Source organism: Fukomys damarensis, unplaced genomic scaffold, assembly GCF_012274545.1.
Source record: "Fukomys damarensis isolate Sample0158 unplaced genomic scaffold, DMR_v1.0_HiC HiC_scaffold_16, whole genome shotgun sequence".
In the NCBI taxonomy this organism is placed as follows: Eukaryota; Metazoa; Chordata; class Mammalia; order Rodentia; family Bathyergidae; genus Fukomys; species Fukomys damarensis.
This window is the reverse complement of record NW_022900928.1, coordinates 76,236,705-76,308,793: the sequence shown is the minus strand read 5'-3', so window position 1 is coordinate 76,308,793 and position 72,089 is coordinate 76,236,705.

Below are 72,089 nucleotides of genomic sequence, written 5' to 3'. Positions count from 1 at the left end.
CAGTTTTGACAGTGAAAAAGGAGAAATGTGCATGTGAGAAGTCGGGAGCAAGAAGGTGGAGTGGGAGTGGAGAAGTAGGAGCTGGAGGAAAGAATAGAACTGCTGACAGCCTTTTGCTTCCTTATAGCATGACCAGATATGCAGTCAAGGGGCACTACCTTTAGTTGTTAGAACGAGAAGAAAAGGTGTAGCAATAACAAGAAATTATAAAAAGGTAAAGAGCAAATGACATAATTTTTATGACATGAGAGAGATTAGGTGTAGAATGAGACAGGGTGAGGTTAAGCAACTTAGGCATGATGCAACCTGAGACCATAATGTTAAGTTAAACAAGTCAGACACAAAAGCTTAAATATTTTATGGTTTCTCTCACATGAGAAACTCATATGATAGACAAAGAGCAGAGTAAAAGATAGATAATAGAAAGTAGAAAGATCTTTCTCAGACAGAAGAGGATCAAGAGATGGAGAAAGGAGAAGGAAAGGGGATCAAAAAAGAAATTAAGATGTGTTATGTACACATAGCAAATCCCCACAAGGAACGTAAAACTATTTACTACAAACACATACTAATAAAAAAAAAGGTAAAAGGTAAAAGGTAAAAGCCAAAACATTGTATCATCTAGAGATACGACTATGACACTAATTCTACCTCTGGCATCTAAAGATTAAAAAGTATTTGCTCTGGGGAGGGAATGAGGCTAGGAGATAAGGGAACAGAGGCCTTTCGTGTGTAAGACTTTTAAATTATTTCTTATTTCAACTATTTGCACACATATGATCAGATAATTGCAAATGCATTGTAAAAATGATTTGTGTTTCACTTTCTGCCATCATAACACAGGGACATCCTGTATCATGCTCCTTCTACTTAGAGTCCTAAAACTGCAACAAATACAAGATTAAGTTAGAAAAAAGAGGGATGCATGTTTGTTATACTGTTGCAGCAAACCAGGGTTTAAGCCAATATGAAGGCATAAGTTTTAGTTATGGTATGCCTCATCCTGGAAAGGAGGGAAGATCAAGAACAACACACAAGGCCTATAGAGCACAGCTCTAAATAAGGATGAGAGGAAAGGTCTAGGCAGAAGTCTGTGTAAGTAGGCAATGTAAAGAATTTTAGACATGAAAATTTAAAGATGAAACATTAAAAAATGAACATCTTAAAATTCTGGAGAGGAATAAATAAGGAAAAGCTGTTATCACGTCAATACTACCAAATTTTGCTGTGCATGCTATTGACATAGACACGATAAAGAAGCACTTCTGATTAAAGCTTATAGGATCAGGTGTAACAGACATCAGTTTTGACAGTGAAAAAGGAGAAATGTGCATGTGAGAAGTCGGGAGCAAGAAGGTGGAGTGGGAGTGGAGAAGTAGGAGCTGGAGGAAAGAATAGAACTGCTGACAGCCTTTTGCTTCCTTATAGCATGACCAGATATGCAGTCAAGGGGCACTACCTTTAGTTGTTAGAACGAGAAGAAAAGGTGTAGCAATAACAAGAAATTATAAAAAGGTAAAGAGCAAATGACATAATTTTTATGACATGAGAGAGATTAGGTGTAGAATGAGACAGGGTGAGGTTAAGCAACTTAGGCATGATGCAACCTGAGACCATAATGTTAAGTTAAACAAGTCAGACACAAAAGCTTAAATATTTTATGGTTTCTCTCACATGAGAAACTCATATGATAGACAAAGAGCAGAGTAAAAGATAGATAATAGAAAGTAGAAAGATCTTTCTCAGACAGAAGAGGATCAAGAGATGGAGAAAGGAGAAGGAAAGGGGATCAAAAAAGAAATTAAGATGTGTTATGTACACATAGCAAATCCCCACAAGGAACGTAAAACTATTTACTACAAACACATACTAATAAAAAAAAAGGTAAAAGGTAAAAGGTAAAAGCCAAAACATTGTATCATCTAGAGATACGACTATGACACTAATTCTACCTCTGGCATCTAAAGATTAAAAAGTATTTGCTCTGGGGAGGGAATGAGGCTAGGAGATAAGGGAACAGAGGCCTTTCGTGTGTAAGACTTTTAAATTATTTCTTATTTCAACTATTTGAACACATATGATCAGATAATTGCAAATGCATTGTAAAAATGATTTGTGTTTCACTTTCTGCCATCATAACATAGGGACATCCTGCATCATGCTCCTTCTACTTAGAGTCGTGTCTTAGTTTTCCTGATGATATATAGCCTTTGTGATGATTTATTTAAATGGCTATATAATATTCTGCATTGCTATTTTGGCAATCTTGATCCATTCATACTTTATTTCTCAAATTCTCTGTATCTACACATAAATTTTAAAAAATGGCTGAAACTTGGGGCAGCAGTCTATGGTCAGAAAATAAACTTCTTTTCTTCCTCCCTGAAAAATAGTAAGTCTTGACTGGGGCCTTTTTAGCACCATGCATTAGCCAAATTCAAAGTACCAGGGAGAGTTATGCAGAGGTCCTTGCTCATGGCAACAGCCCCTGAGTGGCGCATACACTCTGAGATCTACAAGGTCAGAAGCTTCCCTATCAAAGCCTGGACAGTATCAGCCCATGTCTGCTCTTTGAATGAACACTGCCCTCAGGTTCACTTGAGATGGTGGCTGCTGGAAAGAAGAGGCTTCATTTGCAAAGCAAGAGCATGGTTTTAATTACCCTTTAGAGCTATGAAAAGGCAAAGGGGTGGGGATAGATTTATGGCTTTAAATTCTCTTCTTTGCCGTTTATAAAACAGTATTTATCAGGTGTGGGGCACATGGCAATTCTGGGGAGTGCCAGAAAGGGATCAAAAGCAAAGCATAAAACCCTTCCCCTTTCAACATTCCTAATCTTCTCATATCTATAAATGGCCACATTAACCTCACAGCTCAGAAGAGAGATTCATGCTGGCACTTTGCTTTTGGAGGCATCAGGAGGGAGTAAGGCTTCTGTGTGCTAGGTCTGCCTGACTATCCTTTGATGTTTCCTTCAGAAGAACAGAGCCATAGCCAACAGCACTGGGCAGAGTGGCCTTCATGGCATTGGGTTGGTCAGTATCACTTCATAGGAAGGCATTGCATGCCTTTTAGCGGAGTAGCAGATGGGGGCATGGCTAACGAAATAGTGATTGTTCATTTATTTATTCAGTGTTGTTCCATTCTGACCCACTGTCAGGTTGTAGGAGGTTTTAACTGAAGTCTAAGATCTTTTTTTATCCCATTAGGAGGTGTATAAGACAAGTAAGTCTTATACAAAATAGCTAGATTATTAAAACAATTTTTAATACTGACTTTTGAGAAAGAATTTTTCATTAGTGGGGCTTTGGGTTGATCTGGATTTTACAAATAAGGTAAGCCATGAAGGGTGGTGCTGTGATTCAGATCAGGGGTGTCCCCCTAAAGCCTCGTGTGATTGGAAGGTGTCCGGATCTTGCGAGCAATATACTCCTTGGGGAGTTAGGCCATTGATCAATTTACAGCTGACTTGCTGTGAGGGAGTGGGCTTGATGAGTGGCAGGTCCTGGGGAGCATGACTTGAAAGGCTACATCTCCCTCCCTTGCTCCTCCTTTGTTTCTGCTTCCTGGCTACCATGACAGGAGCAGCTTTCCTCTTCGGCAGCCACTTCTACCATGCCATTTCTGCATTTGAGCCTTCCAACCACGGACTGAAACTTTTGAAACTGTGAGCAAAAATAAGCCTCTTCTTGTAAATTGTGGTGTTAGGTATTGTGCCCCAACAAAAACAAAGCAACTAAGACAGATGGTATTATAGACTGAATGCTTACGATTCCCCCCACCTCCGAATTCCTACATCAGACTTCTAACCCTCATTAGATATTTGGAGATGGAGACCTTAAGGAAGTAATTCAGATCAGATGAGGTCATGACAGTGGATCCTTGATCAACTTGGATTAGTGTTATTATAAGAATAGACACAAGAAACAGGTCACTCGTTCCCTTCCTGCCATGTGAAGAAATATGAGAAGGTGACCGTCAAGGAGACAAGGAAGACAGCCTTCACCAAAAACTGAATTTTCTACTGCCTTGATCCTGGACTTCCAGCCCCCAGGGCTATGAGACAATGAATTTTTATTCTTTAGTCTGTGGTATTTTGTTATAGAAGCCAGAACTGACTAATACCAATGGGCAGGGTTTCCACAGAAAGAGAAAGGGGGGCAATTCAAAGTGAAAGGGAATGTGAACAAAGCCCTCTAGCTAACACAATCATGCCCTGGGTGAAGACAAGAGGTGTGCAGAGAGCATGTGTTGGAGACATCTCTGGGCAAGTGGCTTCTAGGTTGTGGCCCATCCTCCTGAGTTGTGGCTTGCTGACCAAGAAGAGTTGGCAAAGGGCAGACTCTGGAGGCATGAATACATTTGCTAGGAAACAAAGCAATTTCTCCTTGATTCTTTTGCTTCTATCTCTGAGAAATGCTTTGCTTTTCCTTTGCATGCAAAATGGGGATGTACTTTTCCTGAATTAGAGTATCATGTTGTAAAAATCTTAAAGCATAGAAACCTTGACATTATCTAGAATTTAAATTTCATGAACATAAGCATTGTTCTTAGTTTTACTCCCTACTGAATTCTCAGAGTCCAGCAAGAGCTAGGCAGTTAGTATGAGCTCAGTGAGTTCTTGCTGAATGAATAAGTGATTACAATTCTGGCATCTCACACAGTTCCAGGACATCTGGCTCTCATGCTGGGACTCAGTCTCCAGTTTTACCCTTGACTCTGAAGAGCTTGGCCATCATCTCTTGTAATTTGGTCTTCTCATTTTAGGATGAAGGTACTATTCCTACATATATGACTTACCTCACAAAATTATTAAGATTAATTAGCTACTCAATGTATTTTAACTTTTTACCATGTACTAGAATCTAGGATGATTAAGTGAGTTTGGACTTCAAGGAAATTAGTGCTTAGTGGAGAAAGAAGTAACAAGAAAATAAACAAAAAATGCAATTGCAGGTCAGTTTGACAGCTGCTAGGGCAGTATCATTTTTTTTTCTGGGCTAAGAAATTTTTGTAGAGAACAGATAGAATGATGTTTTAAAAATTTAAATCTAATCACATTTCTATTTCTCAAAGTACTACAATTGATTTCTCTTTATTTTTAGAATAATATCCAAAATCCCTTCTTTAGAATTTGAAGTTCTGCTCACTGAAATTGTGGCTCCATATTAGTTATTTTTAGAATAATATCCAAAATCCCTTCTTTAGAATTTGAAGTTCTGCTCACTGAAATTATGGCTCCATATTAGTTAGCATTCACTAGAGGAATAAGATCAATATACCATATCTGTATAATTATATAAGGGATTTACTAAGTTGGTTTAGGATCAGAAGAGGAGGAAGCCTGGTGGCCATCTGTGTAATAGGAGGTGGAAGAATCCAAAAATGGCCCTCAGTGTGCTTGAGAGCTCATCAAAAGTGGAAGTAGCAGTCAAAAATTGAAGGCCTAAAAGTCATTGGTGTAGAGTCATTGGTGTAAGTCTGTGTAGTAAAACCAGAGTCTGAAAAATCTGTACTATAAGCCAGAAGGAACTAGAGACCAACATTAGAAGCCAGTGGTGAAGATCAGAATTCCTCTGAAGAAAAAAATGGTAGGTCCCCCTGTTTCCTTTTTTTCTGTCCAAGCTACAGGCTTATTGGTTGGTACCACCCATATCTAGGGTGAGTTTTCCTTTCTCCTTTCATGCTGTACATGTCAATCATCCACAAACACACCCAGAATCTGTGAATCTGCTAAGCAGTTCTTAACTCAAGTCAAGTTGACATATCACAATCCCATACTGGGATCAGTTACACTGATAGCTGTCAGCCATACTAGCCTTCATGGTTTACTGAAGACACAAACCATTCTCTTGCCTCATCCTATTATTTGACATCCTATTATCACTATCTGAAATTCTCTTTCTACAGATATTTGTGACTTTGAAATACTATAATAACTACTTTCCTCTTTTCTGTCTCCTCACATATCACAATGTGAGTTCATTTATTCTAAAGACTGTCTTATTCATTGCTATATCCCAGTGCCCATGGCAATTCTGTCACATAGTGGAAGTTTAATAAGTATTATTTATTTATTTGTTTGTTTGTTTGTTTATTTATTTATTTATTTATTTTTGGCACCAGGGCTTGAACTTGGGTCCTTATGCTTGCGAGGCAGGTGGAAACACCACTGAAATAAATCCCTGGCCCTAATAAGTATTTTTTAAATGAATGATTGAGACCCCATTTGGTGGAGGTTCAAGTGGATGAATCAATGAATGTATGTAACTGCACCATTAACATTTTAAATTTTATTTATTTTTGTCTTAGTTATTTCTCTCACTACTGGAACAAAATACTTGACACCCAATAGTTAAAGGAAGAAAGGTTTTGGCTTATAGTTTGTAGAGATTTCAGTCTATAGTCCTATGGCTCCAAGGCAGGGCAGCACTGTAGAGGGGCCTCACAGAGGAGAAACAGTTCATGGCAAGTCAGGAAGGAGGCAGCAGCAGCATCAAAGCCACAAAAGGAAGCCTTCCTTTCCCTTTTATCCCAAGCAGACTACAAGCCTTTTGGGCGGTGCCACCCACATGTAGGGTGGGCCTTCCCATTACCCACACCAAGAACCATGCTAAACCTAGCAGAGTACTAATCTAGTAGGCACATCCTTGATCTAAGTATCACACACCCTAGATCCAGCCACTTCCAAAAAGCCTTACCTATGAGTGCATGAGGCTTTGAGGGCACACCTAGACATATGTCAAAACAATTTTATTTTAGTTTTTGTGGTGCTGGAGAGCAAACTCAGAGCCTTACGCATGCTAGGCAAGCACTGTACCACTGAGTTATATGCCCAGCTTTAAATATTTTTAATATATAAAATCAATAAATTAATAAAGAAGTATAATTTTTGTTTCTGCTTGAATACCTTTCAAGTCATTGGGCGGTGCCACCCACATGTAGGGTGGGCCTTCCCATTACCCACACCAAGAACCATGCTAAACCCAGCAGAGTACTAATCTAGTAGGCACATCCTTGATCTAAGTATCACACACCCTAGATCCAGCCACTTCCAAAAAGCCTTACCTATGAGTGCATGAGGCTTTGAGGGCACACCTAGACATATGTCAAAACAATTTTATTTTAGTTTTTGTGGTGCTGGAGAGCAAACTCAGAGCCTTACGCATGCTAGGCAAGCACTGTACCACTGAGTTATATGCCCAGCTTTAAATATTTTTAATATATAAAATCAATAAATTAATAAAGAAGTATAATTTTTGTTTCTGCTTGAATACCTTTCAAGTCATGAGGATTTATTATGTCATAGCAAATTCCACCTTTAGGAAAAGCTAATAATTAAAAAATTTGCCATTAATTTTTACAACTTACAACACAACAGTAACACCAAGAAAAAAAAACCCTGAGTATAAAATGGGTAAAAAAACTTGAATAGACATCTCTCCCCAAAAGTGGTATAAAAGGCCAATAAGCACATGAAAAGATGCTCAACAAATGCGGAATGCTTGTGCATTGTTGGTAGCATTTAAAGTGAGACAGTTGCTATGGAAAAAGATTACGGTTGTTCCTCAATAAATTAAACATTCAATTACTATAGCATTCAGAAATTTGGCTTCTAGGTTTATACCCCAAAGAATAAAGAATGAAAAGCAAGGGTTTAAGCAGATATCTACACACACATTCACAGCAGTGCTACAATAGTCAAAGGTGGAAGCAACCTGAATGCCCACGAAAGGATGAATGGCTAAATAAAACATGGTGCACACATACATTGAAATAATCCAGGCTGACGGAGAAAAGAAATTCTGGTATATACTACAAAGTGGATGAGACTATCCTAAGTAAAATAAGCCAGTCCCGAAAGAACAAATGCTCTTTGCATTTGAGTAATCAAAATCATAGAAACAGAAATTTCCCAGGGATGGAGAGGTGAGAAATGCGGAGTTGTTTAGTGAGCTCAGAATTTCGTTTTGGGAGGATGATAAAGTTCTGAGTATGATGGTTCGGATGGTTGCCTAATGGTCGATAGGAGTGTATTTCATGTCACTGAACTGCACATTTAAAAATTATTAAAATTAATTCTGTTGTGCACATTTTACCAGTTATAAAATTGTGTTAGACTGAAATATGACAATCAGACAAATTTACTTAAATAAGTTTGTTTCACCCCTAAAGAAGTAGTTTTTTAAGATATTAATTGAAAAATGTGAAAGCAACAATCAGTGGTTGAATCAGAAGGTCCCAAGTTGTCTTTATTTATAGACTAATCTCCCCTACTCATACAGTATGTTTATAATCTTTCCTGGATGACCTGGCTTTCTAGTTGCTCCCCTCTGTCATTCAATTTGGGGACACCAAAGATCTCAGAACTGCTAGAAATGTTCACTGGTTAGCAAGCAATTTTCTCAGTGTTTGTTTCATGGAAATGTTAATGACACTTCACGTGTTAGGAGGTATTTTTAGAAATGATGAGTTTTGTGATCAGAATGAGCTACACTGTTGTGTGTGTGTGTGTGTGTGTGTGTGTGTGTGTTTGTGTGTGTGTGTGTTACTTGTTTTTGTAGGATTCTCCAGAGCATTTTATAGGCAAGTGAACATTGTCAGTTTCCAAGAGCAGGGAAGATTACATAGAGTTCTCGAATGTATTTGGTCACTGTCTTATTCTTCATCTCATCAGTTTTCTATAAAACATCATTTGGGAAATTTTGCACTCGGGTAATTGCTAACTCTTTTACATTTGCTAAGTTTTATCATTTCATGAGTTTTATGTGTATCCTCCAGGCAAAAGTATTATTTCTGAATCTAGTATACAGAGCCCTGAAATGTGCTCTGAGAAAGTCAATGTGATTTCGTTGGGTATGGTACTGAACATATGCTTTGCACATACAAGAGACATTGACACCAAAAATAAACTCTTCCTACCTGTGGGACTCATTGAGTTGGGTCATCTCATCTGAATGCCCCAAATCATGCTTTCAATTTTTCCAACAATCTGAAAGTATGTAACTTTCATATACAACTTTACAATTTCTTATTTGAAATCCCAACTTTCCAGAGGTGTTTTGTAATTTGGGATTTGTGAATTTTAGAAATATAATGCAATGCTTACTCTATTATACTATCCCTCACTAGTATCTGGAGACACATCCTCTAAACAAATGGATTGATATTTGCTTGATATTTATGCTTAATAGGAATAATAGACAATAAATAAATGTGTCAGTCTATGTCAGGTTTTGTGACCAAGGGAGTTTTAGTAACTCACTAAAAAAACTTTTGGTTTCAGAGATTTTTTTTTTTTTTTGCATTTTGTGATGGAGAATAAAAGTTTATAGGCACATTAGTGAAAATGACACTGGGTTTATGTTGATGGACTTTAGCTAACATCAGGACTTCGTATTTTGCAATGTTCTGATCTTTGGAGGGATGTGAAGTAGTTTCCATAGAGGGAATCCTTAAGGGGAAACAGAAGGAGTGATTTATCCTAAATATTCATTCCCTAGTCCTTCCTCCTTGATGATCTCTAATACATTTTTACAAAAAATAAATTGATTTCTTTGAACTCTTCATCTTCAACTAAATAAGGTAAAAAAACTTCAAAATAATGGAAAAATAAAACAGGATGAAAGAATTATGAGATCTAAAGCTACACAAAAAAATGCAAAGTGGCAAAATGATCACGGACACCACTGGGCATCACTGGATCTGACTTGAGGGGTGAGCCCTGAGCCAGAAGTTACAAAGGTGACTAAGTCGATAATCACCTACACAGTCTTTGTAACATCCCATTCCCTGGATATTTCAATCTTTCTATCTGAAAAATGAGAGTTGGATAGTCACTTTAAGTTCTATTTAGTACCCATGATCAAAATGACCCTATCCACTAGCATGTTAGCTGCAGGTGATGTGTCTGTGAGGTAAAAAACAAACCACCAACTAATGATGGTGTCTTCTCATTCCTGGGGACAGCCTTCAAGAGAAGAGTGCTGCTCTGAAAGACACACATGGAAATTAATTTTCTCTGTGTTTGTGGATATCTTATTTTACTCATATCACATTGAATGAAATATGAAATGTCTTCAATACAGATTTCATTTAGATTTAATAAGTCAGAATTTTTAATGCTAATGAAATGCCAATAGAGCGATTAACAACATACCCTTTGAAGTTCCTCAAATATATAGCCTCAAATTTTTTATAAAAAGATTATACATACACGGAACTTTGACTTGCAGTTTTTTTTTCATAATAGAAATATTTCTCAAATACTCGATTCTGAAAAAAACAGGGATTAAATGTGAATTTCAGCTACACCCATCTCAGCAAGAAGCAAAAATAAAGTCTAAAAGTTTTTTGAAAACAGATTAATCCCTGTTTCACAAACCACTATTCTTTGTCTCTGCCCAGCACCACTGCCCCTGTTGATCTTTAACTTCTCCCATGTGAAAGATTCCAGATTTTTGCCCTTTTTTCCCTTCCCCAGGAGCCACCTAAAAACACAGATATTGGAACAGAAGCTTTCTTCTAATTTTGCATTTTCCTAATTTAAAGAAAATAGCATAGAACCAACATCTAGAGTGTGGCTGCTCCAACCTCCCCATTTCTGAAGTAGATAATCTATTGTCATAACGAGTGTATAACAGAATTGTGATCAATAGGAGGTTCAAGGCCAGCACTCTTTCATCAGTTCAACACACTGGCTGTCATTCCAAATTAAAATAAGATAGTTCCCTTCATAACTCCCCATTGAGGTAAATCCCCTGCTATGGCATCGAGTTAGGCAGCTTCAACTATGACATGTGCTTCATGCAGTTGGGTCCTTATAAATTCAGCACCTGAGAAAAATTAAGAGGAGAATTGAAAATCACATCCAGCTGGGCGTTAGCATGTGTTAAGCAGGGTTTTGATGTTAAAGGGTTTTAAGTGCGTGACTGGTACACCTCAGGGCAAAGCCCACTCTTCCCTGAGAATCTGTTCTTGCTTTTCCTTCTTTTCTCCTCTAATCAGTCCCATTCAGTTTTCAATTCTCTTTCTCACTTTGCAAAGTGCCAGACAAATTACTGGTATCCTCTATAAACCTCTGGCTACTTTGGTTTCAGAACACATACCCCTTGGGAATATTTCAGGGTAAATCTTATTCAAAACATATTTAATAAAATTTCAGGAACATAATTAAAGGAAAGACTTCATGTAATTCTTAAAGTTCTTGATCATCTCTGTTCTAATCCTCTTCTGAATGTGCATATTGTTTTAATGTTTTACTCTATTGTTCCTCTAAAATTCTTTTTTACTCCTCAGCTTCAGCACCATGTTTTCTCAAGGACAGACTGGCACAGAATGTTAGGATTATCAATGTGAACTTGCTGATATTCAACTATTTTTGAATTATAAAGAGGCCAATTCATTCAGTTAAAGTTAATACAGTGTGAAGCAATCTCATTATAGCATAGCTTTTTTCTTACAGTTGAGAAATATGTAATAAACCCATGATCTTTATTGAACACTGTAGAATAGAAATTTGAACATTTTTAAGAAAAAAGGTGCTTAACTAATTTTCTTTATTTGCTCATAGTAGGAAGTCATTAGCCTCACCATTGCCAGGTTTTGGCTATTGCACAGCTTTCTGGCACAAGATTTGCTCAGGGTTTTTCACTCTCTTACAAAGGATTAAGACTGATGAATTAAAGCAATCATCCTACTTTGTCATGGATTTTGTAGACCACTCTTTATGTTAAGCTATGGCTGAGATCTCTTTTAGTCTGTGTAAAACTTGTGTGTTGTGAACAGAGGTCTCAGCTTAACATGCAGTTAAATGATTCCAGACACAATCAATTAATGCCTCTCTATTAAGGAAGAAATGTCTCAGTGGAGAAATGAAATGTGTTTGGTGTAAGAAGTGGCAAATTCTTTCCGGTCTTGAGTGGTTCTGGGAAAGTCATTTGAGTTTGCTGCCCTAGTGGCCACTTGGTTTGCCCCATCTGTGCCATGTCCTTGGCATGGCTCTTGGCATGGCCTGAGAGATGCACAAAATGGTTCAGCCTTCAGTCAGTAGGGTTGCTCGCAGAAGTGGATAATTTTGTTAGGTGTACATGAAATACTGGATAAGCAGTTCTCTCTAAAGAATAAGCAATGTGAATGCTTTTGCTATGGTAATTTTGTGATTTACTGTAATGTAGAGGTTTACTGCCAGACTGCTATAATTTATTGTTTGTTTGTTTGTTTGTTTTGGAATAATCCCTTTGAACAGAAGTAAGTTTAAGAGGAATGAAAGTGTTTGATAAATAAAAATTTAAGTACGTTTTTATTCTCTAGAATATTGATGACAGGGCCAGGGATTTAGCTCAGTGGTTCCGCTGCCTGCTGCACAAGTACAAAGACCTGAGTTCAATTCCTGGTACCATTGAAAAAAAAAAAAAAAAAAAAAAAGAAAAAAAAAGAAAAAAAGAAAATTGATGATGAAGGTGTAACTTGCAGCAAATGATTGTCCACAGTGATCATCCCCCAGGAGGCCATGTGCTATCAATGACCACATAACAATAAACCTTAAATCTGCCAAGGAAGCATCAGGATCTACTGGCAAATTAGTAGCTATTTCACAAAAGCAATGCTTTTTAACATCTACAGTTGTAGCAAAAGGTGCTGAGAAAGATGATTTTCATTTACATTTCAAAAATAGCTATTTATCTGGGTTAATTTTAAATTTTTATTCCAATTTTTATTGTGGATGCAATACAAAAACTGAAGTAATTATGTCTCAGTTTGCCTGTAACAGTCTCCAGGTGTTGTTATTATGTGGGCTCCATTTATACAAATAATACTGTATACTCATCAGCAGCTAAATTTTGCCCATTTTATATTAGTGTATTCAACTAGTTTCTCATCTGAAGGGCAGGAGGCAGAAAAGAGATTTGAGAGACTATTTTTCCAGTTCTACCAAAGTTGGTAGCTAATGATTACTTTTTTGATGTGGAGAAGAGAAGTTTATTCATCACATTCAATGGATGCCTTAGAGCATTAGAGTTTGTCTCAAAATTTTGGTTGAAATAGCCTGTCATGTGCTTGAAATTGAAAGTTGGTAAAATGTTATTAAAAATTATTTAGTTTTTCATTCATTCATAGAATTAACTAGGAAATTCATTCCTTCAAAGTGAAAATTCTGACAATATTTAGAGTAATATAAATTCAATTGAAAAGTTCAACATCGAGATGAAAATAAATTTTGTGATATCACAAATGCACAATTCTGTGGAATATAATGTCATAAGATACATATTTTTACTAAGTGATAAAAACCAGGATCCCAATAATGAATATAACTGCATTGTATACCTAGATTGTACCAATAAACTCAATAAAAAGAATAGAAAAAAAACCTATGGAATAGAAATGTACATAGAATTAGTAGCAAACTCATTATTTAAATTGTCTCCATCAAAACAGATCACAATATTCTACTGTTTAAAAAGTATGTTAAAAAAGACATTATAAAATCCTAATCACCTTGATAGCAAGCAGTGAAATCAAAGCAGTAATAAAATGTCTCCTGAAAAAGCAAGACCCATAACCATTTAGATTTACTGCAAAATTTTATCAGCTTTCTAAAGTAGTCCATGCAATAGGAAATGGATTCCTCCAAATTCATTCTCCAATGCCAGTATTACCCAGTGTCAAAATGATGAAGATTCAGCAAAAAGGAAAAGTATAGATAAATGTCTTTGATGAACATACATGCAAAAATTTTCAGTAACATTCTTGTAAAGAAAGCCTAAAAATATTGAAAATACTATACACAGTACTATCATCAAATTGGTTTCATGCTAGAAATGCAAAGATGCTTCAACATACATAAATCAAGAAACAAATACATCACATAAATAGACTCAAATTAAAGACCACACATGCATCTCTGTAAATGCAGAAAAAAACCTTTGGCAAAATTCAATATTCCTTCATGATAAAACCTTTGAAGAAACTAGGGATAGACAGATTTCTTGCCATGTATAAAACTCTATAAGCAACATCATACTGAATGGGCAAAAACGAACTTCCTTTAAAATAGCAGGAATAAGACAAGGGTGTGTGTTCTCATCAGACCTTTCCTGTTCAATATAATATTTACAGTGTTAACCAGAGCAATTAAGAGAAATTATTAAAGGGATTTAAAAAGAAAAAGAAGCCCAATTATTTCAATTTATTGACAATGTGATCCTTTACTTAGAAGACCCTAAAATCTTCACCAAAACCTTAGATCTGCTGTATAAATTCAGCAAATTGGCAGAATATATAATCAACACACAAAAATAAATAACTTTCCTATGCAATAATAATGAACTTGTTTGGAAACAAATTTAAAAATTCTACTAATAAGCTTCCAAAAAATATTCAACTCATAAACTTTCCAAGAAAAATATCTAGGAAAAAACCTAACCCAGGAAGTGAAAAACCTCTACAGTGAAAAATTACAGAACCCCAAATAATGATATTAGAAAGGATGAAAGGATGAAAGGACCTCCCAGGCTCATGGATTGGCTGCAGTAACATTGTTAAAATGGCCATATGATCAGAAGTGTTTTTTGGACTCACTGCAGTGCCCATCAAAATACCAATGATATTCTTCACAAACAGTAAAAATAAACCTAAATTATAGGGAAGCACACATGACTTAGAATAGCCAAAGCAATTCTGAGCAAAAAGACCAGCGAAGAGATCTCACAATTCCTGATTTCAAAATATGCTTTACAGCCAGAGAAACAAGAACAGTGTGATACCAGCACAAAATAGATATGTAGACTAATGTGGTAGAAATGAGAACACAGAAAACAATCCATGTTGCTACACCAGTCTAATTCTTGACAAAGAGACTATAAACATACATTGGAGAAGAGACACCCTTGTTAAAAAATTGTGTTGGGAAAAACTGGATAGTCATATGTAGAAGATTAAAATTAGACCCCTACCTCAACCTATACAAAAATTAATTCAAAATAAAAGCTATTGCTGACATTTATAAAAATTATAAAATATCCATAAAATAATTAAATTTAATACTTTTTATTTTGAATATTAAAAAACTAAAAATAAAAGAATTATATGTTTTCAACCTGTCACAAATCAAATTTTACAATGCCATGAACCTTATGGAAACTGATCTAAATATCCTATAAATTTTGGACTTCATTTGTAAGTAAGTTTTCAAAATTTTAGTTGTATTTTACTCAGATTATTTGGAAAACTTTTTAATAATTAGTACACTCTAAAACTACAGCTTTTGAAGATTTTACAAAATTGCCATTGCTACAAGAATACTTGCAAGCAGCATGATCTTGAAAATAAATATAAATACTGACCTTGAACACAAAAGCAGGGGTACTTGATCAAATAAAGCTCACTCAAAGGGATGTTTTCATTCTGAAAGAAAGTGAGTTGAGTAGAAACCAAAAGACAAACTTTGAAGCTGTTAGGACTGAAAAACTACTTGCACAGTTTCTTATTGAGGACACACAGCCTTAACAAAATTTAAGAACTCAACCTTAACAAAATTTGTTCTGACTTTACCTGAGCAACTTTAGAGAGAACAATTTTAATAAGAATCATATAGTCTCAAAGAAGAATAAGTTGTTAACTGCAGGAAATTCTAGGACCAAAAATTTAAATTGCTTTTCTAAATTCATAAAAATATATAGTATTCCAAAGAAAATACTTGTGGAACAGTTTCAGAGGAAGCCAGCTACAGTAAGAGACTTATTAGAGTATACAAATGTATGCCAATTATAATTACTTAGCTTTGTTTTTTTAATGTTCAGAGAATCAATATAAAGAAAAAATTAATTTTACATTAGGATATAAAAAATTATGATTTTTATTTTTAAAGATTTTTTTCTAAAGTTTTTTAATAGATGTATTTTATATACTATTTACCTTTCCATTGCTGGGACAAAATGCCTGATATACATAAGTAAACGGACAAAGGGTTTACTTTGGCTCAGGGTATCAGAGGTTTTAGTCCATGGTTGGTTGGCACCAAGACAGAAATATCACGGTAGAAGGGCATGGCAGTGGAAAGCAGCTCACCTCTTAGTAGCTAGGAAGTAGAGAGAGGAAGGGATTGGGGAGAAATATACATCCTTCAAGGTTCCTCCAACAAGCCACGTCTACTAACAATACATTCAGGCATGAGCTCATCAACAGATGAGTCCACTGATGAGCCAAAAAACTCACCTCTGAACACATGAATCTTTTAGAAACATTTTTGATCCAAACTGTAAGTCTCATGAATGCTGTAAAACCAATTTTTTGAGATAAGGTCTTGCAGTACAATTCATTCCTGGCCTTGAACTCACTATGTACTCAGGCTGGACTCAAACTCACAGTTATTCTCCTGCCTCCAGCCTCTGGGCTGGGGACTACAGGTATTTGCCACCATGCCCAGCTATAACACCAGTTTTACATCAAGAAATAACCTTTTTCTTCTCAATATCTATGTCTTCTCCTTTATCCAGGCAAGTTCTAAGTTCTAGCCTGATCTGATTAGGAAAGATTTTGCGGAACCCCATTTTACCCACCTGTTAGATTGTCCAACACCCAAATAATCTGTAAATCTCTTACCATGCATTAAATTATATTTTCATTAATTTCTTGTAGCTTGTAAGTGGTGTATATGTACTTACAGCTTTTGTGTCCTCACACAAGGTTGTCAATCAAAATAATATATATTAAGACATACAAGGGGCCAGGGATTTAGCTTGGTGGTTCGGGAGTCTACCTTGCAAGTACAACGACCCAAGTTCAATCCGGGTAAAAAAAAAAAAAAAAAAAAAAAAAAAAAGAATTAAAAAAAAAGACATACAGTCACACCATATTAAAGAAAAAAATACTGGCTGGTCTGGATTTTAGATGGAGGACAGGGTGGAATATAAACAAACTTATGGCTGTGGCAAGGTAAGAGCTGTTAAAATTCCCTTTCAATGGCATAAAGAACTCTGATGACAGTTCTATTCCTGAAGATGACAAGAAAGTTTAGATAATGATTGGGCTTAACATTGTGTGCCAGAAAAGATGAACAGTATGGCTAGGAAGGAGATGCATAAGGATATAATAACTGAGGATAGATGCATTATAGAAGGTTCACATCAATAAAGATGGAATTTTTAGACATATGTCTGGAAAACAATGTGTCAAAATCAAAGACCTGAGGGAGGAAAACCTTTTCTGTATTAGGAACATACAGAATAGGAAATGAAGATATCTTTGGGAAAAGTACATTTATTTGGAAAACATTCCACTTTAACAGAGCCTAAGATGTGATAAGTATATTTATGAGCAAAAAAAGGTATTCAAAGGAAAACACAGTGGTAATGCAGAAAGGGAAAACAGATAGGTATATGGAATATTACAAAAAATGTTTTCAGAAGCTCCTACAGCCAAGTTATCTCTAGCATGGGCTTTCAGCAAGAGCAACGATGACGACAATGATGACAAATGAGAAAATTGAAAAAAATGTGTGCAGAAAGTCATGGTAAAATTATCATTAAAAGATTTATTGTTGTGTTAAGAACATCATAAGTATTTATGTACATGTGAGATAATGTCTTAAAGGAATATAACCTCAGAATTCCTGCATGTTGAGTAGGTTTTTTGGAGACACTTGTTTCTGACATCTTCATATCCCAACAATCTACAAAAGCATTGGTAAAATAACAATAAAAATATATAAAGGAAAGAAGGTAATGGATTTAATATGAGAAAATGGAAACAAAGTCTTTGTAGATAGGGAGGGATGGAGGGGTTGAAGGGAGGGCAGGGGAATAGGGAAAAAATAAGAACCAAGATTGATTATGTAAAGGTACAAATTTCCAACAATGAATATCATTATATCATATACATTACATGTACCAATAAAATTAATTAAATACATAAATAAAGTAAAGAATGGATTTCAACCTAATCTAAGCCTGAAGAATATGGGACACATATCCCATGTAAAGCACAGGTTCATATTACAAAAATGAGTGGGAGAAAAGAGTAAGCTAACTTTAGCAAATAAATATGTTGAGTTACACAACTTTCTTGGCTTCTCTTTTTTAAAATGGCTATTAAAAGGAAGTTTTTCAATCTTTATATATGGTAGAGAAGTCTTCAGAATCAGACTTAGGTGACCTGAGTTTTTTTCTATCCTGCACCAGATAGAGATTCATGGCAAAGTAATTCATCCATGGATCCCAGTTTCTTTACTTCACACAAAAAAGGGCCTTGTGTTAGAGGACAGTTGAGATTCTTTCTGGCACATGAATTTGAAACCTGTTCAGCGATTGAGTGACCCATTTATCCCAAGGGGAAGATGCAGGGGGCACAACAGATGCAAGCAAAGGAGCTGTCCAGGGTGCTTAGAAACATAGGAGTCCATTTGTCCTCTGGAGTTAAAACCAGAAGCCACATTATGACTCCATCTGTTACTCATCCAGCGCTTCCAGTATGCTAAATACATAGGAAGCTACTCTGTCAGTATCAAGTGGCTATCATTCAATAAGAGATCTGTTTCCTTTTGCAGAAGGGGTAATTTACGTTTTTAGAATCATCTCTGTCCTGTCTTCAAGTTGTTGTTAGTGTTTAGGCCAATCATTTCATTCATTATTTTTTAGAGAAGGATATCACAGTAACTTTCATGGTATATTTGCAATGCTTATTTCCCATGAATCATACCCCAATTTTCATGTCATCTTAAGAAATATGAGAAAGCGCACTTGTTAAAGAGTTAGAACGGAGAGAAAGACACATTTAATTATGTTATAAAAGTAAAGATAAAGGAAAAGGGTAGAAGATGACACACAGACAGATATAGGGACTTAACTATGATTAGTCAATCCTCATTTGCTGTGTCAAAGGAGGATTTTACCGGTGCATTCGTGGACTATATTGGTTTCTCATAGCAGGATCTTGCACTCTATAGTTGCCACAGTATCTTACTCATAACCTACCTTTCCAGGGGAGAAAGCGTGCATTGAGAATGCAAAGCTGACAAATCTTAGTGAGGTGTGGGCCTACTGGATGAAAAAGGAAGCGGGGAAACTCCTTGAAGCTGGGTCTTGTACCAAGTCTATGTCCTGAGACTATTTTCTTATACGTATTGCTTCTACACGGCTTCTCTTTCATCTCACATGGCTCTGGCCTTTCTTTCTTTTCCTGTTATATGCTGAATTTGAAGTCCAGGTTTTATCCCACGGATTCTGGGGCACCTGATTGTTGTGGGAACGAATGGCTTCCTTCGCATTCAGCATTCTCATTGGCCCCAGGTCTGAGCTACCTCCTTATTTTTTAATGTACAAGAGGGCACCCTGAGATTCAGTCTGGTAATTATCACAGCATCAAAATCCTTTAAAAGTCATCCTCATTTCAGTGCTACAACAGGTACCATATTTCCATATAGCTAAAACATGGGATTTCATGGAGTACTGGGCTTTGAGGAATATTAAAAAAATTAACTCAGAGTTTTTCCTTCTTTTCAATGACCAAGGCTTTATTTCTTTCCAGTATTCTGAGTACCTGTTTCTTCTCTTGGAATTTTTCTTCTCTCATCAGATTTTCATATAATTAAACTAGGTGGGCACAGTCCATATATACCAGTTATAAGCCCACATCAATGCTCAGTCATACTCAAATCATGGTAGTTGATAGAGTTGAAGTTTGGATTCAAGATGTCTGTATATGTAAGATGTGTTCTCTTCTAAGACAGTAAAAGGTGCACAACCAGCTGATTTTCTAGTTACTAAATTTGCCGGCTAAGCACCATGGTCTAACAATCTGCATCTGCAACAGGTTCAGTGTGATAGTAAATATCTTTAGACAATTATGATGCTCAAGATGACTTGATAACATTATTGGGGTGATATGTCTATGGCACTGATGACCCCGAGGAAGGATGTGGTCAGAACTACACAATATCAAGGTACCTGCCTATGAAAGAAGGAATTTGACCTCAGTAGAGAATCAGGAGAATGCAAAAGATAACCAAGACAGAAGCTCAGTAACATGGACTAATAAAATGGAGAAAAATTGAAAGTAATTAACTCTGTAGACACTTGGATCAGGCACACTGGACACCAGGTCAGAGAAGGACTGAAGAAAGGCTAGCAAGAAGGACAGTGTAGAAATTCTGGGTATACGTCACTAGAAGATCCATGATTCTGTTTGGTTAGACCGGGAACATATTGAAGAAGGATATTTAGGTCTTTTTCTCAGTATATTTATTTAAAGATTATTATGACACAGCCAGAGAAGGTTGTACAATTGGTGGTTGGTCAAAAATATAGGTTTAGATTTTGCTAGAGAAAGCAGATTCAGGATTATTTAACAACCTGCAACTGACTTTGATTTTTCTCCTCCTTTCATATCTCTTGGTGTTCCTCCCTACCTTGGCTAATTTTTTTCTTATATACTCATGTAGTGTATCTAGGAATTTTGTAGCAGAAAGTCTTTCAGAGTTTGCCACCTAACTGGAAGTGGCTGTGGCACTAAAGGGCACTTAATAATGCTCTCAGATAAGTGAATGAACTGAAGCTGTACCTAATTACTGCATGTGACAAAGATTAGATTTAACTTAAAAGCTTCAACAAAACGGGCTCATAGAAAAATCAAAATAAGTGGAGGAACTGCACATGGCTGACTGGGCCACAGAAAATAGGGGTGCGCCTGGGATGGTAGAAGTGGTCATCTCTGACAGGAGTTGGTAGAGGACGAGCAGGGAGGCACCTGGGAGAGGGAGTGGTATTCAGAGGTTGTGAGCTCCCTTTTAGGAATGTAGTTTCCATATGTGGTGAGAGCAGAACCCAGATAATGAAGGGCTGGGGCACGTGTGGGAGGAGAATAAGAAATGTGGCCCTGAAGGGAAGGTGGGAGGTAACTGGCTGTTTGAGTGGGAAGCAAATTTCAAGAGTTTCTTTAAGATGGCGGAGAGCATAAATGAGAAATTTAATTCACACTTCCAGCAGGCATTCTCTAGGGTTTCAGAATAAACCAGACTTTGTGTATTAATTGACTCTTCTGATGAAGATTATACCTTAACATATAATTGAAAGTTTGGGGTGTTACATGTTTTTTGTTGTTGTTGTTTGTTTTTTTCTCATTTAGTTTACTGGTACAGTTTAGGTATACAATACAGTTACATTCATTATTGGGATCTTGTACCTTTACATGACAGGTCTTGGTTCTCATTTATTCCCCTTGTCCCTGCCGTCCCTTCACCCCCTCCTCCCCTCCCCACTTACAAACACTTTATTTGCATTTTTGCATTTTCTCATATTTTTTTTCTTTTCTCTTATTATCTTTCCCCTACCCTTCCCACTTTCCCTACACCTTTAGTTCTTTTCTTCCTATTTCACATTGTCAATTATGTCATTAGGATCTTATTTACTATTATAGTTTTTCACACCAGAGAAACTATTTGGTATTTACACGTGTGACTTATTTATTTCACTTAGGAGTACAGCCTCAAAATGGCGTTACATGTTTTAAAATTACCTCCTCAGGTCAGTGATCAGAAAATAAGAATAGTGATCTAAAACCTTTAATGCTTTATATCAATGAATAGTATTATCATCCCTTTCTGCCCACTACTGTTTTGCCTGCAGGCCGTGATAATAATATCAGACCCCGTGGAAAACAGAGATCTATAAATTTGAAGAATCATAATCTTGATGTTAAAATGTATAAGACAATAAAGCCCTAGGGAAGGATCTATGAATAAAAGGGTTTGGAGGAAAGCCCTGGAATCCTCAAAGAATCATTGGACCATTCAGGGTGATTCCATAACTTGCTTTTGTCCAGAGATATTTCATTCTCCTCACTGAATATATTAAACTTAACTGTTTTTCTCAAATAACCAGCTGAAGGAAGTGGCAAAAGTGGTGACAGAAAAGCAGAAATAGAAGATGAGAAAAGGTGAGAATGTGTGTCAAGCAGGAGAGGGGATCGCAGATCACAGTGTCACACTGCTGGTATCAGTTGTTTACTCTTGGACTCAGTCATTTATTTGATTTATTAAATATGACCCTTTGTAATCATATCACCAACCTCTTCCCTAAAAACAGGGCTGGGTTAGTTTGTTTTTCTTGTAAACCTCACACAAATTGGCATCAGATAGCTCTTATTGTCTTTTGACAGGGTCAGGCTTGGGGCTCCCTAGTGCTGTCCCTTCTTGGGCTATGAGGAGGTACACCTCACTGACACCCGCTTTTTCCCATCAGCCTGGCAGAGTCCAGTCCCCGATGGGCTGGGGTGGCACCTGTTCTTGCAATAAATCCAACTGTCATGAGCATTCTTCAGCACCCCATATGGTTGCCAAATGTCTTGTGGCATAAAGTCACTTGTGGGAGTCTGCTATTTGCTGGCACGAAGTTAATTACAGAACAGGATAAACATGTAAGTTGCTTTCTGATAAGTGGAGAGCAGCCAGTGCATAGCATTCTTGCTGTTCACAGGAATTCCTTATCCCAAGGGCCCATGTAAACACACATACTCACATGTGCTTATGAAAAGTATCTCCAGCCAACAGAGCCAGTGAGGCCGGCAAAGATGCAGGGCACATTCCTTTCCTCAGATTCTCAAACTCTTTTCCACCGGTCTGGAGAACCTAGACCTTATTATAATCTGTGCTAAACGTTATCAATAAGTTGAACTGGCAAATTCATTCCTGCTGAGGATGTTGACTGTAGAAAATACTTAAATAGTTCCCCCACAAGAAAATAGTCAAAGAGTATATAATATGTTTCAAGATTACTGAATAATGAGACTCATATTTTGGGGGTTATGTGGACATTTTTGAAATTCTGATGAAAGCTATAGTCTCCCCAGAAAAACTAATGTTCACACACAGATGGAGAGGGAGAGAAAATGTTGGATGCTATCTCAGAGAGATACCTCTTTCTTGAAGCTTACTAATGAACCCCTGTATATGTTCAAGATAAGAAATCCTGGCATAACATATCATGGTAAATATCATTGACATTAGTAAAATATGCACATTTGGTGAGAGTTCCTTGGGTACCAGGAATTTTACTAGCTGTGTGATGGATATTATTCCTAATTTTCTTAACAATATTGCAAAATAGATATTATTATCCTCCACATTTTTTTTTGAGAAGAGAATACTAAGGCTGAGAGGTAAACTGGTTTGGTAGGAAAGCCTAGAGTCTGGTTTCAGGTTCCTTGGGTTCCAATCTTGTTTTGTTTCCTTATCACTTAAGATTCCAGGCAAGTTTTTCATCCTTTTGTATGTCAGCTTCTTCATGTGTCAGTTTTCCTCTGATGGAACTTACATAACAGCATCCTGTGAAGATTAAATAAGACTTAGAACATTGATGGTCATGTGGTGTGGCTCAGCTGAGTTTTGTTGTGATGGCTTTTATGGTTAAAGATCTGAAAGCTAGAACCAAAGAATGAAACCAAGTTCTGTCTGGCTAGAGCCAGGTGTGCTGTGCTGCGCATGTTTCAAAAACCTGTTTTACATGTGTCCTTTGCCAAATCATGTAAAAATTTGAGTTTCTGTATTCCTAAGATCTGGGCAATGATAGGAATAATAAAATTCCTTCTTACGTTTTTGGAGGATAATATAAGAGAACAAGGTCCTTTAGTAGACTGTCAAGTACTATACCAGTAGCCATTGTTGCTATTGTCAGTGATGAATAGATACATCTCACTCAAAGCAAAGGGATTTATGTTTTAATTTCTACATTTATCATGATGGAATTAAATTTTTATCATGTATACTTGCCTCCAAATATATTTTGGATGATACAAATCATTGAGTGATGGTTACAGTTCTGAAACAAGAATTCTACTACACTGGTTACTCTTAAAGTGGGATATAAGGTAAGGTTTACTCCACTGGTAAAGTAGAAAGATAGAAAATATCCAAAATGTTTTGTTTTTTTGGGAATCACATTTATGTTTATCCAAAAACTAAGAGAACATAGTAGTAGCCAAAAGTTCATTATGTTGGCACAGAAACTTATACTTTTTTAAAACATGAAGTTCATTGTCCTCAGCTGGAATGCATGAATTCAGTTATTTTTCAAAAGGTCAGTTTATTTTTGGGAGTAATATTTCTTCAATGCTAAGAATCAGAGGCCAAAAGGGGAAAGAGGGCAGGGCCTGTGGGATAGATTATATCCCTGTGTAGGATCCCTTAGGGAAACTTAGAAACTAGAGCTTAGCTGTCTTAAAGTGGAGACTTCCACTGTGGAATGGAATTATGATGTTACAAGAGACCATTTAATTAAATTTAATTCTACCTTTTACACAGAATCTAATTCCTATGTATCAGTTTGGGTATTCTCTCTGCCAACTCATGTCCACTAGCTCCTTCAAAAAGTAATGCACAGTATGGGGTCCATATGTGTGAGGTAGAACAGGCAGCTTCAGTGTGCTAAGATGAAAGTCAAGGTTTCTGTTCTCCATTTGTCTGGCCCAGTGGGGGAGGCAGCTCTGCTGAGGATACATCTCAATATCTGCAGTGTGGTGGGGCCCAGTTGGTATCTACTGAATGAGTGAGTTCATGCTCATAAAAGTAATGGGATGATTGGAGAAAGGTTGCTGGGAAATTGTCTGTTCTTGTGGTGCATAGTAGGGAAAAGCCCCAAAGGAGGTGCCCCAAGAACAATTTGGACAGAAGTATAAGAATTTTCTGGTAGGTAAGGGAATGGGAGCAGCATGAAGATCGAAAGGGTAACCCTGAAGGCGGGGCTCAGACCCTCAAGCAGCCCTGCTTTACTGAGGAAGGAAGGAAAAGGCACCTGGCAGGATACCTGGGGGCAAACTGCCAGCTCTGTAATGTTTAGTTCCCAGGAAACCTCACACAATTAATCTTTCTTTTATTTGACCTCTTGGGTCTTCACATGTACAGAAAATGATTGGCATTCTGCTCACATGAACAGGACATTTTGGATGGAACCTCCAAGAATTACATGAACCATCATCTGCTTGCAGGTATAAGAGCCATCGGCCCACCCCAAGGAGTAAGCTCACACCTCCACTCTAGCACCTTCACTGTGGTGCCCTGTTCTGCCATGGATTTTTAGGGCAGGAAGCCAAGTAGGCAAGGCAGGTGTCATAACAGAGCCTGGGACTGGGACAAGGCAGGGCATGCAGACCCAGAGCCGCAGCCTCAACTGGACTGGAAAGAGGTGGCTGCATTAACTGCCCTCTCCAAAGAAGACAGATCTGAAACACAGAGTGGAGCCACCAGTACCAACAGGAGTAGACAAAGGGAAGGAAGAGTCAGGAAAACAGCCCTGCGATGCTATCAGATACTTGTGATGCTTTTGGAAGAACTCTCTGTGGCCTCCTACACAAGAACACTGAGACAAGTCGAGGGTAACACTAGGCATGGGTGGTTAGAACTGCCCTATGGGCTTCTAGGATGAGGCACTCTGTGCATACCTATAAAGTTTATAGTTACAGTAGTATCTTGGTTTATCAACTTAATTTGTTTTATGATTTGGGGGAAGAGGGCTACATCTGTGTTTGCATGGAAAAGATGATGGCCATGATTGTGTTGTCACCTCATGCCAAGTTTGCAAACAGAAGAAAAATTTTGCTAAACTCTTTTGTTTGAGAATCGAATTCGATGAGAACAGAAGCGTCCTTAAACTGAGACAGAATAATATCTCGATTCACAAAGGCTTCTCTATTCTTTTCAATGTCTGTAATTCCTAACTAAATTGTAAATTCAATAGCAGCAGGCATTAGGGGCTATTAATCCTTTGATGCTGCATTCTCAGTACTTATAGCAGTTGTTCAACCAGGAGTATTGAATGAATTAGTGAAGGGGTGTACTGTTGATCTCCCTCCCTTTTCTGCCTGTGCAGGTTATACAATTACAGTGATAGTTTTGTTGAGATGCATATATTGGGGTAAAACCTTGCTGGTCACGGTGGCAAGGGCCTGTAATCCTAGCACACAGGAGCCTGAAAGTGGAGGACAGCAGCAAGTTCAAGACCAGTCTGGGTGGGTTCCATAGTGAGGTCAAGGTCAGCCTCAACTATAGAGTGAGACCCTGTTTAAAAAATAAGTTGCTTGATATCCTGATTAAAACTTGGATCCACCTAAGCTCTTTTCCTGAAAGAAAAAATGTGACCGGCTCTTCTCTCTGGAAAGAGTTGCTGCCTTTGAAGTTGTGCCTGAGGGACATGAAGAGAATCTTGCTCACTCTTGTACCAGAGAACACGATCCTCTCCAGGGCTTCTTGTTTTCCTGTGGGCCAAGACTGGATATTTTGTGTAGCAGACACTCAGGAAATGCTTGCTGAAATGACTTATTAATGTGCCATATGAGAAAACAAAAGGCAAGACATTTCAGACTTTTCTGAAATGGAGTAAAAAATTTTGATAAAGATTACAAGAATGAAGCATTCTTCACAAGTACACATTTAAATGTGGGAGTTAGCCTTACCTTTGTTTTACATTTTATGTACAGGGATCCTGAGAGTTTGTGAGCAAAGTGCCTTCACTGTCTGAGATCACAAGCTCATTCAGAGACTCAAGAGTCACACCAACTCTGAACTCCTCTCTCACTTGGCATTTCCACTTTTCAAGGGTGGAGAAGGTGACACACTTGGTCTTTGCTTGGAAAAAAACAGATTGAAGATGCTGAAGGCAGCTAGATAAAGAGCCTTGAGTGTGCACCTTATTAGCCTTGATTTCCTGCAGCTTTGAAGTTCCCTCCAAAGCTTCAAGCATTTGCTTTATTCATGCACATACAGCTCTGTAACTCCAGACAATGCCCTAGCTACACACACACACATCTATAATTTCTACAGACAGCTTTGATGGATATTTGTGAGGCCACATGTTCCCCCATTCATGCTTTTTCTTTCTTTTAAATATTTATAAAGGTTCACAAGCAGAAATAAAAGTCCTTCAGATTCAGAGCCAACTAAAAATAACCCTTCTATTCCTTGCCAGGCAATCTGGCATCAATCAAGGCCATCGGAAAGATGCTAGGAGGATGAGCCGATAACCTTTTATCCAGTTTTTTTTTGGTCATCCCTCTGCTATTAATAAGCTAGTAAGATTGACAACTTGGGATGTGACCCAGATGTTTTTGGAATCCTGTTGCTGAAGATAGCTGCTGCTTCTTCAGAGAGGCTCTGTAAAAATGTGTCCAGAAAGCGAGAGGGCTTTGAGCTAGCTAACAGGCAGAGAACTTCAGGTGTTGGATGAAGGGAAGAGGGGGCTAGAATCCACTAAATGAGCTCTCTGCATGAGCAGCATCCCTGCTCCTTGGGTTTAGGGTTAGCTTTAGGCTATGTTTGTGGGGCTATGTATGTTGTTGACTAATCCAGCTGATAACTCCTGTATCTGCTTACTGGGCCTAGTTGAGGGGGCTAAGCAGAGGGCAGGTAGAGAAGGGCAGAGAGGGATAGATAAGAGAATCAGTAAAGCGGACTTCTGAAACATGAGGGAACATAAATGTGGCTTTAGAATAGTAATTTAAGTGTGTTTGTAGTACATAGTGATTACATTCATCATGGAAAGATGGTGCATGTAATGAATGACACATCTTAACTTCTTTTACTTCCTCTTCCCCTTCCTTCCCCCTTTTTTCATCCTCCAACCTTGATGTTTTGAAACAGGGTCTTGCAGTGTAGTTCAGGGTGGCTTTGAGTTCACTATATAGCTCAGATTGGCTTCTAACTTGAGGTGATTCTACTGCCTCAGCCTCCTGATTGCTAGGATTACAAGAGTGTGCCATTACACCTGGCCCTGCTTTCATCTCTTGGTTACTTTCCTACTAATATATTTGAATAAACGAATATAATCCAATTTTAGGAGGCCTTTATTTCTGTTTTTTTCAGCTTTGAGTTTATTGGTACATTTTAGGAACACAGTACAGTTACATTCATTGTTGGGATCTTGTACCTCTACATGACAAGTCTTGATTCTCATTTTTTCCCCTTACCTCTGCCCTCCCTTCACCCCCTCCTCCCCTCCCCATCTACAAACACTTTATTTTCATCTTTTCATTATCTCACATTTTTTTCTTTTCCCTTTTTACCCTTCCCCTACCCATCCCACCTTCCCTACACCTTTAGCTCCTTTCTTCCCTTTCTAAGACCCGCAGACAAGCAGAAAAGAAATGGGCAACTGAATGACTGTGAATTCATTAGGAATTCCAGGAAAGAGTTCCTCAGGATGGGGGAAGCCCCAATACCTGGCTGGTTGCTTCTGCCTCTCTCCTGTACCCTCTGTTCAACTTTTTCTGAATGACTTTTTCTTGGATTCCATTGCTTATGCTGTGATATGAATGACTTCTCTGGACAGGATGAAAGATTCAAGGAGATAGGAAGTGTAATAATCTGATGAAGTCCCTGGAAATTATTTGGTCAAATAAGTCAACCATAAAATGAACTTGGGCTGAGGGAGGTGGAAGGAAATAAAGTTTGAGCCAATTATACATCATTTAAATGGACCTCGTCAGAGCACTTGTGACTATAGACTGCTTATGGGACTATGGGAGTGTCAATTAAAAGAGTAGTTGGAGAAAAGGCTTATTCTTGAAGTTTTCCAGTAGTAGAGAGTCTCCTTTCACCTCTACATTTAAATACAATTACTCTCTCCCCTCTATGGTCACCCACGGTCAACCATAGACTAAAAATATCAAATGCAAAATTCCAGAAAATAATTTATAACTTCTAATTAACTTATATTGCAACACATTATTGAACTTGTTCTATTTTATTATCATTGTTGTTAATCTCTTACTATGACTAATATATAAACTGAATTTTATCACAGGTATGTAAGTACAGGAAAAAATATATCTCCATGGTTCCAGGCATTTTAAAATGCCCCTGTGGATAAAGGGAAGCCAGTCTCTTCAGTTTTCTTGGTAATTTTAGGAGACTATATGGTCACAGTAAAGTCAAGGGTATAGTGGAAAGCGGAATGAGCAAAGGGCTGGGATTTGGGACACCAACGCTTCAGTACTGTCAACTCCTTGTCAACTAGCTGCATGACTTTTGAGGTTACTTTACATTTCTGAATCTCAGTTTCCCGCAGGGAGGGGTGATTCCTCTAAGTGACTTATGAGGTTTTTTTCAACTCTATCCTTTCCTTCTCAGGAACTGTTGCTAATCTAGTTGGGAGGGGTGGGGTGAGGCTGTGGAATTCCTACCTTAAATTTAAAAGTGGATCTCTTCATTGATTTGGCTAGTGTTACACATCTCCCTCAAACTGAGGTCCAGGTTGTATCCATTGGGTGGAGGGAACAAGGTGGTGGGGACCATTCACCCCATTCACCGAGAAGAATATTATATCCAGGTCACTGTCTAGAATTGTCTGTGCCAGCAGGTAGATAATGAAAAGCAGGACAAGCAGACAGGGCACTTCTACATTTCCTGTCCTAAGAGGACATCTTATCCCCAAACCCCGTAATGACCCAGCTGAGGAGCTTTGGTTTATGAGATTCACAAGTACCAGACTGGGAGTCAAGTTTTGCTTATATCCTTAGAGTCTCTTACATCAGAATCAGCTGTCTGAAGAAGGAAGAGTTCCAGGGCAGGAAGGTGGGGGTTAGATTTAGCTCCGTGGTACCATGCCTGCCTGACTCGTGAGCAGAAGGTCTTAAGTTCAATCCCTGGTACAAAAAATAAAAAAGAAGGAAGAGTTCCAAATGGAACCAATGCTTTGTAAACACTCTAAAATTTGAAATAATTTTCTTAATTTTCATTCTCTAAAATTTGAGATAATTTCCTTAGCTCAACTTCTTAAATTTAAATTCAGCTCCTTAAATTTAAGTTCAACTTCTTAAATTTATGCTTATTTAAAAGGAGGTACTAAGTAGTTGAAAAAGTGGGAAAGTATGGAGAACAAGCTCCAAGTCAGATAGCCTTGGAGGGCTATGATACTTTTCATATTCTGTGTGTGCAAATAAAATAGCTCATGCTTTATGCAGGCTGCAGATACTTGTGATTAATAATTAATCACAAGCAAGCCTTTTTTACTAAAACAGTTTTGAAAATCTCAGAAATTTTAGCTGTAACATTAGTTCCACCATAGATTTAGGGGCCACCAATGACGTCAGGCTGAGATGTGTCCCACCTACTTATTCCCATAGCTGTGATACCTATAAGAACTCCTCCTCAGCCTTGTGGAGTCATGCTCAAGGAAAGTATTGATAAAGCAAATTACTGACACAATGTCCATGCTTAGGTCTGCTACTCAATAGTTGTGGGCCCTCAGTGTTCAACTGATTCATTTGAAAAGTGAGGTGTTGCGTTGGAGAATAATTTTAATTTTCTCATGGATATCTAACATCTCTGATTCCCAGGCTCTGGATCTTTGGAAGGTGCCTGACATCTGGCCCTGGCCGCTCAGGACTGCAGTGATCACCTTTGCAGGAAATGCCTGCCTCAGACAAATATTTCATGGTGTGAGCAAGCACCTTCCTTCCTAGCCTCCCGTTTCTTAAAGAGCTTTCTCTCTCCTGTAATTCAGGTTTCACAGCAACATTTTTTCATAGTTCTTTAATGATGACTGCAAAATTATACAGGGAAAAATTATGCTTCCCCTAAAGAACTTGCATTTGACTAGACCAAATGATAGCCTGCAGGTCAAATTTACCTTGACTCTTTTTTTTAAAATAAGCAACGATTTTTGAAAAAAGCCACAAGCTTTACTTTATTTATAATCTATGGTGCTTTATAGTTAGAGTGGCAGAGAGGAGTAATCGGCAGGGACTCAAAGACCCACAAAGTTTAAAATACTTACTGTCTGATCTTTTTGGGAAAGAGTGTGTCAAGAAAAATAGTTTATTAGAGATTATAGAAGTCTTCTAGTCCTGCTCCCACTTTATTCCCCTTTGGGATGGAGGGTATTGAGGCCTTAGTGAATCCTTCCAGACTTAGAGCTCATATCTCCTCAAAGCTGTTAATACTTTATGCCTAATTCCAACTTTGAGTGTGCTTGTCTCCACTGGGCCCATGTATTTTTCTTTATTGCCTCTTGCACATTGCTAACCATCGGAGCTCATATCTCCTCAAAGCTGTTAATACTTTATGCCTAATTCCAACTTTGAGTGTGCTTGTTTCCACTGGGCCCATGTATTTTTCTTTATTGCCTCTTGCACATTGCTAACCATCTTGTTGCAGAGAAAATAAGCTTGGTCCTTCTTTCTTTAAGTTTGTTTTATCATAGTTGTTTAGATACTGAGTCTTTCTTGCATAAAACTCAGTGCTTAATTACCTCTGATGCTTAGTCTTGCCTGCTGGCTGCCTGGGTTTGGGTCACTGAGGTCAGCGTGCTAACTTTGATTCTTCTCTGAAAACTAAAAGATCGACAAGGCAACTTGAGAGGGGTGGACAGAGGCACTGGTATTGTTTTCTTTCTTTTTTTTTTTTTTTCAGTGGGAGTTAGAAAATTGGGTCTGGAGTATCATCCTCAGGAAATGGAAGTACTAATGCTTATGTAAGAATCATGAAACTCAGGCATGGATGGAAAATCTGTGCTGCCCAAAGACCAAGGCTTAAAACACAGGAAAATCAGAGGTGATACAGGAAAACACAAGCCAGAAACTATGATGTGAAGGACTGATAGAAACCTGGTTGTTGCCAAGAATGCCGTTCAACTGAGAGATATTGTAAATAGATGATCATCAGACTCCGGAGCCCTTGGCTTGGATTCCAATCCCACCTCTATCCTCCCAGGGCAGGTTAATGAATGTCTATGTTTCCACATTTTTGAAAGTGGCACTGTATTACCTACCCCTTAGTGTTGCCATGAAGATTAACTCAATTAATGCATGGAAGCGCTTTGAGCCATGCCGAGGCAAGCCAGAGCCAGTTTTCACACTTCTGATGATATATCAAGGACCGCTTGTCTCTTTTTGTATTTCTTGGTACTTTATGAACAATTACAGATGACACAGATTTTAAAGCCACAAACCCAGGGTCCAATTTAAATTGTGTTTTTGAGTAACTGATATTTGCCCTTCAGCTTCTTCTCTGCCTAATATAAAAATCACTTCTCATATAAATTAAGGATTAAAACTCACTCTTTCAGTCTCTTTCCTATCTGCCTTTTTCATGTCTTCTTGGTAGAGAAACCTACTTTTAGGGGAGAGGATAAGTTATTTTGATCTTGAGAATAGTCTTTCCCTGGTTTCTATTGAGTTGTACAAATTCCAGGGGCTTGCTGACATCTGCTACTCTGCTGAGCCATCTTGAGTTCTGAATGTTACCAACCGCCCCAGCCATCATGTCCTTGCAGATTACACCCATTTTGACTTGCTTATGAGGCTTCTCTTGAGCCACCAATGGTGCTTGTGCCACTGCTCTTGGGGTGATAATGAGTGGTTGGTTGCTCTCCATGCTTTTCCACACTGCACTGAATTATGCAAGTCTGTCCTCCAGCCCCTTCACCAGTATTCAGCCATGATTACACTGCAGGTCAAGGCAATCATTGGCTTTTTGAGTCTTGACAATTCAGTGCTACAACATTGAGAGCTAAGTCATTCCTCTGTCTGCTGTTCCTATACTGTTACAGACAGAGTTTGAGTTTCTTCTGGGAGTTTTTAATCTCTCTCTGAATATTGTTGCCAAATGTTGAGATGCTTTTCATACAATGACAAGAATTTTGAAATTCCAATCACATTCCTATGATTTTTCTTCCCATATGTGGTCAGACTGTTATCTTCTTTTGTGCAGGAAAATGTTTTGGGGTAGCAGTGCATGCTTCTCCATACTTCTCCCTCCCAAGGCCTTGGTTTGTGTGCTTGAAATAATTGACTCAATACTTAATATTGAAATTAGTTTTTCCCTGGTGGCTTCACTGTTGAATTCTACAAGACATTTAGAGAGGAACTACTGTCACTACTGTTTAAACTCTTCAATGAAATTGAAAGAGAAGCAATACTCCCAAATTCATTTCTGGAAGCAAGTATCACCTTGATCTCCAAAACAGAGAAAGACCCAACAGAAAAAGAGAACTATAGGACCAATCTCACTAACGAACATAGATGCAAAAATCCTTAATAAGATAATGTCAAATAGAATGCAGAAGATCATCATATATCCTGACCAAGAGAGATTCATGCCAGAAATGCAGGGATGGTTCAACATAAGCAAATCAATAAATGTAACAGACTATATTAAAAGAGCCAATGACAAAAATGATATGATCATCTCAACAGATGCAGAAAAAGCATTCAACAAAATCCAACAGGCATTCATGATAAAAACCCTACAAAAAATTGGAATGGATGGTCTCTAACTCAATCTGATAAAAGACATCTATGAAAAATTGAAATCCTTCTCACTAAAATCAGGAACAACACAAAGATGTCCACTATCAACAATCATGTTCAATATAGTTTGGAAACATTAGCCACAACAATTAGACAAGATAAAGAAATAAAAGGAGTAAAGATAGGAAATGAAGAAGCCAAATTATTATTATTTGCAGATGACATAATACTCTATATAGAAGACCCCAAGAACTCCACCAAAAGTCTTCTAGACTTAGTAGCCCAATTCAGTAAAGTAGATAGATACAAGATTAACACACGAAAGTCACTAGCTTTCATGTACATGAACAACAGACTCACTGAGAGAGAAATGGGACAAACAATTCCTTTCACAAAGCATCCCAAAATTGAAATACTTAGGAATCAACCTAACAAAAGACATCAAAGACTTCTATCCTGAAAATTATGTCACTTTGACAAAAAAGATTGAAGAGGACATCAGAAAATGGAGAGATATCCCTTGGTAGTGGGTAGGAGGACTCAACACAGTGAAAATAGCCATGCTTTCAAAACTGCTATGTAGATTCAACGCACTCCAAATTGAGATTCTAGCAGAATACTTCACGGTTCTAGAGAAAACAATCCAAAAATTCATTCAGAACAAGAAAATATCTAGAATAGCAAAAGAAATTCTAGGCAATAAATACAAGGGAGGTGGTATCACAATCCCCAACTTGAAACTATACTACAAATCTACTATGATAAAACAGTGTGGTACTGACAAAGAAACAGACCTGAGGACCAGTGGAACAGGTTAGAAGATGCAGAAACAAGTCCAGACACAATCATCCATCTAATCTTCAACAAAGGAACCAAACAAGCCCACTGGAAGAAAGATAGCCTCTTTAAGAAATGTTGCTGAAAAATTGGGTTTCAACTTGCCAAAAATTAAAACTAGGTCTGTATCTCCCACCATGCACTAAACTAAAATCCAAGTGGATTAAATACCTAAATATTAAAATTGTAACACTAAACTGTCCAGAAGAGAGGTTAGGTAGAATTCTTGAAGATACTGGAGTAGAAAATGATTTTATGAACAAAACCTCAGTTGCCCATGAACTAGCACAAACAATAAACAGTTGGGATCTCTTCTTATTAAAAAGCTTCAGCACAGCAAGAGAAACAACAAACAGTGTGAAAAACAATGTGGGAAATATTTTTCACCAGTTGTTTCTCAGACAAAGATCTACTATCTAGAATATATAAAGAATTTATAAAAAACAGAACTCCCAAATTTAAAGACCAAATCCAAAATTGGTCATCTGAAATGAACAGACATTTCTCAAAGAAGTAGAAATAGCAACTGAACATATGAAAAAAATGGTCACTTGAGAGATGCAAATGAAAACAATGTTGAGATTCTACCTCACCCCAGAAAGGATGGCTGCTATCATGAAATCAACCAATAACAAATTCTGGTGGGGTTGTGGGGAAAGAGGAACCCTGCTCCACTGCTGGTGGGAGTGTAGACTGGTGCAACCACTGTGGAAATCAGTATGGAGATATCTCAAAGAAGTAGGATTGAAAGCTTCATTTGACTCAGCTATTCCTCTGCTAGGTATCTTCCCCAAAGAATTAAAAGAATCATACCACAGCCATATATGTGCAGCAATGCTCATAGCAGAACAGTTTGTAATAGCTAAAACTTGGAAACAGTCCAATTGCCCATCCTCAGGAGACTGGATAAAGAAACTGTGGTTTTTCTATAAAAAGGAATACTAATAAGACACAATGAATGAGAAATTAGAGACATTTAGAGTTAAATGGGTACACATTGAAGTGATAGTCTCAAGTAAAATAAATAGGACACATTATTGTAAATATCAAATAGCTTCTCTGGTGTGAGAAACGGAAAGTGTAAATAAAGAGTAAAAGGTATAATAGATAATGTGAATTGGAAAAGGGGGGGCAAAGGGAAAGAAGAAAGGGGAGAGGTGGGGAAAGGAAAGAAGTGAATGGAATTAATATGAGAAAATGAAAAAATGGGAACAAAGTCTTTGTAAATAGGGAGAGATGGAGAAGTTGAAGGGAGGGCAGGAAATGGGGAAAGAAAGAAGAATCAACATATATTATATAAAGGTGCAAATTTCCAATGATGAATTTCATTATACTGTATACCTAAAATGTACCAATAAAATTAATTTAAAAAGAACTTAGCTTTTAAAATTAAATTAATATTTTTAAAAATTAATTTTGATGACTACATATTTCCAGTATATAATGATGGCCTTTCTTATGGGGAGTTGGTACATTACATAATACATCTTAATTTCTTTTTGTTTCCTGCTCTTCCCATCCCTCCCTGCTTCTTCCAAACTCTTGGCTCCATTCCCATTTGTAAAAGCATTATTTTCATCATCATTTTTCCTCTCAGTTCTTTTTTCCCCATCTCCTTTCCCTCTTCTTTCTCCCCCTCCCTCCACGAAATTGGTTTTAAGTACAGATTTTCAAATTCAATGCCTTCAGTTTGACTCTTGATTTTCAACTTAATCATCTGCAGCCATAGGGTAAAAGGGAAAGAAAATTATTACTGATCCTAGAATGGTAATTAAAGAGAATGGAAATTGACGAAGAGTAATAGCAATAAGAGAAAACAATGGGAATTGACTCCAGTTAATAGCTCAATGTCCTGACCAGGAATACAATCAGATATTTTCATGCCTCCCACTTTGGATAGAGTCGCTGTGAAGCATAGAGGAGAAAAATAATCTTCACAAACAAATCTGCAGTGGAAAAAATAAAGATGCTTGAAATAAAGTTTAATAGGAACAAATACATGACTACTAACAATTTATATCATCTTTATTATATCCACTGGTTTTTACTCCAGAAACATTTATCCCTTGGTCTTACACTAAATTATATGAAGACAAAAGGAAGAGATAGTTAGAATATTTTTTTTAAGAATTCTGTTCTTTCAAAAATTCAGAAGATGAATGACTTTCGCTACCATAAATACTTTAGGAGGGGAATAGACAAGAGATTCTTAATTATGCCCAATTTCTCCCTCTCCCACCACCCTTTCCTCCCACCTTTCACCCTTTTCCCCATCTTTTCTCTCCTTTTATCTTTCCTTTTTAAATAACATATGGTCGAGTGCCTATTTTTGTGAACTTTTAAAATCATTTCCCTATATTCAAACAAGACTATATTTAAATGGTTAGATTGTCCAAAGATTTAAGGGAAGACAGGTCTTAAAGTATATCATAAGATTCACAAAGTATGTTAATGAAGGACAAGTAGTTTGCTATATACCTATATTACACATCAATGGTTCAGAAAATTTAAAAAATGCAATGTACACCAAAATAGATGTACAGTAAAATAATATGGGACCATCTCACAGTGCTACTGACTGCTATGTAACTGACTAATTCCACCTCACATTACTCCTTTGTGTCTTAGTATTGTTTCTCAATTTTGACATAAGCTATTCTGACTTCTGCATAAATAAATAGGTTTCTGTTGTTGTCTTGGTGTTCTCATGCAAGCCCCATCTGTGTCTTAAAGAGTGGTGCACATTCTACCTTTCTCTTTCCTTTCCCCTTAGACTCACTGGCAATCAAATGAGGTCAGTTTCTTCATGTATTCCTGAAACCTATGCTAATGCTACTTTCTGATCACAAGAGCAGTTCATGCTTACTATTGCTATAGATGTTCATTCATTCAACGTATAGCCGTCCAACACTTAAGGTGTGCAAGTGCTATGAAGGGATCAAAGAAAATGCACAGATGAATGATAAGTAATTCTTGTCCTCAAATTTCTTTTAAATCTAATAAAGAGAAACAGACATAGAAACAACTAAGGTATAACAAAGGCAATATTGTTTAAAGTTGCAAAGAAGCTTCTATGAAACTCTACTTGGAAACAATAGGAACATGTTACAGACTAGATAAAGGTGGAGATTATACCTGAATCCAATATGTATAGTTTGGTGCAGGGGCAATCCTGATTATGCCTGAAACAATGTGAAATGTGAAATGTGACTGTTTGAAATGTTATGGTGTGGACATGCGGCCAGTAAACTTTTCCTGTAAAGGTCAGATTTGAAGGCTGTATGAGTCTTTGTATTAATTATTAAATTATGCTGCTACCATATGAAAATAATGATAGATGTTACATAAATGAATGAATGTGGCCATATTTCAATTAATGTCTATTTATTAAATAACCCCCTTGGCTGTAGTTTGCCAAGCTATAGTTTGAAAAATTGAAGTCAATGTATCTTGAGAGCTGAAACCGCCTGAATAAATGAGGATTAATGAAATCTGATTTAAGGATTTTGGACATTATTCTATTTTAATCAGAGGCCACTAGAGGATTCTATAAGAAAAAAAATCACTTTTCTAATAATATTGAGGATGCATGGAAATAGAGAAATAAAGAAAATATCATAATTTATGAGGTTATTATAAATGAATTCTATGAAAAGTAAATTTATCATTGAAGTAGTAGAATATAATACATTCTTCTCGATGTTTAAAATGTATAATCCTCAGTTTCCTTTTTCAGGTCAAGACCTTAGGACAAAGCAGAAGGAGCATTGAAATTGGGTAATCTGAGAAGAGCTTAGTAGAGACTACTTACAAAAATGTGTGCAGAGTGTGGGGAAACCATAAGAAATGGTGTAATGCATCAGCTTCAGGATAGTAGATTGTTGGGGTCCCTGAAGCAATGAGGAGTAAAAGCAGTTTCTGAAATTCAGGAAGATAGAATTGAAGGGGAAAACAATAGAGCCCTAGCTCCATTTCTGGAATGAAAAAATCATTAAAAAGATTATTATTTGGACCTCACTTTCATCTCCTATGAGTGTTCCTGTAAGAGCACAGGGTAGGGCCGGGGATTTAGCTCAGTGGCAGCATGCTTGTCTCCCAAGAGCAAGGTCCTGAGTTGGACCCCCATATGGGGGGCAGGGGGAGAATCCTAAGAGTACGAGGGAAAGACCAAGGCTTGTGGGGGTCAAAGGGCAGGTGCACTGATCTGCCTATCTGGTTTAGCCTCCTAGGGCATGTGGTAGGATGCAAAGGGTAGAATAACCCTGGAAGGAAAACTAAAGCTATCCATTTTCATTATGTGCTTAGGATAAGATTGCTGTCCTTCAAAAATAGTGTGGCAAATGCATTCATGTCTTCCCAAATATCCACGTATTTTCCAGCTGCCTTGCACTGGGGCAGTTCAGACTGTGGAAGGAAGTGATATATATCATTTCTAGGTCTAAGCATGAAAGAGGCATGCACTCATCTCCACAGCTTTCTTTTGCCACGACAAGTTAGAGGCCAGGTGTGCTGTAGATTATTGGAGATGTGGATTGGAGCTTGATCTATCACATGGTAATATTTGTCCTGGAGGGCTGCTGGTCCTGTACAGTTTCCATAAGTGAGAAATAAATTTTTGTTATTACTGTTGTTGCTATTGAGATTTTGACGTACATTTCTTCCTGAAGTATAAGCTGATCATGCTAATACAACTAGGAAGAATTTCACCTCAAGCATTGAACTCTCAGAAATGTAATTGGCTATTATCATTTTGCTGAAGAAGAATTTGTCAATAAAGGATGCTGTGTGATACACTTAAGAATGCCAAGCACAGCTTCATAGTTGGACTTCATCTTTCTACAGGACTGTGGTAGAATTTTATTACTCTAGCATCCTTACTATCCAAACTGTTTGATCGCGTCATTTCTAAATGTGTTTTTTTACCAAGCTTCACTCCCTTAAACTCTCTGATATTACTAAATTAGATCAATATTCAGGATTATAGTGTCTTGAAGGCTAGAGGTCAATAGAATTGCTTTGTGCTATCTGGAGCTGAGGCTGTCAATTTGAAATTACAGAATCTCCCTATGAGCCCTAGAAGAGCTTGGTCTTTGAAATCCTGCGTGCTTGTGTTTGAGTTTCACCCTGGTCACATATTAGCTATGTGACTTTGTGCATGCTATTTAACAAAGCCTCATGTATTATCCTTTGGCAAATGATAATCCTGACTGAAAAAGATTATTGTAGGCATTTTTTAAAGATATATGTTAAGAAAATAGCATAGTGGCTGTCTGATATACAGTCAGAACTAAATGGTTGATAATCTGTATATTTGGCCTTTGAAAATTCTTTTAATGTGTAGCTTTCTATATTTGAATGAACCAGTGCATAGTGATCTTAGTTTACTTCCTATCTGGTTATGTTGGCTGAGCTTGATTCTCAGTAGGGTTTTTATAAAGCTCAAAATAGATTATTTTTCTTCAGAGGATGTTCTGCAAAAATCATGCTCAATTAAAATACAGCATCTTTTATTTTAGTGAAATAGTTTGGAATAGTAGTCAGAGACTTGTCTCTGGGTCAACAGGCAAGGTTAGTGGCTCTGTCTTATCACTTTGAGACATACAGTCATTGTCCAGAGTCATTTATTTTCACCAGTTCTTAGTATCCTAATGATTAGAGTGAGAACAGGCCTGCCTGGCTTGCCTGCTTCTCATTTACAATGTGCAGAGTTTTTGTGAAATTGAAAGAGAATAGCACACTGGAAAACCACAAAGATTATTTTAGTAACAGCCATCACAGTTATTTCCATATCCAGTAGTGCTTTGTGTTTGACAAAATGTTGTTGAACGAATAAAGCATATGAACATATAACAACAAAATCCAAAGGAAATAGAAAAGAGAATTATAGTCAGTTCCTTCCGAGGATGGAGAACTGGACAGTGAAGTTCTCTGGTCTGAAATACTGGACTTACATTATCATGGCTAGGCTTAGTGACTTGGGACTACAAAGGTTCAATGATAGAACCTTAAAAGTCAAGTCATTCAAACCCCTTCTAGCTATCCATAAGGGTACTGATCATGAAGGGAGAAATGGTTTACAGAGTGACAAAACGGGAGTTCCAACTTTGTCTTCAAATTCAGGCAGTGTCCTTTCAGAGACTGTGAGGTCTCTTCCCCTCTAGATGTACACATTCTAGGAAAGCATGTTTGGTTCTTGATACCACATACACAAATGAAACTTTGCTAATGGGCTTTGCTTTAGATCTTCAAGCCAGACACACTCACTGACTTTCATACATTCTTGCCTCAATAAGCCCTGATGATATTTATAGCAGTGTTCTGCAAATTTAAGAGGTCAAGCACATTTTTGCCAGTTTCTTGGGTTTTAATCACGCTACCCAGGTCCCAGTGTACTCTTCAATGGAGGAGCATCCTTCATGTGGGGCAGTCAGCCTGCTCTATTGGGTTAGGGCTTCCAGGCATATGTAGAGGTTCAGATACACAACTGATAGTATGTTCTGTCACAGATTTGTCATAAATGCACTTTCCATGGTTTATTGTTCTTATATTAAAAATTCTGAGATAACTGCAGGGTCTGCTTCTGTCTCAGAGCAAACCTTGACTTATAAAGGCTAAACCTTCTGTGCTAATAAAGCTGTTGAATTTCTTAGAGCTTTGTTCTTGTTATTAGGTTAGTTGCAAAATCCTAGCTCTCTGACTACTTCTGAGAATACATGTGGGTGTGGGCAAGTGGTCGTATCTGATACTATGACTGGAAGTGAAATGTGAGTCAGTCAGTAATCTCTTTCATGCCATTCAAAGCAATCAGTGTAGCTCTAGGTGTTTACTAAGAAGGAAATATAAACCATGCTGTTTATGTTCCTTATATCCTCCAGCCTTGAAGAGCAATGGGAAAACTCAAGATTTTCTTGACCTTATCTAGGATAATTGGTAGCTCAAACAAAATTCTATGGTGCAAACAGGGATCTTCACTCCAAAAGTGTGAACTAAATTTAGATTTCCAATGCAAAATGCAAGTGGAATAAATCTCAAGCATCCTAATGGCAACCACATTCATTTTCTTTATTCATAGTTACAGATAAGTTTAATAAAAACACATCTTATTTTGAAAACACAGAAACAGATATTTTTGGTCATATAATTTAAAGAGGGCTTTAAATATGTTGAAGTCCTACTCAGTGTTAAAATTTCCTTTTGGTGTTACTAGTTTTGACATAGTAGGTGTGTGTGAGAGCAGACAAACTTGAACATGGGTCTGTCTGTCTTCTAAGGACATTTATTAGCTATGAGGAATAGCCAATGGGAGCAAGTGACCTGAGGGTGATTTCATGTTTCTTCTTTATGGAATCCATCACACCTTGAATAGAGAAGAGTAGGTTTGCAGAATGTGCGGTGGGCATGTGGGCTAGCATTTTAGCTAATAAAAGCTCATACAGGAGGTGTGTTTTGGTGGTATTTCATTGCCATCTACATTTTATAAAAACACAGTAATCCTAATTCCACTTGCACCTTTAACTTATTTTTAAAAATATTCTTATCATTAACCCTATAATCTAATGATTATTTGAGTTGAGTATAATGAAATGATAGTATTTTGTTCTCTCATGTTTTATGTCCCTAGAATATAGTGGCTATGGCTTTCATTTCTGCTGAGTGATTCTAGTTAACTAAGATCTTGATTTGGATCTGAAAAGAAACTAATCTTTATCTGAGTGTTAAGTCCCAAGAAATAGCAAATTTCAACATTTCCCATTAGCTAAGCCTAAGGTGGGGCAATTTCATCATATATTTAATACCCAGAGTCATGCGAAATAGAAAAGCAATAACAAAAAGGGGTAAAAAAAGATAAAATAAAATATTGAATTATATTCCCTGTTTTAATTTAAAAATTTCAGATGTTTGATTTGAGAATTAGGTGGAGGTACATGTCAGTATCTTTGGAAAGAGACAAGAAGAACCAATGTGTGTAAGTATCTTTTGATGAGAAGAAACGAATTTAGGTATCTGTGGTAACACTCTATTTGTCTCCTTGTTTATCTCCTCAACCACCCTTCGATCTACAACAGAACCACCAGATTAAAACCACTGCACAGTCATCACATTGCCCCAAATGCATCTCAGAGGGCTGACCTGAAAGTTAAAATGGAAATTATTCCTCTGCTCACCGCTTGCTCCTGGCCATTGCTGAATATTGTCATGTGTCAGATGTACACACAAAATTCCTCTTAAATTGCCTTTAGTTTGGAGAAAGTCAGCTGGATTCCTAACTCAGAAGTTGCCCTCTTTAATCTGTCAGATGGCCCAAGAAATTCTTAGAAATGATTTTTGAGATAAAAGTTTCTTAAAAAAAATTAAATACATTATCTAACAAATGCTTTTAAGTTTAGAATAGCATCGAAATTCTTCTGCCAAGAGTCTGAAAAAATGTTTCTTTGCAGGGTTGGTGCTGAAAATTCTGTCCCCATTTCACAGATGAGGTTGAAGATGGGGAGGCCAACATGTCCACCATCTTGAAGGGCACAACATTTTATAACTGAAAATTACTAAAAGTTTAGAGAAGAAAACCATATATGAGGCTCATCCATATCCAGTGTTGTGGCTATATGGACTAGAGGCTTTCATAACTCTGAATTTGAAGCCATCATCACAAAGGAGTTTTCTAATTCCACTTTGGATGCTCCCAATTTACTTTCTGATAAAACATATTACCATAGTTTAACCATGCACATGTTGTCCTATAGAATTTAAATGTTTGCAGTTGTCCAAGCAGAGACTATTTTTCTAATTTTCTCAGAATATATAAGGGTTTATTTCTTCCACAAATATTTATTGTATACTTACTCTGTACCAGGCTGTGACCTAAGTCATTGGCTATAAATCAGGGATGTGTGATACCTAGAGAGAATTTAAAGCTGGCATTATTTTCCTTCCTACTATAAAAAGGCTACAATTTATGTTTCTTGCCAATTTAATCTCCATTTCCACCATTGTGAGGATGATGCTTAAATCTCTCTCATGACACTTGAAATCTCCTAAGCTCAAGTTTACCATCTTCAATTCGCTGCTGTATACACTTCCATGCATCTTGAGCTCCAACTTTCTGAGACTACCCACACAACTCTCCCCTTCATTCCTCCAGCCAGGTCTTTCTCATGATTTTTATCTTTCCTAGTGGAATAGAGCTCCTGCAGGCCCTTGTAGACACCATCCTTTTTCATGGAACTTAGACTCAGAATTCTCAGGGGCCCTCCCCTTCAGTACCCGCTACATGTTTCTCCTGAGTTCTCCTGACATCTCATTCTGGTTTCACTCTTCATCTCTTACCTGCTATCACCTCCTGGTTCCCTGTTTCTTCTCTACTTTCCACCTTAATCATTGTGTGCACTGCAAATTAATCTTTCTGCATTATGTTCTTATTCAAATACCTTCAAAGTATCCTTTGCCCAAGGACAAACTGCAACCTACATTTTCTGGTTATAATGTACTAGTTTTGTTCATATAATCCACAGGGGTCTCCACAATTATGCATTCTTTTGGGCTATATTGGAACACGGCAATTCTTTCCATCTGTGTTTTCTTTCCCTCAAGTTCTAGTTGAAGTGTTGCATTCTTTATGATAGCCTATGATAGACTTCTCTGGTAACCATCATTTACAATATGGATCTCAATTGTCTTGACAAAAATTTTATGCACTTGTACTTTATAAGGATCTTGAGAACACATTTTAAGTTCTCACACAGCGACTAGCCAAATAGCTTCCAAAAATATTTAATGAAGTAAAATAAAGAGGAATGCATTAGTCAGTAGAAGAGAATAAATGAAGTTAAGAAAACATGTAACTCCACAGTCAGAATGTCTAGGTTCAAATCCAGGCTTTGTCTCATAGCAGCTGTGTGACTTCAGACATGTTACTTAATCTCTTTGTGCCTTATATGGTCACCCATAAAATGAGGATAGCATGAGTACTCATCACTGTGAGTAGTTACCTTATCATGTAAAATACTGAGACAAATGCTCAGCCCCCAAGTGGAGACCCCTTAGGCATTAGTAACCACTGCTATTTTGCTATTACAAACATAAAGGGAAGAGCTGATGTGAACTGGTATAAATGAAAAGAGAAGACAGGGCAGGAATTTGGGTCATGAATGATGGACCACGGAAGACATAGCATGTTTTGTTTTCTTCGGATCTTCTCAAGGTCAGTCCTGAACATGGTGTATTTGTTGTCAGCCATGAAGATAGTACTTTTTTCAGTCTGTAAATTAATTAATGAGAACAGCAGCAATTTTGGGGACCCCTTGTTACAGGGCATTTCTTTCTTTACTGTGTCTGTGAGTGCGACAGAGGCTGAATTCAGGACTTGCCTCCTGACCTCTTGCTACCAGAAAAAAAAAAAAAAAAAAAAAAGAAAGCTCTACTCTCAGCTCTGCCGGGGCTCAGCCCAGGAAACATCTGCAAGGGCGGCTTTGGCTTCACAGTGACACAGTGGGAGCATCAGACAGTCTGGCCTGGGCAGCCTGCTGGGCCACCTCCTTAGAACACTGCAGTGGAGGACTGGGCTTGTCACCTGGGACACAGAGGGCTTAGATGACGTGATCCTATTGTCTAAAGGACAGCCATCCATTGTTTTGCTCATTTTAGTACAATAAATAAAGCCTTCTGTTACTATGACAATGTCTGAGCCTCCAGAGTATGGCCTGAGGGTCCCACCTGGACTCAAAGTCTAGGCTTTCAGTGTACAAGGGTTATGGAGAAAGTGTGAAACTAATTATTTGCACAGCTCCACCTAGTGAATGGCTTTGGGTGGGGAACTTCCTGGGGTTGCCAGGGAGAATGCTCCACGCGTGCTGCTTCATCACACAGCCTACTTTGAAGTACCTTGTTAGGACTCCCAGAAGAGATAGCAATTTGATGGATCAGGTTATCCTCTTCAGCTATGCATGGCTTGCTCGCCTTACATCTGAACACTGCACACACCCTTAGCCCAGACAAGAGGGGACCCCAGTGCTGTTCTCACACACTGTTTCTAGCCCCTATCCCATTTCCTCCTTCTGTCCCAGTTTTTGTCATTCCTGCTCGAGTAGGTTCAGCTTGGTTGAGGTGAAGACAGATTTCAGAAGGTTTCTAAGTGCAGGAAATGAATCCTCTCTGTGTTTTCACCTTCCTGTGTGTCTGACTTACAGAGGGCAGGTGTCTGCCTCCTGGTGGTCCTGGAAACCACTGGCTTTCCTTTGGGGCCCTGATGGCTATGTTTTCTGAGGTGTTTTATTTTGGCTATGCTCAGTACACTGGAGCATACTTCTTAAAGGGAATAAGAGAAAGTACAGGAGTGGGCAGCTTGATGAGCTGATCCAGAGCTGATTTGTAAATGAGGATGAAAAAAATGAGGTTGGAGCTTCTGGAGCTTGAAGTTGTATCTCAACTTGTGCCAAGGCACTCACTTCACTTGCTCCTAAGCTTATATCTTCTCTGCTGGGGCCCTCTGTAGTCAGCTTGCTTCTTTGATATGGAAATCCACACACTGATCCCTGCTGCAGGACCTGGGTGCCACTGGGACCCAGGGCTAAGGAGGCAGTCTCAGGTTGAAAGCCGGAGAGCAGAACTCAGCTGGCCTCTGCTACCACTTCCTTCCTGCACTCTTCTGTCTGAAGTTTTGTTTCTCTTCTGGAGTTCTCTTTCCTTCTCACATTCTTTCTAGTGCTTAGGGAAATCTCACCATTTTCAAAAGCAAAATAAACAAAGCTGCAATACAAGCTCCTAAAAATATACGTGGGAGTAAAATGTAAAATCTTAAAACTGAACAGACTAAAGTGTCATCAGCAGATGGGTCAGCTATGCCCTGACTATTAATAACCCAAAATGATAGGTGAATTCTGCCTGCCATATGATTGGCTTTCAGATCAACTGAAAGTATAAATTATAAAGGCATTGACAGGGCTGCAGACAAAAAAATAGCAAAGACCTAGGAAACTCAACTGTGGTAATCACCAGGATCTCATTGCTGTGTTTCCTCAGGGTGTGAGGTAACATACGTCTGCATTTTGAAGCTTTTAAATCATGAGACTAAAGGTGGTTTTTTAATGTACAGTCTTTATTTGGGGGCATTATGTACTTAGTCCAACTGTAGTGTTATAAATATTTCTGGGATACTTTCTTGGAAAAAAAAAACCCACAGGCCAGGTATTATAGCAATGGTGTCTCTATGGGCTACATGTATAGGTAATATTTAGGACCAGAAAAATGTTTACTTAAGCTTCAAAAACAATCATTAATAAATATTTAATTTGTTAATCATTTTACACATTTGGCTATACAAGTGTAACAGATTACCTTTTTTTCTGTTTCTAGATTTGTTGGGGTTAACTGACAAATGCTGAACATATTATCTATACCTAGCATGATTTTTTGGTATATGCATATATTTTGAAATAATTGCCACAAATCAGCCAATTAACCTTTCTATCACTTCACACAGTTATCTTTAATTATTTATTTGTGTGTATGTGGAGAAGACATAAGTTCTTTTAAGAAATTTCAAGTATATAGAATAGTCACAGTCTCCACAGATTTCCCAGAATTTATTCATCTCATAACTGAATGTTTGTGCTCTTTGACCAGTATCTTCCCATTTCCCTTTCTTTCCGGCCCTTGGAAGCTACCATTTTAATTCTATTTTCTGTTTCTTTAAATTTAACTCTCTTTAGATTCCAGATATAAGTGAGATAATACAGTATTTGTCTTTCTCTGTCTAACTTCTTTCATCTGCCTTAATACCTTCAAGCTTCATCTATGTTGTTACAAATGGAAGGATTTTCTTCCTTTTCATAACTGAATACTATTCTATTGTATATGTACATCATGATGGTTTTTAATATGGATCTCACTGTGTTGCTGAGATTAGCCTCTAACTCCTGTTCTCAAGCAAGCCTCAGTCTCAGCTTCCAAGTAGGTGGGGCCATAGCTTATTTACCCACATTCATCCTTTGATAGACACTTGGGTTGTTTCCATATCTTGTCTACTATAAATAGTTCTGCGGTCATCATGGGAGTGTTAGCTATCTCTTTGTGAAACTACTTTTATTTCCATTGAATATGCATTCAAAAGTGAGATTGTTCGGTCAAATGATAGTTCTTTATCTAGTTTATAAAGAAAATCTCATAATGAATTTATAGTGGTTCCACTGACCTACTTTCCTTCCAAAAGTGCACAGGGGTTCCTTTTTTTTTTCTCACATCTTCATCAACACTGGTTAGTGCTTTTCTTTTTAATAATAGTCAACCAAACAAGAGTCAGACACTATCTCACTGTGGTTTAAATATGTTTTCTTCTAATGATTTGTGCAGTTAAGCACCTTTTCATGTACTCAATTGTTGTAAGCCACATTTTTGTAAAATATAAGGGCAAAATCATGTGATTGATGCATTATGATAAAAAGCCTCAGAAGTTATGATGCTAAGTACTGGGAAGGTTTTTAAATGGCCCTGATGACAATTTTCCTAATGTACCATTGTTTTTGAATATTGAAAAGGAATAGAACGACATGCTTGTTGAAAACTTACATCTTAGTTTCAGAGCTAGGGACAGTTTTTTATCTCTCAGTTTTTTTTTCTCAAAAAGAGAAGGAATAAAAATAATCATAATTACTTCAGAATTTTTTAATATTTCAGGACAAACTCTTTATTTTATAAAAAACAAAATTTCATAAACAAATACTAAGAGAATATGATAGTTATTATACTATATATAATTACTTCATAGTAGTTATTCAGAGTATAAGACATACACCAAAAAGATTTTTGTTTTGGTACCAAGGATTGAACTCGGAACCTTGAACTTGCCAAGCAGGCAAGGTGCCACTGAGCTAAACTCCTGGCCCCAAAAATATTCTAAGAAAAAGGGACAATTTCAATAAACTATGATAGACTAGCAGTATAAATGAAAATAATTAGGATACACATTGATATATTTTAAAAAACAATGGAATTAGTAATTTGGGGAAGTATATAAACTTCTCCCTATTTCTCATTTATTGCTCTTCTATTTTGGTCTTTACATTTTTTTATATAAGAAAAATTATGCAATATTTGAGGTTGTGTGAAATTAGATCCTCCAAAATAAAAGACCCAATCAAAAAATGGGCAAACTAAAGGAATATACACATCTCAGAAAAAAAAGTACAAATGGCCAATAAATACATGAAAAAATACTCATCATCTCTGGCCATCAAAGAAACGCAGATTACAAGTACACTGAGGTAATATCTAGCTCTAGAATGAATGACTATAATAAAAAAATTGAACAATAATAAATGTTGGCAAGGTTGTGGAGAAAAAGGAATTCTGCTATATTGTTAGTGGGAATATAAACTAGTACAAACACTTTAGAAATCAGTGTGGAGAGTTTTCAAAAGCTAAAAGTAGAAATTCCCATGTGACCCCGCTATCCCCCTCCTACGTATTTTCTCAAAAGAGTTAAAAATCATCATATTACAGGGAGGCATGTATACCTATGTTTATAGCAGCACAATTTATAATTGATCTTGGAAACAGTATATATGACTATCAACAGATGGATGGATAAGGCCAATGTGGTATTTATACACAATGGAGCACCATGCTGCCATAAAGAAAGACAAACTTGAGGCATTCATGGGTAAATGGATGCTACTTGAGAACATAATGTTAAGTGAAACAAGTCAGACACACAAACTCATAAAATTTTTTAAAGGAGAATAGCCATTTTGTATAGTACCTGGTGCATAGGAAACAATTATTAAACTTTTGGTTGCAATTATTGCTCTTGCATTGACCAAAAACGGTTTGTCCAACAAAATCTTTTTGGGATTGTTCATATTGGGTTTTAGTGGAAATGTAGGCTGGCTTCAGAAATCAAACCCATACCTGAAAGAATACAAATGAACCATTAGTAAGGATATTTGTGGCTAATGTTTTGGGCTTTGAGGGTAATTCCAAAATTAAATTTTGAATTATCTTGTGTCCCATAAGAATGAGGAAAGCAAATAGAAACAACTGTTTTCAGAGGATCCTTCTCACTTGGCTTGTTTATTCTTGTATATTTGGTTTAAAGAACAAAACTTCAGATAAGAAATAAACAACCTGCCCTCTCTACCTGAGAATGTGCATTTATGACAGTCAATGATTGAGTGTCCCTCATCTAAAAATCTGAAATTAGAACAGCTACAAACTTCACAACTTTTGAAGCATCTTTTCCTGTTTGGAAAAGTTCATATGTATCCCCAAGTGATGGGGTGCAGGCAAAATGCAGGCAATACTGCAGGGTACCAATGTAGCTAAATGGTAAAGCACATGCCTCAAACACAAGTGCTCTAAGACTATCCTATAAAATTTTCTGCAGGCTATGTGTATAAAGTGTATGTAAAATATTTTGTGGTCAGACTTGGACTTTATCTTCAAGACACATCATTATGTATAGGCAAATATTCCAAAATCTAAAATGTGAAACACTTTTGGTCCTAAGCATTTTGGTTAAACAACACATCCTGCATTTCTGTCAAGTCTAAATATCTTCCTGCTTTGCCAAACTTGACATATACTCTCTCCCTCGTGTGTCTTTACACACATCATAGCCTCCACGGGCTCTTCCTAGACTATTGCTTGTTATTCTCTCTCTCTCACTCATTTAAAGATAATAGTAATAAACAGCTATCTTTTGATATTTACGTGTCACATTACCCTCAACATTCCCATCTTATATATAGCAAATGCTGAGTAAGTATTAGCTGTTTCCAGGGTACCTGTTCTGCTTTTCTCTAATTTTATGTTTGCTTGAGTTCCTTCCCTCTTTTTTCATGAAGGGAATTAAGAGTGGAAGCTATGTTTTTATCTCCATTCTTAGAAAGACTGAGGCCAGCACCTAGGACAGAAGAAATACTTTGGATGGATGAATGAAAGAATGAATAAACAGGCAGCTCGTGTCTTTAAAAAATACTTAGACTTATACTAGATTCTTATCTAAATTATCTAAAACTGCACAATGAATTGATCCACAGCCAATAATATAAGACTAAATATCTTGTTTTGTAGTTGCTAGCTTCGGGGCCCTCTGGAATCAACCTCCCTAGTTTTGCCATCATTTCTTTATCGAGGCAGGAGTTCAAATTCTGCTCTCCTATCCTAAAGTGTATGTTGACTAGATAATGAACTGGGGATTTAGTTCTGAGCTCAGATCTTGTCTGTTTATTTCTTTTCCCACACAATCTTGGGAAAGTAGAATATTGAAATGTCAGTGCATCGTGTTTATCAGTACTTGAAACTATTTTATATGGTTAGCATTTGTCATTCTGTGTAAGAATGCAACTGTTCAAGGGCCATGATTCTGTCAGTCTGCCACCAAGGTGTCTACAGTGTCTGAAAACCAGTAGCTAATCATGAATATCTGATGTCAGAAACACTGACATAGACTGCGTAAAGTGATACCTAGTGGACACCCGTAAAGTGGAAATGACCATTGGGACTGTTACCAACAGTCTCACCTCCCTTCAACTCCCTGTTCCCTTGAGAACAAGAGTATTTATTATAAGCCTAATCCTGCCATTACCTTTCTCAATTCTTTAATGACTCTCCAGTATCTTCTGGATAAAGCCATGCTCTTTGATGTGGTGCTGAAGGCCACCTGTGATATGGGTTCCACCTAGATGCTTGCCTCCTGCTCCAGGGGTGCTGCACTTGGTATGGCTTTCTGGATGGCCCACACCCCTCCTTTCTTCTGCCCCATTGCTGTTGCTTCTGTCTGTTAAACTTCCTAAATCTTAGCCCATACACCAAAATTTGTCATTATTGATGCTCAGCTCTGATAGCATCTCCTAGCAAAGATATTTTGAATATTCTCCTGGTCTATGCCAAACCAGCTTTGTCTTTTTGGGCACAATGCATTTTATGCAAGTATATATATTATTATATATATATTATCATATATAATAATATATATGATATATATTATATGTTCTCATGTACTGTTTTTACTGTGTCTCTCAGCCCAATGAACCATAGGGCCCCATGTGACTATTCTTCAGATGAAGTTTCCTGCCATCCTGTATAGTATCCAGAAAGAAGTATGTTATGACCAAATGTAGATGGAGCCTTGATGTGTGTCTTTGATGAGTGAAGGAAAGAATGGATGAAGAGATGAATAAATGAATACTCATGTGTTAGGAATTGTACCTACCTACTTTGCATTAGTAGTTTGACCACACAAATCTGTGTGCTTATGGGTTTAACAGAATGTTTAGTGATGATGAAGTCTTTTTTGCATGTTATTTTTCTCTTTTTTGGGGGGTGGGAGTCTATGATTTTAGCTTGATAAGGAGTGGGTTAGAGAGAATAGTAGATAGAGTACTGTTCTCTGGCTCTGGCCTTTGTGGTCCACCCTCCCTGCCACTACCACTATGTGTAAGGCTAAGACTGTTGGGTGAGGAACTTGTTCCTTTGAAGCTAATCTGACCAACTGAATATCTTCATCTCTGTAGCTCATGCTTCTAATGTTTCCCTCCTGCTCCAGTGGTCTCTCCAGCCATAGTGGAAAACAGAGTGAAGGAATCACTGGTGTGGACAAGGAGTTAAGCCACAAATTCCAGCAAGCCTCTTAAGCCCTCTGGGGATCTGTCTCCTCATTTATAAGAGGTTTCATCTGGCACCTTGTAGCCTTCACATTCTGGAAATATAGGGTGACTATGGTGCTGATAAGCATGATCACCTAGTGGCAGTAGTCTTAGAAAAAGGTCAGTGGTGAGTTCAGATCCTCCAGGCAAGCCTTTGCCTCCAGTGGCACAAAATCAAAAAGGGCACATTTTGCTGGTGTGCCTTATCTTGCCCATCAGCTCTGTGAACTAATTCCACTGAGTGATCACAGTTACTGGCCTCCTCAGCTAAGGAGATGCAATCCCAGGGGCAGCTGTCCTCTGACCCATTGGCTGGCCTATGCATTACTCACCCTGTCACTGGTCCTGAGGCTGACCCATTGCCTGCTGGGAGCTCCACCGACTGGAGCAGCTGCTGGGTCAGGAATGAAACAGGATGCTTGGTTGGGGAGAGGGCAGGGGTGGAGACTGTTGTGCTGGGAGAGTGATATAGCTTGGGCCAAACACTTGCAGACTCAGCTTGTGTGCCCAAGGAAATGTGAATGCATTGTGATGGGGGGCAGGGTGAGTGGCTATGTGGGCCCCAGGGAGAAAAGTGTCTGGCTGTTGGTACCCTGATTCTAGGAAAGAAAATTGTGGCTTTGCCAAACCAAACAATCAAGGGATGAAGGCAGCATTGGCTGACACCTTGGTGGCCCAGCGACTTTCTGATTGTGTTACCCATTTGAAGCAAAGCTCTGATCACAATAATAAACCATACAGGGCAACACAAATCTCAGTTCCTGACATACTCTGGAGTGAGATCAAATATCACAAACAGCCAGCCTAGGCTGGCACCTGATTTAACAAGGACCTCATCTGGGTAGGTGGAGCCTTGAAAGTTTCTTATCAGTTGTGAGTCTTGAGGACCTAACAGTGACTTTTCCAAGCAGCGTTCACTCTTTCATAGCTGCGCTGTATCCCACTATGATCCTGAAAGAGTAAAGAAGTGGAAACAGAGAAGAAGGGAGATAGGGAAAACTAAAGCACAGACGATAAAAGGACTTTGGCAACCTCAAGACATAGTAAATGACCATGCCAGTGTTTTTAATTAGGAACTGGGCTTAGATACTGTCCCATGAGCTTGACCAAGTTTCTAAATCCTTCTAAGCCTTGATTCTCTCATCTTGTGTGTGAAAAGTATTAAATTAAGTTTGAAAACAGAAAAGAATCGAACTATTGAAAGATCACAGTCACAGACACACAAATCTGCTGTTCTTCCATTTACCAGTGTGTACGATTAAATGCTTCCTTCCAAAACAGGAGACAGTCTTATGGAGAGTGATATGTTCTCAAGGCCAGAACCTAAGAGGTCAAATCACATATTGAGAAGCAGAGGGAAGGGGTGTGTGTGTGTGTGTGTGTGTGTGTGTGTGTGTGTGCGTGCATGCGCGTGTGTGCGTGTGCCTTTCAAAGTCCAGTATCTTTGGTTTTGACCTGAAACTCTAGTAGTTTAATGCAGCAACTGAAATACCTTTCAAGGTTCTGGCTCATCATACTTGTTCTAGCCCTTGTTCTTTGGGTTGCTTTGCTGTAGACAGACCATGAAACTAGAATATACTTTTGCTTGCTGCAGCTCATGCTACAATACATGGGAGTGGGTGGATTCAGAGAGATGCTTGTGAAGTGCAGTAAACAGGACATGGAGGAAGTTGGGAGCTGGACTTGGGTTGTTCACAACCGCACCCCACCCCACTGTCAGGAAACGTGGAGAGCTGATGGCCACAGAGCATACAATGATGCAGCAGGAAGTGGACTTTATAAATACACAGAGGTCAGGGCCGAGCCTGGAGAACAATAGGGGAAATGATGATGGTAGGCAGTGGGTGTAGGGGGCGGAGAAGGCCAGAATAATTTCATCAGTGACAATAACTGAGGCTGATGGGGGGCAGCTTGCAGAAGAGGACTGTAGGACTGAAAATTAAACAATACAAATTGGTGGTGACTCAGTAGCCATAACAGCAAACAGCAGGGTCTGTAAATAGTCCACAGTATGTCCCATTGTTCCTTCAAGAATTTCTCCTCAGCCTCTACGTGTCAAAGATGTCCTTGTATTCCACTTACCGGAAGCTGGTCACAGGTTCACAGGACACTGTTGCTCACCATGGTAAGAACAGGCTTTTGGGCCACATTTTTTTTGTGTGGTCACCCTTGCAGTCAAGTAGCTCCCAAAGGAAGCCTGAGGAGCCTGAGGTGTGCTTGCAGGGACAGGGATGTGTAGGGGATCAGGCGGTACCTCTAAAGGTGAGCTCTGATTTTATCCCTCTGAGTCTGGTTGGTGTGTGGAAGAGGTTGATCTGGATATTCTCCATCATGAGCCATATTATTATAGTAAAAATATAATAGGCAGTCATACAGAGCCCTTGAGAGCGTCAGGACAAGAGGTGAAAATACACTACAACTGTAGCCTGAGACACATCAGCCAAGCCTCCAGATGATAACAAAAGGACGAGGCCTACACACTTCCTCAAGGAATGAGATAAGTGATAACAGCGGGGCTGGTAAGGTCTAGTTAGGTACCAGTTGCCTCAGTGGGTGATCAGGACCCCATATCCATCACCTTCCCGAAAAGTTCTTTCTTCTTTCCATGTAATCTTGCTAAGTGACTTGCTTCCCTATTGGATCAATATTACCTAAGAAACTATACTTTTAACCTTATTGGCTGATCATAGCTTTAACTCACATTGTACCCATGTGGGTTTTGTTGTATAAAACATCCCTGTGAAGTGAAATCTTGGTGACCCATTCAGGTCCCATCCTAACCTCTCAATATTTTCCTACTCTTAACCTCCATTGCTCATAGAATTCATTCTTTGAATTGAGGGAATACAAACTAAGGCATACCAGACATCAAAGAGCTTGGGAGCTATGTTTCCCTTATATCATTTGGAGGTCCTATTTCATCTCCTATAACACTACAGGGACATGCATATCTATGTCCAGAACATAATCTTACAAACTAGAACAAAACAAACCCACTGTGCTGCCAGTCCATAAAATATAACACATAACAATTAATTATATAAGATTCCTGATGCTTGGTAATGGTAGTAAAAGACTATGTTACTGGCTCATTTGTTTACTATATTATACATTTGTTGTTACTTTAATGTGTATCCCTTCTACTTATATACAAATCTTTGTTGTAAAACAGTATACTGTGCTATGCTGGCAGCAGTTTCACATTTCTTATGTTTATTTCATCTCTGGATTGCATACTACTCTATTGTGATTGATCTAATCTTATGATACTAATATGTTCCTTATAGCCTCAAGAACAAGGCTGGGGATTTAGCTCAGCGGTTTGGTGGCCTGCCTTGCAAGCTCAAAGACCCGAGTTCGATTCCCGGTACCAAAAAACAAAAACAAGAGATTGACACATGTAATGTAGTAGTAGTAGTACTGTAGGCTATACCATTTATCTTAGTGTAAACACATGCTACAATGCTCGCAAAAGGACAAAATCACCAAGTGATACATTTTTCATAATGTATCTCTTTTGTTAAGCAACATAATTATTGTATGAAATATACATTTAATAGACACTGATTTTTAATTTCAATGAAAAAAATGAACCAAAATATAAATTTAGAGCTCATGAAGGATACTCTATCTCTAATTGTAACCTTGAGATACTATTGGTGAAAGTATAAACAGGCATGTATTAAAATATATTTAAGCATAATCAAGTATATCTAAAACCTTAAAAGCTCTATATTACTCAACGGCAATTTTATTTCTAGGGTATTCACGAAAAATTTCGCAAAAATTTTTAAAGGAAGAAGTTGATTATAGCTTATACAAATAATTTTAAAAGTAGGAAATACATTTTCCAATAACAGGAGAGATTCAACTAAATTACTGGTACAAACAAATGGATATCAAAATGTCACTGATTAAATTAATTAAATTAATGGCATTATTACATTATTTTTATTGATAATTTGATCAGTGACTATTATTAGCCAAAATGTAGAAATATAGCTTATAACATTGTATATAGAGTATATTCTCAAATCTAAAAATATATAAGTCTAAGAAGACTGGAGAGAATGAAATATTAATGGGTGACTTTTTTCCAGAAGTTGAAATGGTAATTTTCTATTTTTTCTTTGCATTAAAAATTCTGATAAATTTATATATTACAGTTATTAAAATGGATATTCAAATCTTTGCTTTGGTAAATTTTGTCTTGAAATTCCCTTAGATTTCTCTATGAATCTTTGGAAGAAATGCAAGTTGCAAGAGTTTCTTCATAAAGAAAAAGAAGGAGGGTTGGGGGATTAGCTCAGTAGTTCCGCCACCTGCCTTGTAAGTGCAAGATCCAGAGTTCAATTCCCAGTACCAAAAAAAAAAAAAAAAAAAAAAAAAAAAAAAAGAGAGGTGCAGACATATAAAAGGGAATATTTGGGCTTTTACAAAGATCATAAGGGAGTTTAAAAAATGATACACAAACACATTTTATGCGTTTTTATAAATGAATTTGTTTTCTGGCTTCTGATACATTGCTGAAGGGGAAAGATGGGAATAGAGAATGTTCTCGCAGAATGTCCTTAAGGGAACTTTGTGAAGTCCAGATGACAACTTTGGTGATGTTCCCAGGGTCACCAATATTAGGCACTGCAATGTTCTTTGATATTGGGAGGTTTTCAGTTAGAGGCCTGTTTTCATGAAAGGGTGAGCTAAACATAAGGATGATGGTGGTGGACTTGGAAACAGCTAAGAAATTAAGAGCTAACTTTCTTATAACCCACTGTCTACTAGGCAGCATTTTCAGTGTTTTATAAAATTAAGGCTGAGAATGTCAAGTAAGTCACCTCAGGTTACAGGACCAGTGGAGAAATCAGGAACCGAATCCAGGAAATTTAGTTTAGGGCTTATTATGTAGCCCAGTAGAATCCTTCACTAATGACAAATGTTCTGCCCAGCCAAATGGTATTCTACTCTCCTGGTGTTTTCATGCCTGTAGCCTCCTGTGGGAGGACAACAAGATGCACCTTGATGGAAAATAATACTGTGAAGGCAGATAACTATTTTTGTCTTAAGCTCCAAATTTCTATCCAGTACCCATCTATGTAATAAATATTTATTGAGGATATTCTGGAAGCAGAGATCAAAGAATTCAGAAAACAGAAAAGTAGGTAAGTGATCTGTTGAAGGTCACTAGGACTTTTGATGGGCTTCTGCGGAGTTGATGTAATCACAAAGGCATTTTCAATAGCCCTGTGACAAGGTGGACAGGGCTAGGAGACCGCAGGGTGAAATATGTGACAGTATCTCAGCAATTAAAGTCAGACATATTGAGGGCTTAAAATATATATGTCTGAACTGGATGGAAAAGATCGAAAGTGGTGATTATGTTAGTTTAGGTACCATCAGAAAACAGTTGGGGCCCCACTGGAGTTGGGTGCTATAATAAATAAGCTTAATATATAAGACTAAAGTGTCTGGTGTCAGTTAAGAAATGCAGTGGGGATTGGCGAATGCCGTAGAATTGGCAATGTAAGGAGACTCTACCTCGTTGGACTGCAAGAAGGGATGGTTACCAGAACCCAGAGGAATGCCTGTGTGGAAGGGGTGCCTTATGGGCCCAGCTTTATGTCCAGAATGCAATCAGTTCACAGTGACCCCACAGGGAGAGAGGGGTCATTCATCCAGTACACAGCTCTCCCGCCTTCTTTCATTCTTTTCCCCGAACTCACTGTCCGGCATTCAGAGGGCCAGGGAGCTCTGCTGTGTATGGTTTGAGTCATTCTTCTTGGACATGAACATGAGCTGGGAAGAAGGAAATCTGGAGGGGCTATTTAACCAGAAACCTTTCAAGGGATGAAAACAGTGGATAGATCCGCTGTGAGTCCCAGGTTTGGGGAATGTATCATTCATTATGTCTGGGTCTCAAGATAGGGAATAAAGGAGGATATGTAGAATGGGTTCTGTCTGGAACACATTTTTGAAGTGCATGTAACAAATTAATGTACAAATTTTAGAAGGGAATGAAGCAGTTATTACATATTCCACTATGGCAAGAGACATGGAAGAAATGGGACCTACCATTTTTAGAGGTGGCTTATATAGATGAGAGTTGAACTGTGGTGGAAATGAGATCAGTAGGAGAGGGTATGGAGAACAATTTAGAGTAAAGGCTGGGAGGATCTCTATTTTTTAAATATATGATGAAAGTAAAGACATCCAGAAGTAGCCCAAGGGGTTCTGAATCCATTGAAATTTGACCTTTTTGATTTTTGGGGTTTTATTTTTTAACTCTGGTCCTTGTGCTTGCAAGGCAGGCCTCCCAACCTTGAGCTAAATCCCGGGCAACTTTGACCTTTTGTTATGCACCAAGAGTCTTGGGTTTATATTTGTTTTAAGGTGGACTTTCACATTCTGAAGGAGAGCAGATTCAGAGAGCGAACTTTTCCCCCCAGTACTAGGTATTGAACAGAGACCTCTACAAGGAGTTACCTCTCCAAGCACTTTCTTATTTATTATTTTGGGACAGTGTCTCGCTAAATGTCTAAGTTGCTCAAGCTGGTCTTGAATTTGTAATCCTTCTGCCTCACCCTCCCAGAGTGCTGGGATTATAGGCCCATTCCACCATTCCTGGCTGAGTTTGAACATTTTCTATGTATCAGAGAATGGAATTTTAAACTGAGAAGTTAAAGACCCGAGTTTGTCTATGGGGCCTTCGAGTAAAACCTTGACCTTTCCTCTGGAGGCCTTTCTTACCTTTCTGAGACATTCCTTGATCACATCCTACCTCACGGGGTGTTTTTAAGAATAAATGAGACAACGTCTGTAAAGCCCCTAAAGAGGAAGCATCATGGAGATAAGCACACAGTCTGGTATTTTTAGCTGAAGAGTGCTGGGTGTTCAGGATGTGCCATTTAGCAATTCCTGGAGCCTTGAAAAGGAAAGAGAAAGGGGTGGCGGGGGCAGGGAATCAGCCACATACAACAATGTTGTTTTTCGAGAAATCCCTCCCACCCAAAGTGTAAGAATCCACGTCAAAGGAAACAAACGCCACGTGTAGATAAAACAGGAAGGTGACGGTTTGCTTGCAACCAAGACAGGGAGGTGCCAAAGGGCTCGGTCCTGGCTGCTTGCTCCCTGCAAGGGGCAGGGGTCCAACTGCTGGTCACCCTGCTGATAATGAAACAAGGGTTCAGGGACTCTCTGTTCTTCACAGAATGGCAGGAAACACCTTCATCACCCATGACTCCTCAGACAGCAACAAGGGTGGTGGGAGGGGAGTGCGTTTCCTGTCAAGATTCCAAAAAGGGTGTCCCCTCCACGAGAAGCGCAGGCACGGCCCTGACACCAGCAAGGCTGCAAGCTGACGGGACACTGGACAGGACCCTCCGATGCACATCTGCCTCCTGAGTACAAAGCCTTTGGGGGCAATAACAGGAACCTGGGAAAGATAACTCACTTGAGGAAAGGTCTTAAAGCAAAGTTCACGGATGTGCTTCATCAGTGTCTGTTCTAAAGGGAGAGTGTTTATCTCTCAATCCCATACTACAGGTCCCAGTCTCCTTAATTTTCGAAAGGGTCTGAATTTAACTTTTTTGGGAGAGGGGACATTACTGGGGATTGAACCCAGAACTTTCACATTGAGCTACATCTTCGGTCTTTTAAAATTTCTTCTTTTTAAAAACTTTAAGACAGGGTGTAACTAAATTGCTAAATTGCCTAGGCTGGGCTTGAACTTTCTATCGTCCTGCATTGACCTCCCAAAGTGCTGGGATTAACATTTTAATGAGTTTAACATTTTAAATGCATCATTTCATTAAATTCTTTCTACAAACTACAACTTAGTGCATATTTTACATATAAGTGAGCTCAGGCAGATATCTAGGTTTGAATAGCAATAGGCAAATCTGGGCTTAAATTCAGTTTCTACTCCTTACAAGGTATTTTTCATTTAATAGCTTCCCTGTTTAATGACTGTTCAGATGTATGACCAAGGTGTACTCTTTGAACTTGTGACCCACCACTTGGGCTTACAGCCTACTTTTTTGTACACTTCTGTACATCTTGTTTATAGAGCCTCAATGTATTTTTTTTATAGTACACTATTTACAGTACTATAATTTTTGTGTAGTACAGTACTATAGTTTTATGTTCTGTTATATATTACATTACTGCATATAAGAGTTACGCAAATAAAAGCAAAGTCATCAAGTTGGAGTTTTCCTTGACAATTTCTTTGTTCTGAATAGTATTGTAACATACATTCTATACACAATTCCTCATTTAGTGACCAATGTACAGTAGCAGGAATATGACTCAGTCATTAAATAAGGAATGTCTATATTTGGAAAGTAATTTAACCTTCCCAAACTCAGCCTCTTTACCTATAGTTTGGAGGAAATACATTCCAACACAGGGTTATTCTGCTTCTTAAATCAGAAATATTAGACAAAATTTTACCAAATATCTTGTTAAACTTAGAAACCAGAAATATCACACAGTATAATAATGACAAATTCCTCAATTTGCTTTGCCCCAAATACCCAAATTGATCCAGAAGAAAATTGGAGGATATAACTTGTTTTCACCCTGCTCATCTTCTTAGTTTTAATTTTCTTAAAGCAGACAGAGTATGCCCTCTGTGGATGCTACAGAGATCTCTAGACCTGCTTAGGTTGATAAAGTCATCTCCTTTAGTGATGGCACTCGGAATTCATTTGGCACACAGAGTCAGTGGCACACAGAATGTATGTTTGGGGAACTGGTGCTGCAATTCATATCACATATCACCCGCAGGTCCCTCATGTTGAGTTGCTTAGATTCCCACCAGCAATTACTTGCAAGATAAAGGATGGGAGAGACACAATGTCCTTAGAAAAGGAGGTAGTTTTTAGCCACACAAAGTCATGAAATTTCAACTTTACCAAGGACCCACAAAAGAAGACACTGGGCCCAGATTAGTTCAGCTCAAATTCTCCCAGCCCAGTCAGGGTAGAACTAGGGTCAGAACCCAACTTTCCTCTCCTAAGATGTTTGCTGTTATCATATTCTCTTTTGCATTTGAAATCTCCTACAGCTGTTCCTAGCTGATCCTAACACCTTTTGGAATATTTTCTATTGAAACAATGAAAAGGGTCTGTAGTTGTGGCTGCCTGTAGAAAATGTTCACTAAATATTTGCTTTGTGAGCGAGCAAGTGCATATCTAGAAGTGTTGTACTCAGACAGCCTTTCAAATCTCTGGTTGGTTGTCCCTGTTCCCAAGATTTGGATTAAATCACTTAGTTCAAATGGTGTAGACCGTAATTCATTTGGAGTGATAGCGGGAAGAACAACTGCTACTTTTTCCATGTGGCAGCCTTTCCTGTACCCTCAGGATTGTCCCTCATTTAGGGGATAATAAATATTACAGTTAAATTATCAAGTGCAAGTGATTGTATTGCCAATGACAAATCTCTGGCATTGAATGTTTCTCACCAATGGAGAATTAGACAAAGTGACAGGGTTAATTCCCAAAAGGATAAAAATGGGTTGGTAGTGTGAAACTATTGCTGCCCTGGGAGACACATCAGTTATGTCCCTGACAGCTGTAAGACAGTGAGACAGGGCTTCATCTGTGCTCAGAATATTGCCTCCTTTCATCATTTATCTGGGCCTTTGATGCCCTTCATGCTGTGAATGTGGAGGAAATCAAGGTGCTTGCTGCAACTGGTGTGAGTGTGGAAACTCCATTTGTTTGAAAGTGATCAGGTAGGAATGAACTCCTAATGTGAAAAGGGAAGACCTGCCCTTGCATTAGCACGCCCCGTGTAACTTGAGTCTGTCCTGGCACAGCTCAGGAATGCATGTTCACTGGGAGCAGCAGCAGTGGGAATTATCTGTCTAGTGAGTGGAAAGGTTGAATGACTTTTATCATCGTCTCTATAAAATGAGAATTGTGGTGTCAGATTTCATTTTAGTGTTGAATGCCATTGTGAGAAGGACTATCTGCAGCCCAGAGCCACTCAGGCAGCCTGCAGGAGGACATTCTGGGGAGCAGCTGGGGAGCTGGAGAGAAAGGTAAATGGTGCTCTGTGTTTCCCAGGCTGCTCTCTACTTACCCACCAGTATCTGAAAGCTCTGTGTTGAGTCCCAGAGGGGCCTCTGACACACAAATTTATTTCCATACAATTTGGGGTCTCCCACCACAAGGAAATGACTGAGCAGACCTAACTGGAGGCTCAAAACCCATGACACTGCCATTGCTATCTTGGTTGACTCCTTCCTCCCATGGATTCTATGAGCACTTACACTGGATATAAAACAGCTCCATAGGTTCCAAAGAATTACGTATTGTTAGTAGTTTTTAAGGGAAGGGACGGCTCTGGCTTTATATAAGCCAACTTCTGGTCGATATGCAATGTGTTTGTCTTGCATGAAAGAATGCTTATTGAACATGACTTTGTACAGTTTGATTCCTCCTTTAAGACATTGCTAGGAAAACTGCTCTTCGGACCACCAGCATGGTCATCATCTGTAAATGTTACAAAAAAATGCCAACTCTCCAGGCCCATCCCAGACTAACTGAATCGTAGCCTGTGCCTCAGCAAAATCCTCACATGGTTTATGTGCATGTTAAGGTTGAAGGAGTGCTGCTCTAAGAAACTGTGTCTGCGGTTGGAGGATTTCTACCAGATTCACGGTGATGTCCTTTGTGTCTGCTAAGCTTAATTGCCAGGAATATCACAGATCTGGAAGATGGAAAGAAGTATATAACACAAAGCTGGCTCATATTCTTTTCTAGAAAAAAGTAGCTTTTAAGATAAGATAGCATAATGATAAATCTTTCTACTTTCACATATTATTATGTATCAACACACTTGATTTCCTTTAAGAATTTTTGTGCTTCTATATATGACCTATAATAGCTAAATCTTGGAAATAGCCTTTATGTCCATTAACAGATAATGAATAAAGAAAATGGGGTGTTTACATGCAATGGAGTACTACTCTGCCAAAAAGAAGGACAGACGAGGCATGTGTAGGAAAAGGGTTGTACCAGGTGACCACAATGTAAAATGAAGTAGCTCAGACACACGAACTTAAATATTACATGGTTCTTTTTTTTTTGGTACTGGGGATAGAACTCAGGTCCTTGCACTTGCCAGGCAGGCCACCGAACAGCTAAGCTAAATCCCCGGCCCTACATGGTTCTTCTTATATGAGAAACCCAAAATGTAAATAAAGAGCAAAATAACGGATGGATAACTGGAAGTAGGGAGACTTTTTTTTTTTTTTTTTCAAATGGGAAGGAGCAGAAGAGATGAAAGTGAGAGGGAAGGAAGGGGAAAAGGACTGAAAAAGAGATAATCAGAAAAATGTCAGTAGAGCTTTTTCGAATGGAATGGAAGGGAGATCAAGAGTTGGAGAAATCAGGGAGACATGGGAGGGGGAGGGGTCAAAAAGAGTTAAAATGTGAACATGTTCAAGTTGTTCACAATAAAAGTAATCATCACACACTGTAAACTGTATTAATAAAAGTATATAATGTAAAGGTTCACACCTTGTGCACTATGAAGAAAAGTTTTTGTGCTTCTAGAAAGTAATAACCATATTTCAATCATTCATATGTATCCCTTTAATTTTGTGTGTTTCGACTACTTTTAAAGTGTTTTTTGAATAGACTCAAATTTTTGGTAGAAATAAATACCTCTCACAACTTTATGCTTGCTTTCTTCTGAATGCTAATTATAATTTGTCCCTATGTCTTTCAGTGTCTACTTTAACATCTGCGGCATGATGTGGGGTCAGTTTCATTTACTTCTGAATTGTGTTTGTCAAATTGATGATTGTCCGTGGTAACTGTGGTGGAAATCTAAATGCTTTAAACACTTAAACCAAAAGTTGCTATCCTACTTTGAGAAGAAACAAAAACACTTTTTTATTTTATATGAGAATAATTGTACCAATTATCGCCAGTCATTTTCTGTTGACTCCTCTGCTCAGCAGACTGAAAATGCCTTTGACCTCAAAAGGGCCCTAATTTGGACTTTCTTGTTCCCCATGCCTTTGTCTTCAAGAAAGAAACTGTTTTCAGTTTTCCAAAGTAAAAACCCTCAATTTCAAAAGCTGAGAATTATCAAGGTTTTTTTGTTCTTCTTTTTCCTCCTCAGAGCTGCTCTCTTCTAAGAATGTGACGTGGCATCCGTATACTGATATGTTCCTCGCTGCCACCCCACAAATCCCACTTCATCTCTCCTTGGCTTCATGGCTGGCACAGGAGCACTTCCTGTAGCCAGCGGGGGCTCTGGGTTAGACTGCTGCGGAGTGTGTGCCCATGCACGTGTAAGTGTCACTGAGTGCTTTGTGGTGTCTCTTCAGCCGCTTGCTGTTCCGTGGGTGTTTCCTCAAACTGCAGTAGAACCACTGAGCCGCCACCTGCTGCTACTGTTTGTGCAATTTTCTGCAAAATTGGCTTCAAGTGTTACCTTGCTGGCTCCACTTGGGGACAACCACAATGATGAACAGGCACAAAGTGCTTTGCGTGTACACTTCACCTCCCCGACAGGCTGATAAGATCAAACAGCAGGGCCGCAAGCTGTTGAGCTGGGGTGCTCTGAGCAGCAGCAAGGAGAGATGAACCAGTGCCTCTGAACCCCACCTCCAGGAGGGTGGCCCTAGGACAGAGAGGCACGGTGGGATTTCCAGAGGACTCTAGAGGGGAATTTCAGTTCAGAAATGGGTCTGGAAAAACTTCCTTTCTAGGACTTAGCTTTCTTCCTCTGTCTGCTTATTGCAGATGTGTTGTTTCCTCCCTTGTTATTTCTCCTCCACTAATGACTACAATAAGAAAAATTTTACTAGGCCTATATTTTTTACATGGAGCCACATTCGGTGCTGAGGCTTTTACACATATTTCTCTGCTCATCTCTCTGCTCTGAAGGTGGCCCTACATGAAATGGCTTCTGAGCTCACAAGGGGTCACTTTGGATGTCAGGATCTAAACCTAGAGGACTTGCTGATTCTGAAGCCCAGTTAGGGGGTGGTGCATGTGGTGATATTTCTGATAGGTTGTTCCACTTTTCATTTATCATATGATGATCCCTTGTGACTCAAAAGAGAAAAGGAACCCTTCATCAGGGCAGGATCAGCTCATCATCATGTTGTGGGCAGGGATTATCTGGGTCTCATCTTTATTACAAAAGTCATACTCAGTAAACTCAACTGACACCTCCTGATAGCACATAACTGGTGACAGGAGTCCCAAACGCCCAATGTGGGGCTCTTGTGGAAAACATTTGTAGTAGCAGATGCTGTGAAGAAATGCTGGGGTAAGAGACAAGGTTGTTTTTTTCCCTCTAATGACTGAAGAAGTATGTTCAAGGAGAAGGAAATAGACTAGACCAAGGATTCAGGGATCTGCATTGAGTCAATGACACATATAATAGAAAACAAAAGGTACCTTAGCAAGGAAATTATTCTTTATATATAACTTGTTAAGAGAAAGCTACTCTTTATTTTAATTCTTTTTGAAGGATGTTGAAAGACAAAAGCTATCCCAGGGCAAAACAGAGGAAGAGAAAGAAAGAAATGCTCTTACTGAGTATCTGAAAGTTCTAGGGTCCTCTGTTTTTAATGAGGTGTGCTAGCTTTGTTTCATAAGTGGGGCATTTAGGCTCTGAGTAACTTGCCTAAGGTCTGTAGGCAAATATGAGTGCAGCGACATGGGAACACTGTCAGAGATGACTTCTCATCCACTCTGCCGCCTCCAGTCTGAAATGCAAAGCAGGTAGCTGAGGCTCACTGTGGCCCAGTGAGGGTCGCTGCTTGTCTGGGTTCCCAGCTAGTGAGCCCTCTTTTCTCATAACCTGCTTGGGTTGTACCCTTTACTTGCAAGGTATCTGCTGAGCTCTTGCATTCATCAGCCAGAGCCATTCACCTCTCCCCAGGCTTGGCCTCTCTTGAGCCACACATGGTAGGCTCAATACAAAAATCACAGACAAAAACAACATTTACTTTGGTCCTCAGAGTCAGAGAAAATAGGACAGTCATGAGAGGACTGTGTCACCAACTCTGAAAATTCTCCTCACCCATCCTCCAAGTTCCCAAAATAAAAAAATCTAACAACCATCTCAGCAGCCCCATTGGCAACAAGAATAAACCAAAGGTCCACAGACTGAGCAGAAAGATACTCTGATTGTGAAAGAGAAACAAGGCAGCAGGAGGAATGGCAAGATTCTGGTAGACTTATGGTCCTTCTTATAAGGTTTCTATACCCCCGTCCAACAAAGGAATTTAAGGTGACGTGTACCAGGAAGCCAGTGTACCTAGATGTTACTGGGCTCAGCCAGAAAAAGGCACGGGAGCAGGAGGGAGCCTCTTGTTGCATACTTTGCATGGTTTTATTTTCTTTCCTTTCCCTTTGGGCTCTGGTCAGCTCTCAGGTGGCCTATTTCCCAACTGGGTTAAAGATGCTACGTTGGTGCTTTGCAGTGACGATTGAGCACTATGTATCACTGCTGGACCAGTTGTTCCTAAAAGATAGGAAAAGTACTCACACTTCCAACCCGAGCAGGGGCACGCTGTCTTCCCCCTTCAGGAGCTCAGACCCCAGTGCCCCAGAGACTGGACTAGTTGACACAATCACAAACAAAGGGTCAGATTACTAGGTGGGAGAAAAAGAAGACACTGCAGGGTCCTAATAGAGCCTCCTCTTGTATTCTTTGGGCACTTAATGTGTGCTGGTCACATTTTCCTTTCCTCAACACAGAGTAGGCTGTAGTCGAGAAGCATGTACATGCACATCAAAGAACACGGTAGCTCTGGACGGTCTCACAGACAGGCTGGTGCCTTCTTCTACAGTCCACCCTTTCAGAGTAGGGAAAGGTGGTCTTCTTGCTTTCAGAAGCATCCTTGAGTCATTGTAGTGTCAGATATTTTGTTTAAATACATCTGAGCTAGCAAAGGCGTACATTTCACTCTCAAGGAGGGTGGCTGTTTCAGGTCACTTGGCTCAGTCACTGAATTTCAAAGCTGATGAAGTCCTGGAGCTTTTCTGTTTCAACTCTGCCCATTTACTAGTGGCAAAACAAAGTGCTGAGAATGGAAGGGCTTTGACGTTCATGGAGGAAAACAGGACTCATTCAGTTCCCAGTGTGACTTGCCCACACCCATCAGGGTAGCCTGTTTCTTTCTTTTTATTGTGTGTAGCATTGGGATATGAAGACTTTATAGCCTGATGCTCTTGTCACCTTTTCCTGCTTGTTGTTCTTGTATTCAGTTACAAATCTGGCTCTGACCCTTGCGGAAGGGGTCATTGAAAGTGACCCAGGGAAAGAGAGAAAGAAATAAGCTTGGTCATGACCCAATCAGTCCATGGTTACTGAATTTCCCAGGAATGGAGCCATTTTTACAAGGTGGAAAAGTGGAAGTGGAGGCCAAGCAGAGCCACAGGAAAGCAGATCGGGCAAAAGGTGGGCACCTGGCAACACCATTATCTCCAAAGTCGCCTACAATCTCAGTGGCCCACGTTGAGCTCACAAACCTAATCAGAGCACTGGGAATTTCTCCGCATGAGAAACTGGTGACCCAGAGATTCACACACAGGCCATATTCTACTCCTGACTAATAGAGGCTAGAAGACAGAAGATAATTTGAAAACCATTAGGGACGTCTTTAAGAAATAGTGGTTCTTAAATTTTAAACATTAAAAATGTGGCCTTTTGTTTGCCTCTTCAGAGATTCTGATACATTTTAACAGAGGTTAGAAATAGGTTTTCTTGTTGTTGGTGGTAATGGTCACCTAATTCATTTGTGCATTTTTCTTAAAAACCTTTTGAGGAATAATTTTAGATTTACAAAAAAGTTGCAAAGATAGCATCAAAAATTTGGTAAACTTTTTACCTTTATCCAATTTCTCCTGATGTCAAAAGCACATGAAATGCCCTGTTTTAGCCATTTAAAAATTCGCAGCTCAGTAGCATTAAATGCATTCACATTGTTGTGCAATTATCACCATCATCTATCACAGAACTTTTTCATTCTCCCAAGTGGAATGCTGTCTCCATTAAACCCTATATCCCATTCTTCCCTTCTCTCAGTCAGTGGAAACCACCACTGCATTTTCTAGGTTTACCAATGTATTTTTTTATTTTTTGTTTTTGTTTTTGTTTTTGTTTTTTTTGAGACAGGGTCTCACTATGTAGTTTATACTGCTCTGGAACTCACTATGTATCCAAGGCTGGTCTCAAACTCTCAGTGATCCTCCTGCCTCAGCTTTCTAAGTGCTGGAATCACAGGTGTGTGCCACCATGCCCGGCTCATGTGTTTACCAATTTATATGCTCTAGGTTCCTCATATGAATAGAATCATGCAATATTTGCCTTTTTGTGTGTTGCTAATTTCACTTAGTACAGTGTTTTCCAGATTCATTCACATTGTATCATTTATCAGAACCCCATTCCTTTTCAATGCTGCATAATATTCCATCCCTTCTATATATTATATTTTGTTTATCCATTCATATGCTTGGACATTTTAATTATTTCCACCCTTTGACTATTGTCAATAATGCTGCAACGAGCATGAGTGTACAAGTATCTGTGCGAGTTCTTGCTCTCAATTCCTTTGGCTATATACATGGAAGCCTAACGTTAATTTCCTGCATTACTATTTATAAGCTACAGATTAATTCAGATTTCCCCAATTTTTCCATTAAAATATAATCTTATAATAAGTATCTCAGGAAATCCTGGTTTGTGGATTGGGGATTGAAAAACAGTGGTATGTGTGTGAATGTGTGTGTGTGTGTGCGTGTGTGTGTGTGTGTGTGTGTGTGTGTGTGTATATGTGTGTATTTCACTGATTTGGTCCAACAAACTGCTGGATGTTGAAGGGAAAGCCAGTCGTGAGTGCCAGTCTTAGGCTGAATCTGGAGCAGGGCTGAGGGCAGAGTGTGGCAATTCACTGCCTTCCACTGAAACCGGTGTTTCTGTAGAAACCAGCACGACACAGCCTGCAGCTCCAAGGCTCTGAAGATCATCACACGGCAGAAGAGCTGAAGTCTTGTCACATGAAGGAGCAGAACACTATTACTGTGGCCCACACATATGGCATATCCAGCATCCTTTCATCTCAGCCTTTTCATAAGAAAGATCTGAGAACAGTGTGAAATGAACCATGGAAATGTGCCTATGGTGCTTCTCTGGAGGCAGCACTGGGATGTGCAGGTCACAGGAGAAGGACGTGAAGCCCAAAACAGAAACCAAAGCCACTCCAAGGATGTGTCAGCTTGAGGAAGCCAGGGGAATTCAGACAGAGGGCAGGGCCTTGCTGAAATCTGGTTTGAATTCTATTAATCTTAGTAACTTGGGAAAAGCCCTAGAGAGCCCTTAATTAAGGCAAAGGCGGTCGTGACCTCAGCACCAGCATCCTTTTCAGAGAGGTGTCAATTCCTGGGGACCCCCTTGTGGCAGCCCTGAGTCAGAAGGAAACTCAGCAGCGACCAGAGCACATTATCACATACCACTTCGTGAAGGGCTTTGGGTTTTCCCTAGAAGACTCTTGTTCACCTACCATCCTGCCAGTACAGACTGGGGGTCAATAGCTGGACAGGCCAGCTGAAATGGCAATTTTCTTGTTAATCAGTGCACACATGCTGTGGCACCCCAATAAAGAAAGGAAAGCAAAAATGGAGTCAAACTTACACATCTCTGTGTATGTGCGCTACACACATCTATGTCCACACATCCATGCCCATACACAGAGATTATTGTGACTTATAATGTGTGCATTAAAGCTAGACTCAGGTAGGGAAACCAAAAAGAATCTCTAGAAAAAGCAGAGAAATTAATCAGTCAGTGACCAACTTTTCATGCTCTGAGACAGCAGGTATTATTAGGCGAAGGCAGAATTCTGTGGTCACATAAGTTTAGAAAAGTTGAATTTGATAAATTCAAACATTTATTCTTGGATCTCTTAGGATTGCTGGCAGGCTAATTGAATCGTACATCTCTTTTCAAACATCTGTGACTATTGAACAAATTTGTGAGACTAGCACCTTGTAGTGGAGATCTGTGGAAAATTATTTGGGAGAGAGACACTGGAGAGGGCTGTTGTAGTCAGCTTGTGTGAACATTACAAAGTGGGGTTTCCTGGCAGGCCAGGTAACTAAAGAAATGTGATGTTATAATTTTTTAAAAAATTAGATAAAAGCCCTATTCATATATAAAAGCCCTATTCATAATCTAAGTTATAGTTGAATTTTTGAATTGGTTATATAATAGGAGAGGATCACTGATCCACATAATGAATTATCTCTTTAATGATGACTTAATGGTAAGTGTAAAATAAGTTTCATTAGTTTTTACAGTATCAAAAGTTGGGACTGAACCAGTGACATAGCCTGTAAACTTAGGCAATGGGGGAAGGAGGGCAGACCCGTCACTTACTGAAAACTTATTTGATGTAAACCATTAAGTTTAGAGTATCTTGAATCTCTTTTCCTTGAATCCTCAGTCATTGATCTAAGATTTGCATAGTAGTTGAAGTTCCCTAACTTACATTTTAAGTCTGTAACAGATTCCAGACCCTACTTCCTAATGAAAGGAAATTTCACAAGTTTTTAATGCCTGTTATGCATGGGACATTCCATCATACATTTGAGAAGGGCAGCCTATTCTTTCACTAAATGAAAGGTCTTCTACCCCTTCCAAAGGTGGGCCAGGCCAGCCCAACAGGCAAGGTCATGCCCTGGGTTTGCTGGACTGGCAGAGGCTCTTGAGCAAGATTCTACAGACAGGGTAGGACAAAGGGTTGAATAAAATGAATAAAACTATGACATTAGAGTCAAGGAGGACAGTGGCTTTCTTTTTTCCTTTTTTGAGGGGGTGGTGGTGTCAGAGTTTCTTAGAAAGTAAAGAAGTGCAGAAAATCTTCATCACAGCTATCTTATCTCCACAATGTGATTACTCCATAATATCACAAGTGGACCAGGAACAGTTATAGGGAAAGTCCTGATAAGGGAAAAGTGATCACTTTCAAACTAATCTAGTGCATCTGTCATCATAAGATGGTGCTGGACAAGAAGAGCTAACAATTAAGTGATCAGTAACACTGCTCCTTAAACCAAGGTATAGCAGTAATTGTACCCTATTATCTGTCTCATCACCCTGACCCAACACATACACACACATACACACACATCACGAACTCACTGGGTCTGGCTTCTGTTTTGGGTACATCTAATTCTCTTTATCACAGATTCAGCTTTACCACATGATGTTGAAATTAACTGCTCATGTGTCAGCTTCATCTAACTGAATTCCACAAGGATAGGCTCAAAATATCACCTTCAAATCTTACTGACCAGTGGCTCAGCAAAAATAATACTTTTTGATCCAGATCATAAAATACAGATTGCACCTCTAAAGAATGTACATATATTATTTCAGGAGGAATATAACTTTGAAACGCAACAAGAGTAATATAAACTTGAAGACAACCAGGTCAGTTTCCTTTGTGAGTTAAATCAAACCAGGGCAAGTATAACAGATAAGTACATAATCTTTTACTTCATTGAGCGTGGAAATCCTAGTACACCTTTGTTTCACTAAAATTTGTTTCATGTCTGGTAAAGAAAGAGATTAAAAGCCACATGCAAAAGGGATAGTATTTCTTCAAATCTTCCTTTCTTATATGCAAATAATGTGACATCACCTAAAGAGGATTAAAAGACTGAACTCTGTACTTTGATCTATATCCCCACATTTGCACTAAAAGTGCTTGTTTGTTTGCTTGTTTGGTAACGGGATCAAACTCAGGCCCTTGCACTTGTGAGACAGGCAGTAGAACCACTGAGCCAAATCCCCAGCCCCACTAAAAATGTTTTTAAAAGTACTGGAAAATTATATTCTAGAACAGGAGCTCTCCTAGGAAATACAATGCAGTACTCATATGTCATTTTAATTTCTAGTAACCTGATAAAATAGTAAAAAGAAACAGGTTAAAATTATTTTAATAATATTTTGTATTTAACCCAATATCTCCCAAATATTGTTTCAACATGCAAGCAATATAAAATTTTCATGAGATATTTTGCTTTCTTTTTTATAAAGAGTTTTAAAATTCAGTGTGTGATTTATCCTTGCAGTATATGTCATTTTGGACTGGTCACATTTTAGTCCTTAGGAGCTACATGAGGCCATTGGCTACTGCTGGTCTAAAAAACCCATCATATTAGAAAAATATGTCTTTATGTTATGATACAAATGATTTTGTTGAGAATATGTTAACATCCTAGCTAATAGATTTAATAATGTGGCTCTAAGCTGTAGTACTTGATAATATATACTCACCGAGTTCTTAACATCGTGTAAGAGTTGTTTAAGCGCTGGTAATATAGTTGTGAAGAAAAG